General features: G+C 37.3%; 1 protein-coding gene across 3 annotated transcripts; it reads right to left on the bottom strand.

The window, feature by feature from the left end:
• Positions 1-6,090: 6,090 nt before the first annotated feature.
• EDNRB (endothelin receptor type B) lies at positions 6,091-24,135 on the bottom strand. Of its 3 annotated transcripts, none has more exons than XM_068676758.1 (8): positions 23,682-24,135; positions 22,481-22,975; positions 13,792-13,904; positions 13,418-13,622; positions 12,936-13,085; positions 11,833-11,966; positions 11,135-11,243; positions 6,091-9,631 (listed from the first exon to the last, which is right to left on the bottom strand). In XM_068676758.1, the coding sequence occupies exons 2-8, from the start codon at positions 22,931-22,933 to the stop codon at positions 9,500-9,502; spliced, it is 1,296 nt and encodes a 431-aa protein (XP_068532859.1). In that variant the 5' UTR covers positions 22,934-22,975; positions 23,682-24,135; the 3' UTR covers positions 6,091-9,499. The 3 variants fall into 3 exon arrangements, with proteins under 3 accessions (XP_068532859.1, XP_068532850.1, XP_068532847.1); XM_068676749.1 differs by lacking the exon at positions 23,682-24,135 and adding an exon at positions 23,420-23,536; XM_068676746.1 differs by lacking the exon at positions 23,682-24,135 and adding an exon at positions 23,160-23,413.
• Positions 24,136-72,089: the final 47,954 nt, after the last annotated feature.

The raw sequence follows: 72,089 nt of genomic DNA on the forward strand, positions 1-72,089 counted from the left end.
GCTGCAGCCCGTGAAGAGCCCCCTCAGAAGCAGGCCCCTGGCCGGAGCTGCAGCCCAAGGAGGAGCAGGGGATCTGGGGGGAGTTGCTGCCCATGGAGGACCCATGCTGAAGCAGTTTTCTCCTGGGTGATGGACCCTGTGGTACGGAGCCATGTGGGAACAGGTCTTGAAGAGCTGCTGCCTGTGGGCAGCCCCCATGGGAGGGACCCGATGTGGAGCAGGGGCAGAGAGTGACCGTGAAGGAGCAGTGGAGAAAAAGACTCATGAGCTAACAACAGCCCCCATTCCTTGTTCCCCTGTGATGCTCAGGGGGATGGGGAGAAGGTGTTTTTAGACCTTTTTTTTTTTTTTTTTTTAGTTTCTCACTCTTCTAACTTGCTAGCAATAGGCAATAAATTACATATTTCTCCCTGTGCTGCTTCTGTTTCACCCATGACAATAATCTTCCTGTCCTTATCTCAGCCCTCAAGCCCTTTTCATTGTATTTCTCACCCCTTTCCTTTTGAGGAGGGGTAGTGAGAGAGCGGTTGTGGTGGAGCTTAGCTGACCACCTGAGTAAAACCAACACAGGATCTCCCAGTATCCTTTTAGTCAAAGAAAAGTGGCTTGACTGGGATTGAAGTAGGCACAGGTAAAGTAATTTCCACTTTTTACTAATGCAGTAACCTATCTGCCTGATCAAATACCCATTCTCCAATAGTGGAAACTTTTATAGGTTCAGAAAGTGATAGTATACATGATAGAATAGATTACATTTAAATCATAGAATTGCTGAAGTTGGCAGAAACTTTTGGATAACATCAGGTCAATGATGTAATGAAATACCAAATAATGAAATACCTTAAAATCCATCTTGCCAGTTCTACACTGATTCTATCAAACAAATGCGGTCAAATCAAGTTCATTTCCAAGCAATTTTTACTTCACATGTATTACTGTTTGGAAAATACTTTCTTTCTTTGGGAATTCTGAAGTTTCTGAATATAAGCAAACAAGAAGCCAATAAAATTCCATAACTTCAGAATTGCTCAAGGCATTATCTTTGTGTTTGTTATTGGTTTTTAATAGATCCGTTAAATTGGGGGTGATGATCTTGTTATACTTGTCTAATGGTTCAAAACTTGCCTTAGTAAGAAGTCACATGTCATTTAGGATCTACCTGCATGGTTGGAAGCAAACTTAACTAGCTACCTCTACCCAAGATTTAAACTGAATGTAAGTTAGCCTGTTCTGCTCTAGTTGAAGTGATACAATTATCTTAGACTCAGCCTGGTGCACACTGAGCTTTGCAGCTCCTGGCTTTCTATATTTAACCTTGTAGACATACCTAATGCCTATTTAAAGTACTTTAGTACTATTTAATGGATTCTAGATCATAATAAATCTTTCTAACTACACAAATAAGATACACAAAAATTTAAAAACCTTTTAAAGCATATGTTTATAAAACTCCTTAACAGAGTGAGTAAAAAAAGAAGTGATTTAGATCCACTTAACATTGAGTTGACATAAATTGCAAGGAACCTTGAGTGTTAAGATACTGATTTTATGTTTAAATTCTGCTTTTCATTCCAAACCACCCCCGAGTACTTTACAAATGGAGAGAATTTGGAACTCTCCCACTTTCTAGCACTGAAATAGTCACCTTCTGCGTGAGACATAGCAGATGTCTCCACACAGAGTGTGAAACTGCAGAACTGAGCTGTATGCTCGTCTCCACCACATTGCAGTTGATAGGAAAAAAGAGGAACAGAAGAAGCAGATTGTAATTATTTAAATTGGAATTTGGGCAAGAGCCAAATTGGCAATCCTGCTCTTTTGTAAGAGTGCCACGAATCAAGATTGTACTCTGGGTTCAACAACTCATTTGAAAGACTGAAGTAATCATGTTCAGATCTCAAACAGTTGGAAAACTGGTTATTTGTAACAAAACTGTAAGCCCAAGTAGGCAAATATAGCTATCTTGGCAAATCATATACATTAGAAATTTCTGGCATTTCTACTCCCAAGTATAGCTGTCTCTAGTCTTTTCTGCTTCTTTCACTGTGATAATTTGTAAATGTAATTACAGTTAAAAAAATAAAAAATAAAATACAGGTAAATATAATTATACCTGCACTTATGTAATATATACATATCAATATATGATAAAGAAGCACATTCATAGGTATGTTTTAAACTATATAAATATACATAATGTGTTTGTATCATATACCATTACAGTATCTTTTTTTTTTTTAGTCAACTAAAAAATAATATGTTAAATTCTCTTGCATAAACTACATATATACATAAACAATATCATAGAATCACAGAATGGATGAGGTTGGAAGGGACCTCTGAAGATCATCCAGTCCAACCCCCCTGCAGAGCAGGATCACCTAGAGCACATCGTGCAGGATGGCATCCAGGTGGTTTTGAACATCTCCAAGGAAGGAGACACCCCAACCTCTCTGGGCAACCTGTTCCAGTGCTCTGTCACACTCACAGTAAAGAAGTGCCCCCTCATATTGAGACAGAACTTCCTGTGTTTCAGTTTGTGCCTGTTGCCTCTTGTTCTGTCACTGGGCACAACTGAAAAGGGACTGGCTCCATCCTGTTGACACCCTCCCTTCAGATATTCATACATATTGATGAGGTCTCCCCTTAGTCTTCTCTTTTCCAGGTTAAACAAGCCCAGTTCTTTAAGCTTGTCCTCATACGACAGGTGCTCCAGTTGTCTAATCATCTTAGTAGGCCTCCTCTGAACTCGCTCCAGTAGCTCCATGTCCCTCTTGTACTGGGGAGCCCAAACTAAACATAATACTCCAGGTGTGGCTTCAGCAGGGCCTCAACTATTTATGACATCTTGTGTTTCTTATGAGTACTTTTGTTGAAACACCTCAGTTTAAGCATAACTACATGCTTACTTTGCACGTACAGACTGGGTGATGAGACGCTGGAGAGCAGCCTGGAAGAGAGGGATCTGGGGGTTGTGGTAGACAGCAAGTTGAATATGAGCCAGCAGTGTGCCCTGGCAGCCAGGAGGGCCAACCGTGTCCTGGGGTGCATCAAGCACGGCATCGCTAGTAGGCCGAGGGAGGTGATTGTCCCGCTCTACTCTGCGCTGGTGCGGCCTCACCTCGAGTACTGTGTGCAGTTCTGGGCACCACAGTATAAAAAGGACATGAAACTGTTGGAGAGTGTCCAGAGGAGGGCTACGAAGATGGTGAAAGGCCTGGAGGGGAAGACGTACGAGGAACGGCTGAGGGCACTGGGCCTGTTCAGCCTGGAGAAGAGGAGGCTGAGGGGAGACCTCATCACAGTCTACAACTTCCTCGTAAGGGGGTGTCGAGAGGCAGGAGACCTTTTCTCCATTAACACCAGAGACAGGACCCGCGGGAACGGGGTTAAGCTGAGGCAGGGGAAATTTAGGCTTGACATCAGGAGGGGGTTCTTCACAGAGAGGGTGGTTGCACACTGGAACAGGCTCCCCAGGGAAGTGGTCACTGCACCGAGCCTGTCTGAATTTAAGAAGAGATTGGACTGTGCACTTAGTCACATGGTCTGAACTTTTGGGTAGACCTGTGCGGTGTCAAGAGTTGGACTTGATGATCCTTAAGGGTCCCTTCCAACTCAGGATATTCTATGATTCTATGATTCTATGACATGTACAAAGATCCCATGCTTCCAGGATACCAAATACTAAGCAAGTGGCAAATATTAACAACTTCTCCAGGAACACACCACTTTTTTTTTTTTTTTTTTTTTTTTTTATGTGCATGAAATTCAAGCAAACAAATTTTACAAGAGTATTGGAGTAGTTAGTCCTACAGGAAGTATCTTCATGACCTATGGAGGTTGAAACAGAATACTGAATTGTTGGTTCATTTCAGTCCATTCGCATCTCATATAAAAATAAAAAATTCCAAAATTTTTGCTCAAAATAACATTTTTCTCTATAAGAAAAGGTAAAATGGTTATAAAAAAAATACAAAATTATGAAATACAATTAAATTGTCAACTACTAAAGTAACTAAATTATAAAATGGTTTCATAAAAATTTCTCTTTGTAATCACATTATCATAGAATCACAGAATGGTTTGGGTTGGAAGGGACCTAAAAGCTCCTCTAGTTCCCACCCCCCTGCCATGGGCAGGGACACCTCCCACTAGACCAGGTTGCCCAAAACCCCGTACAGCCTGGCCTTGAACACCTCCAGGGATAGGACATCCACAGCTTCTCTGGTCAACCTGTGCCAGTGCCTCACCACCCTCATAGTACAGATTTTTTTTCTAACATTTAATCTAAATCTTCTCTCTTTTTGTTTAAAATGGTTCCCCCTTGTTCTATCACTATGCCTGTGTAAAAAGTCACTCTGTATCTTTTTTTCTCAAGTTCCCTTTAAGTACTGAAGGGCTGCAATGAGGTGTTTCCAGAGCCTTTTCTTCAGGCTAAACAACCCCAGCTCTCTCAGCATGTCTTCATAGGAGAAGTGCTCCAGCCCTTTGATCATCCTTGTGGCCCTCCTCTGCACTTGTTCTAACATATCCATGTCCTTCTTGTGCTGGGGCTCCGGATCTGAATGCAGCACTCCAAATGGGGCCTCACAAGGGCAGAGCATAGGGGTACAATCACCTCCCTCAACCTGCTGGACACTCCTCTGTTGATGCAGCCAATGATGCAGTTCCTTCTGGGCTGCAAGGATGCACTGTTGGCTCATGTTGAACTTTTCATCCACCAGAACCACCAAGTCCTTCACTGCAGGGCTGTTTTCAATGAGTTCTTCTCCCAGTCTGTATTCATGACTGGGACTGACTCAACCCAGATGCAGCACCTTGCATTTGGCCTTGTTGAACCTCATTAAAGTTCACACGTACCCACTTTTCTCAAGCTTGTCCAAGTCCCTTTGGATGACACCCTCTCCTACAGGAAGGTGTAGTTAAACATGAACCATGGGCCAGAACCAGCCACAAGTAGCCAGCTGCACCATGCTGCTCCACCACCGCCACAGTGCCAACTAAACTCTTCTCAGTGGTTAGTATGAACCAGTATTTGAAGGATGTAAACTACATGTATATCCATGTTGCTATGTAAATTCTAGTATGTTTGGAAATCTGACTGATCATTATCTTCACAGTTAATCCCCTAAATGAACCAACCAAGACTGCAGTAGATAAAACTGTGGATAAGACAGTTAAACAAGCAAATTGTGGCAATAGAGTAAGTTAGCTGTGCTGCAAACACCATGCATTTTCTAAGTATATAAATCTTTGGGATATCAAAAGAAATATGTTTTAAAAAAATGGTTCTTTGTAATAAACATTTGGTTGGTAAAGACTTTGGACCATAGCCTTACTGAGGACCAAAAATGAAGGGAAAAGAAATGGAAGCGGTGATGAGAGCTATTAAATAGAACATTTACTTACAAGGGATCTCATCTCTACAGCTGCTTCTGTTCCAGGCACAGGATACTTGAAGCTATGTGATAAAGGTATTGGGACCAGGAAAAAAGACAAATCTTTACAGATGCAGCAAAACAACAACTAAACATAAGGAAACCAAACTATTTGGATCCAAACACTAATAACAGGAAATATACATGTATTTTGGGATGCAGCAATACTGCAAACATAAAAAGTTATATCCTTGACCAGCTACAGAAAATTTAGATTGATATTGCTTTCCACAGCTTTAGGAAAGGTAAATTGAAATGCGTAGGATATTACAGTCATCATACAAAGGGGTGATGGTTCTCATGAGGCTTATTCCAGTATAGAATGCATGCAAGTCTAAAGTTTCATGCCTATTTTTTTCTGTTATGTCCCTAACACAGGAGGATTTCTGACTATATATGGGTGTGGAGAGAAGAGATTGCAACTGGCATTTTGAGCAAAAACAAGCAGAGCAAAGATAGGCATGACTGATTGTTCCAACAAACAGACAATTTTGCAATGCGTATGCAAGTCTGAACTCTTTCCAGTTTTCAACAAGCTATATAAAGCTATCCTGACCAAAGACTTTAACTTTTAATTCTGAAATGCTTACTTCATTTTTACCTGTCAGTTAAATCACTAAATGAGATCTCAGAGAAGAAAAAAAGTCAGACATTTTATTTTTTAATGAATGAAAATTTTGAATATTTTATTGGTAATTTAGTTTGCTTACATTGTCTGAACCAAAGAGGTTTCTAGTTTGAGTGACCACAGAAAATGAAATATAAAATTATTTTACACAGCTATACAGAACAATAAAAAACATCCTTTTAACATTATTCTAGTACAAACAACATTCTCTTGCTAAGCCAACTGTGTTATAACCGATTAAGAGCTGGTCAGGACAGTGAAATACCAAAGCTCACAGTAGATGCTCTATAGCTATTGACTTTTCCATTTGATTCTCTGAGGTATGCTGCCAGTGTATCAATTCAGATCACCAAGACTGAAATCCCCTCTCTTAACTCTGAGAGAGCTGTATGCAGGCAGAATTCAGAGTGCCAGAAGAAGTAAAATCAAGCTACCCTTTGAAGGCCAAAATACAGTTGTGTTGTAGTTTCTTCCAAGTTTGTTTTCATAATGTATCAGCTCTTCAGGCCATTGGGACCGATGACTGCCACACAAGATTGAACTCCTGCAAAGATGCAAGTGCCTCTCTGCAGTTCTGTTACCCGTGACCTTCTATGTGAGGCTGAAATGAGCCTTATGCAGGCTGTTTTACACCAACAGCTGATTTTACCCTTTCTCTTCCTAACTTTCCAACTCCCTCATGCAAAAAAGAAGAGAGTAGTTAGCTTTTTTATTTTTATTTATATTTATATTTATTTCTTTTTATTTATTTTATTAAAGGCAGCAAATTTCAGCTCAGTATTTTAAAAAGCTCTTGTGTTCTAATTCTGCTCCAATTGAATGTTAAATTGAAATGAATGTTAAACATTCCTTGATTTCAGTGGACATAGGAATAGAGTTGTACTGAGGACTTTATGAAATGTCAGTTTTCATTATTGAAGGTTTAATTTTATTTAGAACACAAATGCATTTGAGCTCTCCTGTGTATTCTTTTCAGTGTATGGAAGTAGAATTTTTGAAAAAATTATTAAAGAAAATTATACCTTCAGTAAAAATACTGCTTTGAAAAATACTGCCAAAAAAAGACAAAAAGTGTGCTAATCTGTATATATTACTCCAAAAATTGGGCAGCATATATGGTCTTTATTTGCAAAACTTAAATGTCTGACTTAGCAGGACTCATCCTAACAAAGAGTTAGTCCAGGAAAAATGAAAAATGTTACACACTTGCCAATACAACACCTATATTTTAAATAAAAATTAACAATAATATACACGTACAATATTGTAATGATATAAAACTTGATGAAAATAACACTGACCAGCATCAAACGTAGGTTTTAACTGATTATCCATTCTTAACAGATGAAATGCATTTCACAGAAATAGCTGTAGATGTGGTGAAGTGAAGTGATATTCATGGTTTCCCATGAGAAAGTTATCACAAAAGTTAAAATAAAAATATTTTATAAATATAAACGTATAAATGTATTAAAAGTTTTGTTCTTCAAAGGTTCAGCATTATAGCAGTTGGGTGTATGTGCTGCAGAGAAAGATAGTAATAGCAACCTAATGGCAGAAAACATACACACTTGCATGTACACACACAAACACACACTTACACATGCCCAAATGCATGTGCATACATCCTCAGTTTGTTTTTACAGGCATAGACTTACTAGCTGTTGATGGGGCAACACCAGGGATGGAGTTCACCTCTCCTATTTTCAGTTGTCTGCAAGGTGTAAGCTACCTCAAGTCAGCTGAGATGAACCCCAACCAAGGCAATATCAGCTGAACATTTTAGAAAAACTGTTTTCATCTTGAGTATATTTAAGGCACTTCATGGAAGATAAAAAAATTTTTAAAAATGAAGTTAATTAACGCTGGAAAAAAGATAAAAATTACATGCGAAATTTGGAAATTAAAAAAAAGAATCCTGAGTTTTGATAAATACTTTTATTACAATAAAATACCACGCCTATTGAAAACATGTCTTTTCCTAAAAAAAAAAAAACAAAAAACAAAAAAACAAAAGAACTCATGCCTTAGTGCACAAAATATGTTAATAAGTCTTTGGGGACATCTGCAACAAATTCGTAGGAAATGAAAAGCCAAAGAATGACCTGTCATGTATATACAAAATGTGCATTGCTCCTGGCAATACACATAGTGTTTACTACAGGCATTTTTATCTTTCTGCTTTCTTATAGGGTCCTGCCCATATTTTAATACTTTATAATTAATCAAGCTTCACTAAACTATTTACAGAAGCAGAAATTTATCACACATCTTCTTAAGCCCATAAATATGGCACTACAGAAGTAGAATATTTTAAAACAGAATCAAGACAAGTGTGCTATATAGTACTGTTCTTTAGAAGTACAGTTTGTGAATTACTTTTCTGTATCAAAATTTAAATCTGTATGAAAACAAATGTTCAAATTCTCCCAATGTTTTGCTTAGTTACATTTTTTTTCAACCTGCTGTTTCTGAAGGATTTTGCCTCAGGACAGTATACAGATTGCAGAAAAACAGTTGTAAATTGTCACAAATGTATCCTGAGAAAGCTGTCAGGGCTCCTGAATGCCCATTGTTTACAGGGGATAGAATCATTTTGTTTTCAATTAAAAATAACTAGTTTCCAATACTAGCCATTGCTTCTATGGTTTTATTACTCTACATTTTTTCTTTTTTTTTTTTTTCTCTCCTCTCCTCTGCTGCCATTAAACACAAATAACATGGAAACAGTGAAATGGACCATACCCAAGTGCTGCCAAATGCACTGAACAAGTGAAGTGGCTACAGAATGGTATTTATAGAGGTCTTGGAAGTTCCTTCCAACAACAGTAGGTAAAAACAATCAGAGTGAAATGCACTTTCAACTTGACTGCATCCTTTAATATTTCATTATCTACCTCTATAAAACCCTGAAAAAATTCTACTTTTTTACATTTAAAGTCGCTTTACAACATATCTCAGGTTTTATTTTAAAAACAAAACAAAACAATAGTGATGGTGCTTAATTTGCTTTATAAAAGATAATATATTGAGTTATATAATAATACTGGCTTTGATCCAATTAAAGTTACATTATACTGCTTAGTAATTACCGTGACTCCAGTTCCTACAACTGTTACAGTGAATACAAATGACGGTTTAATATACAGGAAATGGGGATCATTTGGAAGTGCTGATTCAGAAGTATTCAAGTGCTAACAATGACTTTTTATGCTTTTCCTCATGTTCTATAGATTAGAGTTTTGTAAATGTCCATGACTTTGAGAGTTGCACAGATTTCACTTTTTTTTTTTTTTTAATGATATTCTTTTGGTTTTGTGCAAACACAAAACTAGAGTTTTCTAAATGTTACCATTTCATTAAAAGTAATTGCCACTTTTACTTAAAAAGGCACCAGCATTAATGTAAGAGAATATACCTTTTATGCCTGTTTTTATGAAGAGCTGTACTTGTTACTGGAGCGGAAGTTATCATATCCGTGGTCATTAGCTTTGAACTTTAAACAGGACTGCCTTTCCTCCAGGGACAACAGATCTTTGGACTGGCACCAGCAACACAAACATGACTGTAAAAATAAAAAGAATAAACATTTTGCATCATTTTGTTTTTCACATGTTGCAAAATGCACCCGAACACTGCCCTTCTTCAGTGGTACAGTAGGAAATGGAAAGCATGCAAGCTGCTATTTTGGCATTGCAGCATAAGCAAAGAAACAAGGCTATGCTCTGCATTGCTCAAGTGGCAACTACCCAGTGGGATATCCCATTAGCAACATGAGTGCTGGACGGCAGGGAGAGAAATGTTTAAATACATCTCAAAATGAAATGAGACTTCTTTTTGTCCTTTTTTTTGTTAATCTTTCTTGTAAAAAATTATACACAGTAATCTATACTTCTGGAGTGAGATGCTGTTTAGTTCATTTTTAGAGGAAAAAAAAAAAAGAGAACTCAGTAGAATAGTGAAAAGCCACACATAGTTTACTAGACGCACTTCAGTCCTTTTGCTGATGCTATGGACTGGCTTTGGGTGCTCAAAATCATGTCAGGTTTCTACCGCGGACTTCTCTCCCCATGCCCACTTGTTTCCACACTTGAGGCTTGATCTGCTGTGTGTTTAGACCCAGTGATTCTTTCAGTTTCCAGCAATGTAGACAGGGAAGATGAGACCAACATTAAAGCTTCGGTAATGTGCTGTTATAATTATGAGGGAGATATCACAGTGCTACTAGATGTAGAGCTGACTGATATCCAATTGAAAGATGCAGCCAGTAAACAAGTTACACAACTAGGCACTAAGCCTAGCAATGGTCAACTGTTAACATTCTTAACAAAAGAAAAGTCTACGAATTTGTGTGTGGTAATGTAAGAACCCCAATAGAATGTCTGAAGACAATTAGGGGCCTCAAAAAAGCTCCAAGTACACTGGTGCTGTTTGGTGCTGCTGAGCACCAACTAGACATTTTCCAAGCAGACATGATAGATCGAGGTGGCTGGAAGGCTGTAGTACTGCTGGGAGATGGACTGTAATCCAGAGGCTCAAATCTTATATGGAGAATGAGTGTCATGGGGCTATTCACCTAAACCAAGTTAAAACTCTGAGCAGGTGTGTCGCTTGGTGTTGGAAAGGCACAAGGGAATACTTGTACCCTCTTTGTTACTTAAGTGCCTACTGACTCAACTGCTCAGTCAGGATGTGAGGAATATGTGGTCAGTGCCCTCCCTGTCGGGTTGCAGAGGATATGGCTACGTGAATCTCTGCAGAGCAGACTGAGCCTGCTTTGTCAGGGCTCTCAAAGTGGCCACATGCCAGGTCCAGTCAGGAAGTGATGTAGCCTGATGAGCATAATACCAGCAAGCTTTATTTTATGCTTCTCTCTTTTGCTTTCTCTTTTAGTCCCTATAACGCTTTAATACCTTTCTACATAGCTTCATCAGGAAAGGGAGGGAATACCTATCATAACTTTAAAGTAAAATTTAATGAACATTTAAAACAGTCTCTGTGTTATGGAATGCATTTTACTGCTGACATAGTCTTTTAACCAGAGGTGCAGCTCTCAACAGTCTCTTACCTTAAAGCAGTTTTGGAATCTCTTGCTCACCAAATACAGAGCAATTGGATTGATGCAGGAATTCAGTGAAGCCATGTTAATGCCGATGTAATCCATCACAAGAAAAAAGCTGTGTGGAAATTAAAGTTAGTGAGATTCTTCACTTTTTCTCTGAAAAGGCTTAGTGGAGGTTTACAGTTATGAAAACTAGATTCAGCTTTACTCAACGAAGATGATCTATTAAATATAGCAGTAAATGGACCTCTATCAATAGAATTAACTTATGGAAGTAACAACTGTGCAAAATAATAAGGTTTGAATCAGTAGACCATTCTTATTAAAGTAGTTTCAGGAGATCTAATCATCATAACTTGTGAGAGCAAAGATTTGTGAGGTTTTCTTCACAGTTTTAATCCTAGCTGTTCAGCTGAAAGGGAAAATGGGGACAGAATCTCCCCCCTATATCCACATAACACCAGAAGATAGAACATCAGTCCCAAAAGGGATGAGGAAGAAGACCGGGCAAACAGGACAGAAGCCCTCTGTTCGTGCGCTTCCTCATAATTTCCCAAGTCTGCTACCAGAGTGAAACCAGAATGTACTGGATGAGAAAGCAGAGACAACTTCAGGCATACAGAACAAGTTAGTTCATTAGGAAATCCAAGTATGCTTATGGAGCATGCCAGCAGCACATAGGTATTTTCTGTTTATAGTCTCACCTTAAAAGTTCACATCTATTTGGGTCCTTTTGATCATAAATAGTGAGTTTCAATATTCTGCTTAAATGAAGAGGGAGCCAACACAAAGCAAAAACAAGTACCAGGCAGAACACAGTTTTGGCCACCTCACGTCTCTGAAAATGAAAATTGGAAAGAACATCATTACAGTTTCTGTCTCTCTCTTGATTGTTGTTGCCTTCTAATATCCAAATGTTTAATAAACAAAATAAAAACCCTATCATAATAGGAGTTAAGAGAACATCAGAGTAACTTATTTTCTTTGAATATGTACTTAATCTTTTCTATTGTTTTAGATGTATTCCACCGATTCTCTGTATCTCTAATTTATAGAAGTATGAGTAATAATATGAAAAATGGCAAACACAAAAACAGTCATTTAAATTAAAATGTGGAAGATAGTCATCTGCCTAATCACTTTCAAATGACAACTTGTTTACAACTGCATTTTCTTGTGCTTTGATCTCAGGCCTTACTTTAAAGGTCCCAAGAGATTTAAATTACAGCTTTATCAAGGCAAGATGATTACACTTATTTACACTACCATTGCAAATTAGCATGCAAACTAAAAGGCTATTAGGAAAGGAAGAAACACATATATATGTACTAATGTAGTTTAATTCTGCCTTAGTAGAATTAAATTAATGACATTTGATGTTTCCCTCTGGTGCACTCCTAACTTGGAATGTATTTTGGAATGTGTTTTGTTCTGATACACTGCTAACCTCACTACAGTTTGGCATGAAATTAATTCAAAACAGTTAACAACTTTACAGCACCGTTTTCTATATTACAGTATGATCTTAGTTTTAATTACAAAATATCCATCTCTCATTATTATAAAGAAGAAACAAAACCTATAAAGTCTGAAGGATTAACACCAAATGAGAAAAAGTGTCTCGTGATTGTCAGTAAATGTCTTAAATTTCTGATGGCTTTGATATATATGCAAGGTCATTGGCACCACTGCTAGTGAAGTACTTCTTAGCAGTGATTTTGAATTTTTCGTAAAATAACAAGAGGATGTGGCAGTAGAGTCAGTAAAGGTATTACTGTCAGCAAAGTTGTCAGGGATAAATTTTTACCTGTTTTAAGTGATCATTTAAAGCAATCTGCATCCCACTTTTCTTTCGTAACATTTCACAGGTCATGAGAGTGTAGAAAAGTGCTGTGATAGCCAGTGGCAAACAGAAGTAAAAGCTGAACAACCACCAGTCTTTAGCTTGCTTGTAAAACTAGGAGGAAAAAGCAGAACAAAACACAACAGCAAAAAAGTATTGTTAGGTGTTGAATGTTGACCATTTTGAAAAGTGTACTATAACTAATTGGTTAGTCTGTCTCCAAAAAGCATCCATACGTTACAGATGAAATGCCCCACGCCCACAAAAGGACAGTTTTCTGAATGTTCTTCTTTTAACCAACGCATTTCAGAAATTTGCCAGAATTTCATTTGAACATTGTGTTCAAGTAAGTTTTATATACGCTTGTGAACACTGCAATCCACAGATCATTGGAAAGATTGATGGAACTGTTCTAGAGAGCTATGGTACAAATTTCAGTGTCTTACCATCATAAAGGATGTTTTTTGTGTGGGGTGAAGTAGGCAGATTCTGAGATCCTTTCCTCTGTATTCCATCGTAATCATATCAAATGCAATTGCTTCCGGAACAGCTAATACCACTGATATAACCCAGATCAGTACAATTTCAACGGCAGTCCACTTTGGCACTCCAATTCCTTTAATTCGACTCCAAGAAGCTACTGCTCGGTACCTGAAACAACAGCATGCATTTGCAGATTAGATATATATATATAAAGCCATCTTGTTTAATTGGCTTAAATTCAACTTATTAGCGTCACATCAGCTGAATGGAGAAGAGAATTTGAGCCAATGCTCTTATTTAAAAGAAATTATAGAGTCTGATGAAAAAACAGTCTCACCTGTCTATACTGAGGGCACACAAACTCAACACTGTGATGCCCACTGATGCCTTTTGAATGAAGGGCACTAATTTACACATTTCAACACCAAAGGGCCAGTCCTCTGCAAGTAGCTGTGAAAAGAGTACAGAGATTAGAATGGAACTTTTTATTTTTTTAATAATTCACAAAGCTGCAAAATAGTCTTGTTTTTCTTTTCCAGCTTATAAAACTTAAGTCAATTAGACCCATTTTACAAAGTAGTCTCTAAGGTACATGTCCTAAAAATAGGACAGTAGCAACACAGGCAGTCCCTGTCTAAGCAAGAACAAGCATAAAAGCTTAGTCCTCACTTTTCACGCCCTACAATTCCACTCATTTTGCTTCCAGCTTCACCAACTCAGTGTTTATGGTGAAAAATGACTGAGAAGTGGGGATTTCCCTCTCTCTTGGGAAGAGTGTTCATGGCTTCTTAAACGTTGCAAGTAACTCTCCATTTACTAGAAAAAGAGAAAGTAACTTGAGGTTCATCAGAACAGAGGCAAAGCCTACAACTGCACAGCTGGGGTGGTGTGTAATTGAAGCTTGGTGTCTAGGCTCCCTCAGCTGAGAAAGTAAGCAACACTGGAGGGCAATGCATCTCATAGTTTTTAGCTGACCATCCAATGACGAAAGGAGGGGCCTTCCTGTGGGACCTCTTCCTTCCACTTGACACTCAAGGATCCTAACCAATTAATTTGAAGTAAATATCTCATTTACTTCAGATTAAGATAGATCAGATACATCTTGCATTGAAAATCTTTACTGACCAACTGACCAGTTTTCCAATAATCTATATTACAATACACCAAAAGAGCTAGCTGCATATACCTGTATCTGCTATGGAAGAAAGAAATCAGCACAATAATTCTCAGGCTGGATTAATTCTAGGTTGGATTTAGGTTTGCAGTTTGGGTCTTACACTTTCATGGAAAACTTCCATCACATCCCTAGTGGTACACTATAGCTAATTTAGAGAACAAGATTTACTGGACACAGAAAGCACTTCCTCGTGGCTGACACTATGAACTGTTTGCCCGTAGCTGCATTTTAGAAATATTTAATCTTTGTACTGCTGCAAGCTGCTCTAATGGCTCAAATACATCACAGCAGCAGCCAAATCTTTCAATTCCTCATAAAAACAAGGCCCTCCAGAATAGAGATTATGCCAAGAAATAGTCGCAATTGTTGTATACAAAAGTAAACCTTCTGAGTTTCTGTAATTAGTTACATTATCTAAGCCCATCTCTATGGATCTGTTTTTCATAACTTTCTTCAATTGGGGCCTCTTGGATCTATTGTGGATAGAGGAGTTCAAAACATAAAAGGAGAAGAAAGAACAATGACAATTGCCAAAAAGAAGAAAAAGAAAAAAAAGATTACAAAATCTTTCCCTCATCTCAGATCTCCTCAATCATCTTTTTAAAGAGGAATGTAAGAAAAGAGGTCACCATATATTTAGATTCTGCTGAGGTCCAAAATGGTTGAAGATAGCCACAGAATTGCCTGCTCATGTTGGTTTGGTTCAGCAAAGCCCTCAAGAACATGTCTATATGCATCTAGGAATAAGCAGTTACACGGGCCAAGACAGAGTTTTTCAAAAATGTTAATATAATTTTATTTTTTTTTTTTAACACAAAGGAAGTTAAGTACAACATTTCATGAGCATATGCTTTTAGAAATCCCTATGAAGTGCCCACCAGTATTTTCAAGTATCAGAATACCTTCAAAATTCTGCTTTAGTCCTATGCTGAAATGGGATCTTTGAAAGAGCAGCAGTAGGAAAATTGTAACATAAACCTGCTTTGATCTATTTCTACATTGATCTACTTAAGTAAGATGAAGAGCGTAATGCTTCTGCAGAAATGAAGCAGAAAAATAAATTCTAAGGATTTATGTTTCTTGAGAGCTGCATGGAAAGCAATAAAACAGAGGAAGCAGGGAGGAGGCTGTAAGGACTGTACAGTATGTTTTGCTTATGCGATGTGGGAAAATAACTCAGACTGTAATTAAAGTATTTTCAGTAAAGCCTCTCCTTAAGACTTCTTTTTAATTGCTGTAAGGAGGTGATAGTAACAAACTGCTGTTAAGATTTCAATGTGAAAAATCACAGGTTTTCTAAATATACACTCTACAGAATCAAACAACACCTGGAATAATTTATAAATAACAATCAGGCAGTGAACATCCAGCTTACCACACACCAAGTTGCTATAGAAATCAAGATCTTAGTAGCAAGTACATTGTATACTTGTTTATAATATATATTGTACATTTGTATATATTAAGCCAGAACTGATATATATATATATACACATTTTTAAATTGATGTATTTTGCTCTTCACCAAACTAAAATCCCAGAACATTGATCAAGTTTTTGTTAACACATACTATTGAAAAATTTTAGCTACAACTAGCCAGTGTCTGTACAAAACACTCCCTTGTCTCTCTGCACTAAAATCATAACAATTTAGCCACACATGAGACTTCCCAGAACTAACGCTTATCTCTCAGGTGCAGACGGTCACACCTGTGCTCCAAGCTGCCTGGATTTAAGCCAGCTCTAGTTTGGAAGCCATATGGCTGGATTATAATTGGGCTGCACATGAGTGGATGTGCTCTACTGAGAGAAAGGGTGCATTAATTTGGGTTTAGCATCACATCAAAATATTACTTGCATTCATCCAGCTTTTAAATCAGGAGCAGAATGGACACACAGCTGTCTGTTGGATTGGAAAAACATGTCCTTTATCTCTTGCAGCTGATGTATTATGAAATTTGAGAATTTTAATGCATGAGTCACAAATTTCTCTACCATGGTATTGCAAGTGGCTAATGATATGCTTTGCAGCAAAAGCTTGAAAACATAGATAGTAAAATAAAAGCAGAATGTTTTAACTACTGAACTATGCTTCTGTTCATTTGTACTCTGTATTGCCATCTCCTCAAAACAGTGCCTTACGGTACCATGAAAATCCTTTATAAAGTATTCAATAAAAATTCATTGCAAAGTGTTTGTGGACAAGAACAACTGATTATTCTTACTGAAGTACAGATGTGGCCTAATAAAATTTCATATGGGTAGAATTATTTTCTTATGATTCATAACAGGGTATGAATCTGTACAAAGAGACTGCAGTCTTAGAAATGACAAGTGACTTTGAGTCATGAGATACTGCCAAATGGCAGGAAAGAGGAAAAATAATGTTGCGTTTTCAGAAGTAAAATGCCAAAAGAAGTCTACCACTGGCTGTATTCCGACTGACCTTTTCCAGTATTGTATTGTCATTTGTTTTACATGAGTGAAGTTTCAGCTGCTAAGGCACAGAAATGTGTTGAAAATTAAATTGAGTAAAAAGAAAGAAAACATTGCAGAATGATGTGAATTAATACTGAAATGAACTAATTATATTGTGATAGCACTGTTTCTACACCTGACGCACTCCTAGCAAACTCCTTCTCAGACTAGGCACAGACCAGAGCCTGAGATGATGTGAAAGCATCACAGCAATGAAAGTAGCCCCAAGAGATACTGTGACTCAGAAACACACCTGTGAATTACAATTCCTGCCCTGCTTCCTCTTGGTTGTGTAGGAAGACAGGTTTGTTAGCAATCTGCTGCTGGAATATGCTAGCACGTGAGGACAATATGCTGCTCCTGATGGCTCAGCTGCTGTGGCCACCAGCCAGAGAGGGCTGATGCCACGGCTCCAACCCACTATTGTTGACTTTCCGCAGTCAGACATGAAGAAGAAGCATGTCGTGCACTTATTTATGTCTGTGTCCTAGTTCCAAGCAATGAATGCCCATGGAAATGCAAAGCAGGAACTCTTACTTCCTGCTAGCTCTGCATTCACAGTGAGTCTAGTTCACAATGATAGGACTTGATTTTCATATTTTTCAACTGCAGAGTTACATGAGAAATCAGACATACAATTGTACACCTAATTCATAAGCAACATGTCTTTCAATGTATTTATGAAATGGCTGGCAGATAAAGAATTTTTCAGTATTTCACAGGAGTAAACTTTCTTAAAAATGAGTTTGCTCAGGAAATTAAGGTTACGGTCAGGGCTGAGTCAGACATTGCAATACTTAGTAATGTTTAACAATAATTAGGACTTATTCATATGTCGGGGTGGGATTCGCTCTTTAGATAAAAAAAAATATTTCCTTCATTAGCTAAGCTAAGAATATTTTACTGATCTATCCAATAAGCAGTGTACATCTTAACATGAGGCACATAATTTTCTTTTTCATGTGTCTTTATGAGTAACTTTTGCTTGCAAACTTTTTTTTTTTTTTTAATACTGAATTAAGATGAAGCAATATCATACATTCATCTTGAAAATGACAGAAACCTTATCCTGTCTTCTCAAAGTCAAAAGTTTCTGCAATCTCACAAACCCAGTAAAAGGACTGAATCAAAAGTAACAATAAAGAAAGCTGAGCTGTGCTGCTGTCAGATAGGGAAGCATAAACACGGGGTGAAGCTAAATAATTAAGAGAAGATGAAATCTTGTTTTGAAATTTGTCACATGCATCTTTGAGTGAATGTATAAGTAACAAATGCATATGTAATGAAAAATTAATTTACAAATCTATGTTTATGTTGTCTAATGTATTCTGGCTTGTAGATCTGTCATGAAAACTGTTTGCATACACTACACTTTCAATGTACATGCATTTCTACTACTCCATATATGGGACATCAGCATAGACTTTTCCCATCTAACTACAGAACAAATTTAGCCACTATTGTCTGTAGAGTCTAGGCAGGTTCCTCCACTGGACAATTCAGGTATTTGTCAAGAGCATTCGCTGACCATGATCTTAGGCCAACTAAACATCCTACTTTATATGGTCATAGATTTATTTACTCAAAGTTTATTAACTTTGAGTAAGAAATTCTAAGATGAACTTTGACAGACCTCAAGTAAATGGTTCAGATGTTGAACAAAAGGAAATAGTTCACATTTCCCATGTTAAAAAATGGTTATATTCTTTAACACCAGAAGGACAGGTGGCAAGGTGTTGTAATAGAACAGAAACAATGTTCTCTGAAGACAAGCAGCTTTACTTTTGGGGGAAAGTTAGGAAAAAATTGGCCTTATCGTGATGGAGGCAACCTTGACTTATGCCCTGTAGGTACTTGCATTGTAGGAGTTATATCATCACAAAGACATTTCCATGGAAATCCTGCCTTTTTTTTCAGAACACAGCTGGATTAACAAGGGGGCTGATTTAAGTCTTCATGTGGTATGCAGTCCCTAATCTGTTTCTTTCTTATCTTACCAATGCTTGACAATGCTATATAATGTTCTTTAACTATTTTTATGTAATCCCTAAAACATATCATAGAAAAAAAAAATCATTGCCTACAAAGCTGACTTTGGCCTTTGATCACTCGCTTGGATAAAGACCAGTTTTTGTCCCTTCTCTGACATTTATTTTCTCTACTCTACCACTATACTCTGAGATAAAGGAACCTGTCACAGTATTTTCAGGTAGACATTCCTCATTCATTTGTGTCATAGCAAATTGACAGCTGAAGTTCAGAAAGCCACACAAAAGTGTGCAGAGGATATGTTCTTTACCCCACTGAATATCTATTGGAACATGACAATAAATTTAATTTAATATATGAGTATGAGTATTACAAAACAAGAGAAAGAGAGATATTTTTATGTCAGAAGAGAGAGCAGGGTATTATATTATTTGATTACAGCTTTTAAAATTATATGTTCCTTTATTATTACGGATATATACATGAGAAGCAGAGGTAATAGAAACCACAGAAATCATAGAATACCCTGAGATGGAAGGGACCCACAAGGACCATCAAGTCCAACTCCTGGCTGTGCACAGGACTACCCAAATATTGTGGAACTACATTAAGTTTGGGGTTTTCAGTCTTGATGTTGTTTTGGTATCTGACACATGAGAGCTATCACCTTTAACGATTTGAGAAACTAAGTATAAGCCTTCTGGAACTGCAGAGAAATCAGAAGGACAGATGGCCCCTGCTTCCCATCTTCCATAGATTAAGAGAAGGACATAAAAGGCTTGCTGACCACTGGAATACAGCATTTCCTACTGTAGCCTTCTGCTCCTTACATTCACACCTTAAAGAACTGCAGCCTCAGATTAACAAAGACACAGTGAAGGAGCTGATCTAGGCATAAGAGCATCTTCACACTTTTGCTACAACTGTCAGGAATTTGGCGAAGCATCTTGTTGCACGCTGAAGAATGATTGTCTTAGGCTTTTCTCTACTTCACATTCTGCAATTCTGGGGGTACAGCCAAAGCCAGGACCCTGAAAGCTGAAAAGGTCTCCCATGTTCAGCTTGCCAGGACACAACTTTCCTTTTTCCCTAATTTTGTACCCTGTTTGCTGATTGTGTGAAGAATTCCAATTCTTCACATTTTCTACAGAATGTATTCACTAAATTTACCAGCTTCAATTGACTAATAGGCATGTTACACATTGGACTGCATTTATCTCACAGTATACGTAATATCTGTGTTTTTTTTTTTTTCCTTTTTTTTTCCTTTTTTTTTTTTTTTCCTTCAAATACCCTCAAATGAGTGATCTAAGTGTTCATTTGTGTATTTTTTCAGCTACTTACTCACTTAACTTAAATACTCACAAGGGACGTCTTTTGCAGTTATCACATTTAATAGCTAATAAAAATATGCTCCTAGTGCGAATTCTGAGTTCTGTCTTCTGGATCTGTCTGGAAAGTGTTCACAGGCACTTTCATACTTTCTACTACATGAGTTGTTGAGTAAGCTGACGGCATTCTTTTAACAGAAGAAATTCTTTCACACTCTTTTTCATGTAGCTGTCTAACTGAGGATCTGGTAGCAATTCTGAACATCTGTTTCATTCATTTTGAAATTGTTTCAAATTGCAAGTTACAACTGTTATACTTGATTTACAAACGAAGGCCTCCCTAGCCTTTGTTTTTGCCACACTGCTGGGTGATTATAGCCAGCATGTGTTTGCTTTGCAGTATTGCCCCTCATTGCTTTCTGGGTGGATGCATAATTGATAAAAAAAAGTTACCACCTTAAATTGCATTCAATTCTTAATTTTGATTAAACAAACAATATTTAAAGGCTGATTTTAATTACATTTATTCAAAAGTCCTGTTTTAAACCAGCAAGTATTTCTCTCACTATTCCAACCAATGAATTAATTCTATTACGGGCCCTTCATTAAGATGCAGTGCAGCATTCAGCACCTGAGAGCTATTGCGCTGCTCCCAAAATTCTCCTCCTAACACAATAAACATCTTAGACTTGCAGCTGGTATAATATTTAGCAGCTTGCAGTCTGACCTTTTATTCCTCCCACTCCAACCTTCTCATGGTGATATACTTGATGACATTCAATCAAGATAAGGGCTGTGGCATATAACTGCATTTTATCATTAATTTAATTTTAAAACGGTGTCACTGAGATTGCAAAGTCTTGTAGTGAGCAACTGCTATCCATGTACTCTTTTTTTTTTTTTTGAGAAGAAAAAAAATATATTTGAGAAATACTTTTTCAAAACAGTTTAAGTATTTTGTTTCATAAATTCCAATCTCACACACCTCTCACAAAAACTATGACAAACATATAGCATGGAAAATACCGACACTACAAAATGAATAACTCTCGTGTAATCCAAATTACCCAGCTCAGGAGTTTAACACTGTCATGATGAGTTCTAAACTCCCTGCTTTGTAATGCTTCAGTACTTAACAGGATAGATATACAGTATTCTCCCACTTCAGCAGCTTCTGTGAATAATCACTATAGATACAAGAGACTAAACTCAAAACCTGAACTTTCAATGTTACTTTTTTTCCCCAAAGAAAAAAGTAACATAGCCCAGAGCTTAAAACCACACATATAAGATGCAATAGGTGAAGGCTCTCGTGCTCACTTTACTCAATAATTGACAGGCATTCAGCAACCTGGCCTGCAAATTTTTATGGCAGAAGGTATTTTTTTTTTCAGCATCCCTCCCAGGAATGCTCATCCTAACTAGAGGCTGGATTCACATGCACAAGGAATTCATAAGGACACACGGACTGCTTAAGCTGGATAGAGATGAGACCGAGATAATACTCCTGTAGCAAGTCTTACCACGTTAAGGAGTAGGGGTGCAAGAGCAGCAGGTGTGGCTCCCTCCCTCAGCTGCTCGTGCTGCAATACCGGGGAAAGGGTTCACAGCTCAGGAGAGCATCACACCTCACAACCACTTCAAATGTTAAAGAGACGTCTGAAAGCCCCTGTGCCACCAGCGACCGTGTGGGCCCATATGAAGTACACGACTGACCCTGCCCCAGCAGAACCCCTAGCACTGAGCAGCACCCACAGACACAGAAGAAGTCGGCCTTCAGTGCCTCCCCTCCATTCCTCGGGAAAGGGAGAGAGGCAATGTACCCACTGAGCATTGACCTGCTCCGTGAAGGTCCTTCATCCCTGGGTTGAAGCACCTGTTCCCAGGCAGCTTTTGGAGCCTGACCACCCCTAAGTGCAGACCTCAGTCCCATTTCCAGCTGGCAGGGCAGGGATTGAGGGGGAGGGAGGTCATCCGACCTGCTCGCCCCGCTCTGAGGTTTTTGCAGGCACCCCCGAGCCCGCTGCCGGGCCATTCCCGTCCCCAGCTCACCTTGTAGACGTTGATGGGGATGTCGATGATGATGTGCAGCAGGTCGCCCAGGGCCAGGCTGGCGATGAGGATGTTGGGGCCATTCCTCATGCACTTGTTCTTGTAGATGATCCGCAGAAGCGTGGAGTTGCCGATGATGCCCAGGACGAAGACCAGGCAGGACACCACCGTGTTGATGTACTTGAAAGTCTCCTTGATCTCCGTCTGCCCCGTGCACATGGGGGGCGAGGCCGAGCGGGGCCGCCCGCCGCCCACCCCCCCAAAACCCTTGGGCAGCACGGCCGCCCGGGAAGCGTTGGGCGGCATGGGGGGCCCGGCCGTCAGAGGGGCGGCCTCGGCGACCCCCGGAGGGCCCTGCAGGCCGGGACCCGGGGGTCTCAAGGCTCCGTTGCCCTCGGCGGCGGCGGCGGGGCGGCAGCCGAGCAGCAGCAGCAGCAGGAGGGCGGCGGGCATGGCGCGGCGCGGCCGGACCCCCGTCGGGCTGTCAGCTCCGACCTGCGCGGAGGAGAGAGGGTACGGGGGGTGAGCTCCGGAGAGGGGAAGACAAGAGCGGGGTGGTCGCCTCCGTGTGTGCCTTCCCCGGGGGGGTGCCGCCGCCCAGCACCGGAGCGGAGGCTGGGGCGGGGAAGCCCCGTCGGGGGCGGGGGGGGCCCCGCTGCGTTCCCCCTCCGCTCCTCACCCCCGAGCCTCGCCTCGCCTCGCCTCTCCTCGCTGAGCCTCCCGAGCCTCGCCGAGCTTCCCTCCCTCCCCGCCCGCCGCCTGCGGGGCTGTGGCTGCCGAGCGAGGGAAACGCGCTCCGCCGGTTGCTCCCCGCCCCGGCCGGCTGCCGCCGCGATGGGAGCCCCGGGCCGCGGCCGGAGGGAAGGAAGGAGGGAATGAAGGAGGGTCGGGATCCTGCGGAGGGACCCCAGCGGCTGTCAGCGGCGCGGCCAAACCCACCTCCTAAAGCCGAGCCGGCCCCCCCCTTTTCTAAAACATTGGCCTGCAGCTGGCCCATCCGTCACGGACAGACCCCACCCGCGCCCTCCGCCCACCCACGCCTCCCCTCCGCCTCCTACCCCGCACCCCCTTCCCACCCCTTTTCCCCCCCTCCCCTCCCCGCAGCTCCCGGGGCTCGGGGCCGCTGCCGCCGGGGGGGCTCCGAGGGCTGCCGGGGCTGGGGACGCCCCTCACGCCTCCCCCCGGTCGAGGGGTTCCCTACCTCGGTACCCCGCCGCCGCCGTCCCTTCTCGGAGCCCGTCCTCCTCGTCCTGGGGCAGGTCGAGCGTGTCAGCCTCAGCGAGAAGACGTTTTGGGGGGTTTCAAGCAATTGGCGAATCGACGCGGTTGTTAAAGGAGATTTTGTCACTGCCAGGGGACGCCTGCGGGGACGAAGAGGTGTTTGCCCTGCTGTCCTCCCCGAGACCCTTCCCCGTGTCTGCGTTTTATTCCTGCCTGCAAACAAGCCCCCAGCACATCCAGGGCTGTAGGAGCTGCTTGCAGAAAGCTGAGACTTCGGAGAGACCGGTGCCGCTATGTAAATCACTTTACAAGCTGGGGTACTTCGTATACTGCCCTTAGATAAGCGGTAGTGTTTTGGCCATCACGGGCTAGTAGTAATCCAGCCTGGTTATCTCGTTGTTGCTTTGGGCAGCCTGAGCAATGCATCTGATCTCAGCCAGCTCGTTCCAGTTATTGGGCCCTTCAGTGAAGCGTAAGGGAAGGAGCAGAGAGATTTGTGCAGGCTCTTGTGGAGAGTGAGAACTGCCTCAGGAGGCTGGAAACAACTGCACATCTAACTAAAATAGATTTAAAGATGTTTCCCAGCATATCTGTGAACAAGCTCCCCGATCTTTTCATGCTGGAAGCTAAATCATATGCAGAACATGAATGCGTAAACACTTCATTACAGAGTGACCCACTCACCTATATTATTGACATGCCCAGGGGGAGAAACACCAAAACCCAATTGTTTCTTTTAAACTTCTCACTGAATTGTTGGTCTGATCTCTCTTGTCTTCCCTTCATCTCCTGATAACACTTCGAGCCACTGTGGCAAACAGCCTTTTCCCTTCCTCATTTAACTCATTTTTCACATATCCATCTTTGTTGAATATAAAGCATCTTTCCCATTTAATCACCCTTGATTCATTTCCTCATTTAGCTGGCACATTTCTTTTTCCTCCCTGTGAAATGAAGGTACCAGACTCACTTCTCAACTGCATAAGTGTAGCTGGAGGTTGATTGTACTCCAGCTAAAAAAGTGATCTTTTCAGACTTTTTCAGATTATGTATTGCAATAGGATACATTGTGCAACACTGTCTGATTCTGCTCTGGATGACACACGTGTGAAATTGAATTAACCCTACAGAATCCCGAGACTTGTGGACTTAAAAAGTCTTTTCAATTTTCAGTTCTACATTGTCTGCATTTCCTGTTCTGCAGTCTGTGTTTGCAGCACCGATTTTTATTAGAAACTCTTGCCAATTAAAATAGAATTAACTTTTATCTGGTCATGCCTGTTAACAAGACTGTACAACATGCAAGGTTATAGGTCTTGAAACATTCTGTGCTGACCCTGACCATCACGAAATAGATTGCGACTACAATGAAATATGTTTGCCAACACTTTTGTTAGCTCAGTTCCATTAGATATGTTTGCTACTGTTTGATAGTACTTATTTCAGCATCAGAATTATTAGTAATAGCAATTTAGCTTCAGAAAATGTTAGTAATGCCACTAGTTCATACAGAACTCTGGACAACTGCTGATACTTGAAGCAGAATTACTTTGTGGTATTGCACAAAAAAGAATCTAACCTCTTTCTGACTGCCAGCAGTTTGCCTAGACCAGCTTTTTTTTTTTCCTGATTACTGTTAGATATGGCGAACAATTGATAACGAAAATTGACCATTCATCAGAACTGAAGGGATAGTCAAGGAAAGAAAATTGTCTAAGTTTGCTACTTTTTTTTTTTTCTCTACTCTGTCTTTTCATAGTTTGGAATATTTGAGAAATTAAAAAGTATACGCTAGGATCCAAGTCTCCTTTAATTAGTGAAAAAGTAATGCTGCTTGTATATCTTTTTTTGTTGTTGTTTGTTGTTATTGTTGCCTTTTTTTTTCTTTTTCTTTTTTTTTTTTTTTTTTTGTCCCAGAAAACAGAAATACTCCTGGTCCTTTGGAAAGTTCATTTTTGTACAAAATGGGGAATGTTGCATCATTATCAAAAAGATCCTCCAGACAGTCTGACACTTGTTTTACTACGTTTTGTACTTCCCCTGCATTTTATCCCACTGGCTATTAACACTTCAGTGAAGTATATCCAGTGACTCTCTTAATTATAAGACAGATGCAACATGGTTGATAATGCTCTTTTTTTTTTTTTTTTTTTTTTTTTTTTTTTTTAATATCATACACAAAGTATATAGACTGGGTAACTTTTAGTCACCACCAGAATGATTTTCAACAACAGAAAGATTTAAAAAAAATATTCCATTATGTGTAAAATAAATCATGAGAAGCAGTACAGATTATTGCACCAAAAAATCCTCCTATTAAGATGATGAAACACATCTTAGGAATCTATATTTTAATGCATGCTGTATTCATTCAATCAATGGGAATTTTTTCATTAGCTTGCAGATACTTTTGCAGCTTTCATTATTTTTCTGTTTATGTTGTTCAGTAACTAAGTAGCTTTGGAAATCTGCCCCATCAAGCCTTCTTTTCTTTTTATTGAGTCTGGTGGAAATTTGCCTACTAACTGGGGCAAGTTCAGGATGAATAGAAAGAATAGGCATCTCTGTGTGAGCCAGTCATTAGATTCATGAGGTGAATTAAAGTCATAAAATTGTTTTCAGTGTTTTAAAAGTTACCATAGAAACATTACCGATGGCAGCAAGTTTTAAACAGAATAAATACAATGTACTTTGAGAAATTTAGAAATTAAGATACAGAGCTTTGTAACTACACATGGTTATATGTTGGACAGATGATACAAAGAATGATATTATCTGTCTCGTTTTTCTCCCTTAGTCTAAATTCATGCTAAGATTCAAAATTCTTTTTTGTGTGATGTATGGCTATGCTTTACGTCTCCTTCTACAAAGCTGAGCACCTCCTATAAATTACAGTGTCGCCTGTCAACTGCAATGTATTGATGTTACACATAATTCTTGAAACAGTTGAACATCATTTATTTTATCACTAAAGGTTATAATAAAACAATGTCAGAAGATATCACAAGTGAAACATGAAATCTGAGTGCAGATACCTATTTTAATATAAGAGCTTACATCTTAAATGATTCCATAATTTACCTTAAAGGAGTAAGATGCAAAACAATGAAAGACAATCAAATTTGTACTTAAATAAAAATAATTGTCTGTCTCTTAAAGTCCTTATTTATATAAGTTCAAGGATTTTTAGATGAAATAAAGTTCAAGCCTTTAAGGCAGACTGGTCACTAACTGAAAAATATTTCCCCCTCTAAGTCAAAGATTAAAAATAATATAGGACTTAGTAAAACTTATTCATCTCATCCTTCCTATTCAGCATCAGCAAAGAAAATCACAAGGTAAATGAAAGTTAAAATTAAAATTAACATAGTAGTACCTCATGTAATTAACTTAAGGTATGATAAAATACACAGAATCAATGTCTTTTAAGGGAAAAACTACAAAAAGGGGTTGTGAATGTAGCTGCAGGTTTGAATGGGCTCGAATAAGGAATATATATATATATATATATTATTTTACTGAAATGATTAAAGACAAATTTTCCATAGTATTTCAATAGATTAAAGGTGACCAAGTTTACTTGTGAATTCCATTTTTAGTAGTGGAGGGTTGGACCAGAATCTCCCAGGAAGCCTAGATAAGACAGCTGTAATACATATTATATGTAATACATATATATATATATATATATATATATATATTATATATATATATATATATATATATTTTTTTTTTTTTTTCTGGGAAATGTGATAACTGACCATATATTGTTCATGTTGATGCACAGAGATCACTCCAGGCAAACCTTTCCAGTCTGGATTAAATTCATTTCCAGACAAAATGTCTGACTTTGAAAAGAGGTGCAGTGATTCACTCATCCATGCTTTTCTGCAAATGTGACCATACAACACAAACACAGCATTCTTCAGAATAGAATGAATCCTCCAGTACATACTGACTTTAAAATGTATTGATACAATCATAGAACAGAAAACACATTCAGTTAAAAATCACTAGAAAAAAGAAATCCATACTGTGAAATAAAAGAGGGCCAGGCAGACATCTTCAAGTGCTGGACACCTGGCTGTTGACAGAGTCCCTTTTTCTTTCATGCATCTCTTGTTCAGGATTGTTCCAACTAGCTCCTTAACAAATTTGTTACTGTGGGGCCAGCCCTTAGCAGTGCTGATGAAAGTCAATTCTTGCCACCTAACACCATTGGCTTCTTCTGCACAGTAACATGGCTAGCAGCCGAAGAAATCCCTGGGAACCTCTGCTCAGGCTGGAGAGAGGGTCACTCCTAATTCCAAGGTGAGAGTTGTTCCCTCAAAGGGATTCTTGCTGAACCCCATTAACAGAATGCAGTATATATTTACCCAAGTAAATAAGCAAGAGTTACTATTTAAATTCCATATACCCCTACAGGTGGAAGTACTATTTATGAGGATGAAAGCTCAAATTCTCATAGAGACCTAGAAAAGGCTTTCTACAGATCTACATCATTTCTAAATGATCTAATTTCTACAGATCTACATGATCTGCTTTCTACAGATCTACATCATACATCATTTCTTTTTCTCTTATGTGTATAAGATATGAAGAAATCTTACATGTGAAAATAAGTCCTCACTGTTCAGACTTTTGGAGAAGCTCCTCACATTTTAAATAAGCATTGGACTGTGGATGAAAAGCAGTGTTTGGTCATCTCAGGTTTTGGATATTGGTAGTGTATTTCCATGGAAATAACTAAGTAGCTATCATCAGTTCTCAGTGCAGAGAAGGGTAGAACAGTCTCTTCTGTCAGAATGGACCAGCGGTCCGTGTTGGGGCCCATCCTCTTTGATATCTTTATTGATGATTTGGATAAGGGACTTGAATGAACCCTCTGTACGTTTGCAGATGACACCAAGATGGGGGGAAGTGTCTATCTGCTAGAGGGTAGGAAGGCCCTGCATAGGGACATGTACAGGATGGGTCAATGGGCAGAGACTACTGGGGTGAGGTTCAACATGGCTAAGTGCCAAGTACTGTACTTTTATCACAACAATCCCATACAATGCTACAGGCTTGGGGCAGAGTGGGTCAAACATTGTGCAGAGGAAAAGGGATCTGGGGGTGTATCAAAGCTTGCCTTGAGCATGAACTGGCAGTGTGCCCAGAAGACCAATGACATCCTGGCTTGTATCGGGAATAGTGTAGCCAGCAGGAGCAAGGAGGTGATTGTGTCCCTGTACTCTGCTCTGGTGAGGTCGCGCCTTGAGTACTGTGTTCAGTTTTAGGCCCCTCACCACAAGAAGGACATTGAGACCATGGAGTGTGTCCAGAGAAGGTCTACAAAGCTTGTGAAGGGCCTGGAACACAAGTCCTACAAGGAGCGGCTGAGGGCACTGGGGTTGTTTATTCTGGAGAAGAGGAGGCTCAGGGGAGACCTTATTGCTCTTTACAACTACCTGAGAGAAAGTTGTGAGGAGCTGAGTGTTGGCCTCTTCTTGCACATAACTAATGATAGGACTGAAGGAATGGTCTCAGGATGTGCCGGGCGAGGTTTAGGTTGGAATTTAAGAGACATTTCTTCTCAGAAAGAGTAGTCAGGTATTGGAATGGGTTGCCCAGGGAGGCTGTGGAGGAAAGGTTGGACATAGTGCTTAGGAACATGGTTTTGTGGGTGATGGTAGTGGTAGAGGGATGGTTGGACCAGATGATCTTGGAAGTCTTTTCCAACCTTAATGATTCTATAATCCTATGGATGATGAAGACTAAAGTTGTCTGATACCTTTTAGGAAGCTTCCAATACTATCAGTCCTACTGATCACACTTTTTGTAGGAGTTGTTTGTGAAACACAGATCATCATTTTCTTATGAAATAAAACCACATTTTTTTATTTATTTCAAATCAGTGCAGCTGTTTGCTGAGGTTGCAACTTTAACTACATTTTTCAAGGTATTGCTAAAGGTTTTGTACTCTACAAAGACATTTAGTAGTTACTATAGATGTATGTTTTCTCAGGGGATCATCAAACCCAGTTTTTACAGTATTGAAAACAGGCATAAATTTATGTGCTTTTGTTATCTTTTACATTTTGCAGCAAAATCTAGTCTTCAACAATTAACAAATATGTTCATATAAATATGGTCATTTTTTGTTTGTTTATATTGTTTTGTTTTATTTTTAAATTGAAAGTGGCCTCTGGAAGGAGCCTCAACCCCTGACTTTGTTATTGTGTAGTGGGTTTACGTGGCAAGGTATTGGTAGCAGGGGGCCATAGGGGTGGTTTCTGTGAGAAGGATCTAGAAGCTGCCCCATATTTGGTAAGGGCCCCACCACTGACCAGAGCCGAGCCAATAAACGATGCTGTTTTACGCCTCTGTGAGAGCATATTTAAGACAGGGAAAAAACCACTGCGCCACACAGCAGCTGGGAGAGTGAGAGGAGTGAGGAACAGCCTTGCAGGCACCAAAGTCAATGATGAAGGAGGGGGAGAGGTGCTCCAGGCACTGGAGAAGAAGTCCACTGTGGCCTGTGGTGAGGACCATGGTGAAGCAGGACGTCGCCCTGCAGCCCATGGAGTACCACGGTGGAGCAGGGTTCCACGCTGCAGCCCGTGGAGGAGACCACGGTGGAGCAGGTGGCCCTGCACCGACAGATGTTGCCGCCTGTGGAAGACCCATGCCGGAGCAGATTCCGGGCCAGACCTGTAGCCCGTGGAGAGGAGACCACGCAGGAGCAGGTGACCTGGCAGGAGCTGCTGCCCGTGGGGGAGCCAGGTTGGAGCAGTTTGCACCTGAGGGATGGACCCCGTGGTATGGACCCATATCTGGAGCAGCTCCGGAAGAGCTGCTGCCTGTGGGAAGCCCACGCCGGATCAGTTCATCAAGGACTGTATTCCGTGGGTGGGACCCCACAGCACAGGAGACGAGAGTGACCAAGAAGGAGCGGCAGAGAAGAAGCTCTGTAGACTGACCATAACCCCCATTCCCCTGTTCCCCTGCACCAATCGGGGGGAGGAGGTTGAAGTGGGTGGATGGGGGGGAAGGTGCTTTTGGTTTCTTTCCTTTGTTTCTCACTTCTCTAGCTTGTTACTAATAAGCAATAAATCTTACTATCTCCCTATGCCGAGTCTGTTTTGCCCATTACAATAATTACTGCGTGATCTGCTTGTCCTTATCTCAAACTTTCAGCCCTTTTCATCTTATTTTTTCCCCATTCCTCTTTGAGGAGCGGAGTGAAAGAGCAGCTGTGGTGGAGGTCGGCTGCCCACTCGAGCGGAACCATGACACAGGCACATTACCAAGATGATTTTAGCTTCAAAATCTTTTATTCCATTCCAGTCATGTTTTACATTACTTTGGCACACAATGCAGACTTAATGGCCTAAGTGCATTCTTTCGCTCAGGTGCAATGTCACTAATAATCCCTTAATAGAACCTCTATAGGTATTGACTCACAACTTCTAAGTCCTGTGTAAAGAGACAAACCACTCTGTTGTTACACAAAGGATGCTTCTTTAGTTTGCTGTCTTTTTTCCCCCATGTGCATTGGAGTTTTTTGTTTGTTTTGTTTCTTTCTTTTTCTTCCCCCCCTAGAATCCATTTTGTTTTCTAAATGCTTTAATTTTGTGTGACATCTTCTGAAGACTTCAGTCCTTCAGATGAACCAGCTTGGTACCCATGAGTACCATCATCACCAATCTTCACAGAATCACAGAATGGTTGAGGTTAGAGGGAGTCTCTGGTGGTCATCTGGTCCAATGCTCATGCTTAAGAAAGGACATCTTGAGCAAGTTGAACAGGACCATGTCCAGATGGATTTTAAATATCACCATGGAGGTGGGAGACTCTTTTTGGTAATCTGTGTCAACGATCAGGCACCGTCACAGTAAGGAAGTATTTCCTAATATTCAGAGGGAAACTCTTTTGTTCTAGTTCATGTTCATTGCCTCTTGTCCTGTCACTGGTTACCACTGAAAAGAGCTTGGCACCACCATACACTCCTTTCAGGTGTGTATACACCTTGATCTCCCCTGAGCCTTCTCTTTTCCAGCTGGAGTCCCATCTCTCTCAGCCTCTCCTCACATGAAAGATGCTCCAACCCCTTAATCATCTTTGCGGCCCTTCACTGAAGTCTCTCCAGTAGCTCCATATATCTCTTGCACCAGGGAGCCCAGAACTCTTGTATCTGGCTTGCACAGACCTGTGCTCCATGGCACCCACTCCACTTGTAGCCATTGAAAGAACATTGTCTTGCTTGTTTCTGAGTCTACAGACTTACAGTAAACTCCTGGTAGCCTGCTAATATATTTGTTGTCAGATCAAGCCACTGCTCTCTGAAGTGGACCTCTTTTCTCCTAACAGCAATCTATTTTTTATCTCCAGGAAATAGAGTATTCTTGTTTCAAGAGGAACTCTCCAAAGCTACTTCCTGCTCAAAAATACATTTTGATTTCTCCAGGGAAAAGTTCCCCCTAACTTGTTTTTAGCTCTCTCCCCATCCTTGACCTTCACATATAATTTTTTAGTGACCTTCCCTTCCTGAGCCTTCCTTCTCTCTCTGCTTTGCTAGAGAAGGGATCCTATACCTCTTTCTCTTGAAATTCCAGGCCAGCATGATCATATTGTCCCCAACATCAATCAGAAATGACTTCTTACAACTCCTCCCACAATTTATTTATTTTATTTTATTTTATTTTATTTTATTTTATTTTATTTTATTTTATTTTATTTTATTTTATTTTATTTTATTTTATTTTATTTTATTTTATTTTATTTTATTATTTTATTTTATTTTATTTTATTTTATTTTATTTTATTTTATTTTATTTTATTTTATTTTACTTTATTGTATTGTATTGTATTGTATTGTATTGTATTGTATTTTTTTGAGCTGGAGACTTTCTACAGATGGTATTTATTTTTCCAAGTAAGCTTCCCTAATATGGCATTCTTTCAGTTCAAGCTTCATTTTTCCCTTGTTTTCATGAGGTACAAATGTAGTCTTCTACATTTGTAGAGGTTCTGCTCTGTCTCTTTTCCTTTAACTGTTCTCTGAACCTGTTTTTTTTTTTTTTTTTTTTCCTTTTCCCAGTTTTCCCTGATCTTTCTGGCTTTTTCATCCAGGCATTGAAATCTTGCTTCTGGCATATCTCTTCCTGTGATATCTCAAGTACTTTCTGTAGCCTTGACCTCATCTGCTGAATTTTTTCCATAGAAGAATTTGAACTTTCCTGGAAGCCACAGCCACAGAATACTTTCTTCTCAGTACAACCATCTTGTTTCTTCTCCTGTCCTTCTGCTTCAGAATTTCTGAATATAGATCTTTTATAATGTGCAGAGAGACCTCCACATTCACAGGTGTATAGACTAACTAATAGCATCCAGATATCTGGCCTGAATAAAACTGGTATTCAAATCTTGCTGCTGTCCTCTCTCTTGTCCTTTGTAGATGAAATTTGTTGATTTTTCTTCTATGGTGTCAATTTTCACCTCTGGAAACTTGATTTTGCTCATTTTCTGTTTGTGGAGGCTTGAAACTACTTTGAGTACTTCACAAAGCCAGTGTCTTCTTACAAATGTATTTATAGTCTTTTCAACTATAATGGAGTAAGGGCAGTCATTCTGCAATAAGCAGACTAATAAAGTACTTTTAGTTCTCTAATGAAATTTCAGCCTTAAGTTCCAGAAAGACGCTATGTAAAGGTGAGAAAGTCTTAGAAAGGTAGTTCCAAACTTAGCTTCAGTCCAAATGAGTCCATCTTGAAATACTCTCTGTACTCAGGTAATAAATTCTCCAGGTAAATAACCAGCATCTTGAAAAATTACAAGTAGATATTGTGGTTTTCATGATTCTTCTGCCTCACATCATTCTCACCATTCCCAGTTTTGATCATTACTTATTTCTTGTTCTCAGCAATTTCAGTCTCCAGGTGGCCTACAAACCCAACTCTAGCACATCTTTTTCCTTCTGTTTTCATTAATCTGCACAGCAAAGCAAATGGTTCATGACTTTGTGCGTGTGCCATGTGTTCCTCTTCTCTGGTCTGTCTGACATCTATATGTGATTTTCTTTTAGAATAAGTCCATGTAAAATGCGCATAGTAACTGAGCAGAAGATGACAGCATTGTATTTCCTTATATTACCTGGATTGTACGCTCAGTTTGGTTAAGCAAATAAATGCAGCTCTGAGAAGTTTTTGGAAGTAGTTTTAGCACACTGAAAACTGGGTATATGGCCACTTCTACAATTTTTATTTTCTAGTCAGAACAGAAATTGTGCAATAGCTATCTTTCACTTGTTTCCTCATCACTTATGTTTCTCATTAGAATCAGAGACAGAAAATTAAATGATAATGAAGAAAAGCAAGTGCAAATATTGCAGCTTCCAAAAAGGTCATTCTAATTTGGGAGAAGTGTCAGAGAGGGTTCTGTTATATCTGAGCCATTTCCCTTATTTCTGTTCATTGTCAGCAGAAAGAACTTGCTCCTATTATGTTAAAAATAAAGTGCCAAAGTTGTATTTTTAGGTCAAATATAAGAGAATGATAACCCATTCCCCCATGTCCTCACTACAGATGTGTAGCCTCCTTACTTTAATGACGTGCATGAAGATCACTACTTCCTCTATTTTAGACACAGAATGCCCTTGCAAACAAGACACTTTATTTTAGTGAGAATTTCCTGGATAAATACAAGTTACATCCCTCAGACATGATTCCTGTGTATTAAGATTGATGCAGTCCTTCCTTTGAAACACTTAGCTGAAATGCACATTTATTTCATAGTTGTGTTATGCCAGAAGTCCAGATGCAAAGGGCAAAAAGCCATGAGAATTAGGGCAAAGAAGATAAGATACCATAATATTTAATAATGCAATTGTAATTTTCTCTGCTGTGTGATAGTTTTTCTAGTAACATTTGATTTGCTAAAAGTTACTTGTTAGTACGAATGTAACAAGATTAATTCCTACCAAATTTATACCCTTTTTAGGGATTGATAAATGCAGAGATGCAGATTTATTGCTGTTTGTTGATAGTATAACAGAGTTAGGACTAGTTAATAATGCTATACTACAGACCAGCCATGAGTCTGCCCTCCTGTCTCTGTGCTTGCCCTCAGTGCTAAAAAAAAAGAGACAGTCCACTCCCTTTCTCATCACTCTTTTTTCAGTTGCTATTTTTAGCAACATTTTTACCTCTTGTACCATTTTAAACCCCATCAAGCTCAACAGGCCAAACATGAAGCTGATGAATATATTTCTTGGGCCTGAAACAAAAAGGAAGGGAACAGTTAGAGAAAGGGTTTCCTTCCCTAACTTTTTCATGTTAACTGCAATTGTGTGGATATGTGGCATATCAGCAGCTGAATGATGAATCTGTTTTTAAGAATGTGAGTCAAACATAATCTCTGAAGGCTTCACATCCCACTTATTACCTCCCCTTGGCAGGTGATTTGCTTCAAGAGCATGTCAGTCTGTTATGTACCATGAACAATTACGGATCTAAACACTTGTGCAAGAGCAAGGTTTGGCAAACAAGAAAGAGTAATTCCATGTATTTCTTATTAACTGATGGATGTTGAATCTCTTTTAAGAACCCCCACACAGCAGTGTTGTTATGTCTTTGCCAGCTAGTGCTGTCCTAGATAATGTCTGGGTGTGTTGCAGGGGTAATACATGGTACAAACTGTCCCAGTGAGATATCTGGACACAGCCAGCTCGGTTTGGGTGTGTATGCATGTGGGGATGAGGGGGAAGGGAAAGGATTTAAATGACTGCAACCAGTTTGTGTCATGCTGCTGACCTTTAGGTTCCTGGATAATTCTATTTACTGATACAGACATGGCCTGCAAGTCCCACAGAAGCCTTGAAGACAGGATGATGGTAGAACTTGGCCTTGTCTTCTTAGGGAAGAATGACATGCAGTTAGTAATCTCAAATGTTAGCAGGCAGAACTTTCACAGTTAGATCAGGGTTCACTTGTAACACGTATAGTGGAGAAGATGAGAAACGATGGAAAAGGGTCATGTGGCAAAAACAGAAGGGTTTCAGGCTCAGATGAGAGGGGACTGACAGCTGTGGAATATGAAGGAAAAGCCTATCCCTTTTTAGATCTAGGTGCAGAGCTATCTAAATAGGATAATGGGTCACTGTGGGTTGGCCATAGGATGTCTGTGTAGTGGAGTGATGTGTTGTGTCTCAAAGTGATGTGTCTGATGCAAATAAGGCCTACAGCAATGACTAGGCAATGGTGGACAGGTTCTGGCTAAATGGAGTTCTGTTTTACCTGATTTCCTTGTTTCCCCATAAATAGTGTGCTAGAGGCTGTACTCTGCATGAGAGTCATTTCTCAGCTAGACATCGGCATGATAGATGCTAAACCTGGAGTATCTTCTATAAGTTTTTTTTACATGACTGGAACCAGCTGTCTCAGAAGATGATTAGCTGCCTCTGGAGATTAGGACACGAGATTGATCAAAGGATTTGCCTTCTAGATAATCTACTAATCTCTGTTAACTGCCAGGCTTCTAGATGTTTTAAACTAGATGAAATGAACACCAGTGTCTGAGCTTTAGTGGGAAGAATGTTTAGGATAGGATACACAAGTTAAAAAATGAATGAGCTTTTTCCTGTTTCTGTTAGTTGCATTACTTGAGATTCCTCATCTTTCTCTGTTTTGTCACATACATTTTATGATCACTCAAAACCAGATGATATATCACCTCTTTGTCATTTGTTTATCTTTTTAATTTCTGTTCCTTAATAAACTTAGTAGCCACGTGTAACTTCAATTATCACCAATAAATTTGGATCAGTTTTTCTAGACAGTTGCTTGTTGTTGGTTCTTTACAGTTTCCATTTCTAAAATCACAATCGGAGTGTAACACATACTTTGATTCAAATGGGTTAATACACATGATCAAGAGGAAACATTTCCTTTATCTCTATTTTTGTCATAAGGAACTAGCCAAAACCTCAGACCAAAACAAACTTTTATTTGGCACTGATTCACATAATTTGGACCCAATCCTACTGTTCTGGAAATCAATAACAGCTCTCCCATTGGGCTTCTGGAAGGATAAGATGGGGTCATTAATAACAAATATCTTTGGTGAATTCCCTCCCCTCCCCTCCCTTCCCAGGTTCGGTCTCTGCAAAACTGGCCTGAAACCTGGACTTGGTTCCAAGTGAAATATGTTGTTGGCTTGGAGTTAGTGTCTAGTGTCCACTGACGTTTTGTCAATATAATAAATTGACATTACAATTCGTTTGGATTTCATGCAATGGGCAATGAATTTGGAAGTACAACCTAGAACAACAGGACATGAAAATCAAGGACTGAGAAGCACAGCATATACTGAAAAAGGCTTTTCTTGTAGTGATGGATGAACACATCAAGTTCCAAAGGTTTGGTTTGGATAATCATTCAGCCTTTTCTGGGTTCACAATAGATGCTGCAAATTTCAGCAGTTTAAATTATATTACAAGATTTCCAAAATGTCTTGATCTTGGCTGTATTGAAAATATGGGGCCACAACATGGCTTCACAATGCTTAGAACTAGATAATGCATTTAGGCTTAGGTTTGGATTGTTTCACAAACCAGCTTTTTTTCTGTTGTATTCAGAAACTTTATTTCCCATTCAAAAGTGGAATTCTATGCTGTTAAACCATTGGGTCTGGTGGTCTAGTTATGTTGCTCCCAGACAATATCTGTTCATGCTTCCAGAATTAGCAGGGAAAGAGCTATTCCCAATGATCATTTAGGGTACTACTATTCTGTCTTGAATACTGGAAATGTAACTGTAAGGATATTGGCTGTCCCAAGTCTTTCCGCCTCAATGCCATGGAATAGCTTGGACATATTTTTTCACTATCAGAGAAGTAGCCATAGTCCAGGGGCTAGAAGTGAAAAGACTCTTCCTTGACTTATCTTAACTACACAGATTGAGCAATATTGTGACAAGAAAGTGATGCTGCTGTATTCCCATATAACTGATACTGTCATTTGGCAATTCCTTTTAAAATGGTCAGCTATAGATTATTCAAACAAACTGGAAATAGCAAAGAATTGTAATATCCAACCCCAAAATAAATGACTGCTGCTACTGTGCTGCCTTATTTCTCCAAAGCATTTGAGAGATTCTTGAAGTAAAATATGAAGTAAAATACATATGACGTATGAGAATATGAAGTAAAATACGAAGTAAAATACACACAAGCACAAATGAGTTACGGAGAAACACCCCAATGCAGCCTAAAACCACTGCTCTTGTGTTCCTCTGTTCCTGCGTGACTGCGTTCCTGTGTTTTGTTTATGTTTCCAATAATTTCTTTTGAATGAGACCCTTGAGGGACAGCCAGATCATGTTTGAGATGGCATTTGAATTCCTGGACCAACAGGTTTCCACACCAATCAAATAAGGGCCTATAAGTGTATAATGAAATTTAACAGGTAATGACATTAATGCAGACTTTTCTAAACAAAAAATCTATATTTTTAGAGGGAAAGAAATTTGCTAGCTTGATGGAGGAAGTTTAGCAGCAGCTCTGCTTTAATGTAGGGTAGATTTTTAGCAAATGCTGAGACGTAAGTACCCACTGGCTTTAGCTTGAGTACAGGATAAGAATTTTGCTTAAGGTTTTCATATCATCACTTCATTTTAACTGTGTAATGACAGGAGGAAGACAAAGATACCAGGAAGGAAATGATGGAATTGGTGTTTTTGCAAAGCTTGACACATCATCACTTTGGACTAGCTGAAAACTTAAAAATAAAATTACTATTGTCAGGGTACAGTATAGTTATTTTCTAATGAAAAATGCTGTGGGAGATCTTCCATTTTCCTGCTATTATTTCTGCCATCATACTATGTTTTGTTTACTCTGGTTTGTTGCATGTGTCTCTCTCTCTCTGTCCCAATTAAAAAAAAAAATCTTTTAACTGTACATGAGTGCTTGTGTATGACCCTAGATATGATAACCTTAGGCATATGTTGTAAGTTTTCATCTCAAGCAACTGATTCTCAAAGTACAATGACAGGAATTCAAGTTAGTAAGTAACAGGGCCTTTATTTCCCCAGAGATACAAGTGTGGAAGTCAAGGGAAATACAATGACGTTGTTAATGTTGTATTTATAACTGTTAGTAGTCCCACCCTCAGCTTCATTGTCTGAAGTGCTACTGTTATTTTCATAAAAAGCACAGCAGGCAATTTCTATTTTATACAAACGATTTATTTCTACATGTGAAGAAAAAACATTTTTATTGGCTGTTTGAGTTCTACTAAAAGAATCTTGTCATGATGTTTTATGCTTTAAAAACTTTTGATTAAATAAGCTAGTTAATAATTGCACATCTTTTTGAAGGTGTAAGATTCCAAAGATTAATTTTTATCTCACAAAGGATAATCTAACTTTAACCATTACTTCTGTGCTGATAAGTATTCTTGTTAAAAGTGGAAAAACTGATGCAAAGGTGTTAGCTACTTCAACAAGCCGCTGTGTGAGTTTGCTGTTAATAAGACAGATCAGCTCCTGATTCCTAACATAACTCTAGGCATTTGAAACATACCCCTTTTATTATTTTATTATTTTTTTTTGTGGATCCTATTCCCTTTTAATATTTTTATAATTGTCTTGTTCTTCCCTCCTGATTTCTTTCTTCTACAATTTCTTTTGCTGTGTTTAACTGTGATATAAAGTCATACAGTCACTATAGAATCTTTTGCAAATGTATTATAATGTCCTACTTTAGCATAAGTGATTGCTAATTTTAATTATTATTCCTGATACTTTTACAAAATTACTTCATTTGTAAAGAAATAATATTATAAGAAGCACAGACCCGTCATTGAACAAAATTAATTAAAACCCTTTCCAGAATCAAACCAATCAAACCTACTTAACTTTATTTTAAAATGCTTAAAGGGAATTATTTGCTGTTGGTTTATTTATGCCTCTGTCAGTATTTTCTACAAAATTGAAATTTCCATATATTTTTGGTCCAGCCAAAGCTAGGAATCATTTGAGAGAACTCATACCATGAGGTTGTCATGAAACACAACTTGACCAAGTTCAAAAGACCTTTAAATAATCATTTGGACATCTGTTGGTTTATCCAAGCTTACCAAACTTCAGTCATGATTTTCTGTATGGAAACACTTCATTAAGTACCTACGTAGTTCCCAAGTCTGATGTGAATGCAACCTGACAGAAACATAACAAATCTTTGTTATGTGGTTTTAAATATCCAACCTAAGTAAAATTAAATGCATTCACAGTAAATTACACGATTTAACTGCTGATTAACTAAACTATTCAGGAATGTAACAGAACAGTTACACTTTTTAGGTGTTTTACAGATGAAGCAACATATTTCCGTTATGAAACTGCTCAAAAGAATGGAAATCTGGTTACATCTCAAAAGACTCCTGTATCCAGTTAGATAAACTCATGTCAGGATTATAACATACAGCTGACCCATGAACTGATGTGTGAATGAAGTCTTGAAAGATTTCTTTGAATACTATCAGAAGAAAAGTACTTAATAATTTTTAGGAAGCTGAAAAAAATGTCTAAACTATTTTAGATTACGCAGATAGGGACTTCAGACATTGCCGCAGATAACCAAGATCCAATACAGGAAGAAGCCTTCTGAAAGTCAGTCAAAAAAACTCCTTATTAAAAGAACTTTAGAGTTGTGGACCAAAAAGGGGAATTATGCCTTACTGGGTGAGTTCTTTTGACTTTCCACCCAAAGCACTTACAACTCCTGAAAGGAGAATTTGGCTTTACCAGAGAATGAAATTATTAAAGAGAACAGGGAATTTGAAACAGCTGCTGCATCTGACATCAACAGGTAGATCTCACCACTGCAGAGACACTGAGAGGTCACATTTCAGATAACTTTATGAAGAAACTCTTAATGGCTTTGGTAAGGTTTCCAGTTGGTTTAACAGGCATCAGATTGCAAGGGTATCATAAAAAATTGTAAATTATTGTAAATGTATATTAAAGGTGGAAGGTGTTTCATGTTTAGTGTAAGTTTTGTTCTGGATATCATGTAGGAGTTCCAGTGGCCTGTGTTCTGCTCTCTCTTCCCACAGTCTTAATAGTGAGAAGTAGTAAAGGCAAATGACTGAAGTTTAGGAGTCTCACATGGCAAAATGCATAGTGAATAAGATAAGCTTAAAATTTACTTAAGATGTAGCTTGAGGTATCTTTTCATCCTAAATATTTGGAAGTTACTCAAATTCCCTGTTCTATCCATTTTTCTTACCTATCCTTACCCAGTTCCTTATAATCCTTCCTTTGAAAGTCTTACCTCACAAGGCTTCGTTTGTTGGCATTGGAGGTCACAGAACCACAGAATGTCTGAGTTTGGAAGGGACCTCTGGAGACCATCTGGTCCAATACCTCTGCTCAAGCAGAGCCACCTAGACAGGTTGCCCAGGACCATGCACAGATGGTGTTTAAATATCTCCAGGGTAGGTGACTCCACAACCTCTCTGTGCAACCTCTGACAGTGGTCAGTCATCCTCACGGTAAAGAAGTGTTTTGTGATGTTCAGATGGAACAGGCAGAGATGCTGGATTTCATACTTGCAGTGTTTGAAGACAGTTAAAATGAAACCTAAGTAACATGACACAATCTCATCATAGAGTATCAAATCAAATTGAATCAATTAAAATTGACTAGTATAGTTGAGTTGGAAGGGACCTACAAAGGTCATAAAATCCAAGTCTGACCAAACTAGAGCTAACCAAACATTAAAGCATACTATTGAGGGCATTATCCAGATGCCTCCTGAACACTGACGGGCATGGGACCTCAACCACTGCTATAGAAAGCCTGTTCTATGGTAAAAAAAAATCCTAATATCTTATCTGAACCTCCACTGGTTCAGCTTTGTGCTATTTGTACTCAGCCTATCCTTGTTTGTATATAGTTGTGCAATTTTCCTGTGCTCTGAGAATAAGTCTTCAATAAAAAGCTTCTGCCCTACAGAGATGGTAGAAAATGAAAGGCTATTTTAGGCAATTCAGCCGTATGAATTTACTGTTTGAATGAGAATTAATATTAGTCTCAATATATACAGATATGTAGACTGAATGAAATACATGTAAATATACTGATCCTGGTAAAATATATCTATGCTATCATTGCAGAGATCAGACCTTTATAAGTACTTTTTGGTGCATAGAGTCTGTTCAGCAGTAACAAATTTGCTGTCTGATGACGCCATACGGTGACAAGTGCTAAGTTTAGATCTGTTACATATTTTCTGTGTCTGCTGAAATCACACTGCTTCCTACCTCATACACTTATGGAAAACTTTTCTACCACCACCAATAATGCTAACATCCCATTATTTTTTTCCATGTTAAAAATGTGTTAAAAGTGATCCACAGATGCCTAGAGGAATATAGAGGACTTGATTATCCTCTGTATTACTGATGATCATTTAAGTGCACGAGAAAAAAATGAGAAAAAATGGCCTAAAGATTTCTGACAGTTCATTTATTACACAAGACACTGTGTCACCATATTTATTTCTATTTGTACCTCTGAACCTTTAAGCATATTTGATTCAGTTGTGCTTTCTTTTTGTATTGTCTTTTTTTTTTTTTGAACTGAAGAAAGCAGCAACAGTATTACAAGACCCAAATAATTAGGCATTAATAAATTTAGAGACAGGAAAGGGATGTTAAAACAAGTTCTTAATAAAATCCTAGTAATGCTATGTACTCCATTTTTATCTTTCAGAAATAAGATGAATTCTTCATGAGACATCTGTTTGATACTCTTTTTCTTTCACCATGACAATTTGTTCATTTTCTTACCTTTGACAATTTGTTCTTCCCTCTCTTCAATATACAGGAGAGAGACTGCTGCTTGATCTTCCAATAGCAAATCCTGAATGCTTGCTTGTCCCAAATGCATAATATATGCAAAAACTTTAGAGGTTTCATATAACTTTTTTATTTTTATTTATTTATTTTTTTCTGATCAAAGGACTACACGGGTGGAGTTTATCTTCCAACATGCTGGTTGCTCTTTGCCTCATCTAGTAAAACAGTTAAACACATGCTTCAGTGTATTCCCATTTGACCTTCCCTTGACTGAGGACTCCGTGAAGGGCTAAGTCCTTAGTTACTCTAGACTGCTGAACTTCTTTCAATGCAGATAAACATCTGATGCTGTTTTAGCTAAAGAACAATGAGACAAGCAAAAGAATAAATGAACAATTCAGAATCTCATCCAAAGTGGCCCTCATCGGTATAAAATATTGAGTTATTTTGGTTTTAATTATGTAACACTTACTGTTTTGAATAAACAAGCCCACAAATTTAGCAGTAATCTAAAACCAGACCACAGAAATGGTTGTAGCAATTTTTGGGGCAGTGTAATTTTTTTTTTCAGGAGACAATATAGAAATAAATCATTCTAAATTTGAGTTAATTTGATTTCTCTCTCTTAATATCATTCTCTCAAAGAGGCTAAGGGGTAAATGCTCATTTTCCTGCCCACGCCAGTCTGACTTCCAAGGGACCACTAAGAAAAGACTAGATTTCTACAAGGAATTAATTGTCTGAGAGCCTAACAAACGAGACTATGTCATGACTGGAGAACAAAACAACGTTTTTATCCAACTTTCTTTCAAGGCCTTAAAGAAAATTTGATAGGATTTTGCCAGGATAATCTTGAGACATGAGAATTTTATTGTTTAGTATGTCATGCACATTGCTTTTGTTATTGCATCAAAGGGGCGAAGTTTACTTGCTATTGACCCCTTATAAAACAGTACAAAACAGACAAATATGGGATTTGTTGAAGCTCACTTTGAATTACTGTTTTGTCTGCTGTCTTTCCTAAGATGGTATATCTAATGGGTGTGTCATAATCTGACTTAAAAGAGACTGAAGTCCTGCTCATAGGTAGAAGCAGTTAAGCTTTTCTCAGGAAAGTGATTTTTATTAGAAAACACTTATTGAAACTGAAATCCTTTGCAGAAATGTGCTGTGTTAGATTAAGGTTTCATAAGAAAAGATCTCACAAACCTAAGATAGAAACACTTTTGGCATGGGGTTTGGCATGGAACACAAGTAATTCTATTTTGTCCAAGATATTTAAACAAGGTCAGTTCATCTACAGTTATCTTGCTCCTTTGAAATTACCGCTTTGGAAAGTACTCCTGACTTTGGGAGGCCAGGTCAGATGGGAGCTGTTTTTTGTTTGTTTGTTTGTTTGTTTTGTTTTGTTTTGTTTTGTTTTGTGTTGTGTTGTGTTGTGTTTTGTTTTGTTTTGTTTTTTCTCCAGTGCTGTATGACCATTTGCATCCTTATTATGTAGATATCTGACATAAATAGAAACAAAGCAAGAAAACAGAAGAGAAAAGCTGATGTGGTTACAATAAGAGCTATATCATGTCTCAGGAATTAAGTAGGTAGTGCATAATTTAAACTGCAATTGTATGCATACAAATTAGACTACACTCAGCTATCACATAACTTGAATTACTTCAATAACATAGAAAATTCCCTCTGTGACTTCCCTGTTTCTAACTACACCCAGGATTGCTCTGTTTCTTGCAGGGCTGAACATCTGACCTAACAGAGTTGGAATCTGGAAAGTGAATATTCCTATGCTTTTCTTTCCTGATAGACTTGATACAACCAAAGTACTGCGTACTTTCCTTAGTGGAGAGCCAATGGCTATATGGTGATGCATACAACAATTAAGTGGGTTCTGGCACAAGCTACAAGGACTTTTGCTGTGTTTAGCTTTCAGTAACTGGGCTTTTTCAGTATCTAGGCTTTCAGTAAACCAGGAACAGCAATGAGAAATTTGGCCTCTTCTCCTGACTTTGTTCTGACCATTTAGCTCATAGAAACCATCATGATCATAAAAGATAGTTTCTCTTTCAGGCTTAAAGATTTAGCTGCACTCAGTGGAAGTATTTATACATATAGTGTAAATAGAGGAGGCCAGATAACAGAAGGAAAGACTTCTGTTCTGAGAAGCAGAGTTCTGATGCACAGAGAGTTAATGGCACAAAAATCACCTTGATTTATTCTCTGTTTTGTTGACTGTCTTAGAGCTCATTTTAATGAGGACCAAAGTACAAAAACTGACATGCTAATTCCAAAATGTATTTTCCCTGCCTAGAGGTGAATTGGAACTCCCTATCCAAAACAGAGAGCAACTAGCTGCCAAAATAGTATATGTTTTATAATAACACTTTGATAAGTAATATCATATTTCTATTTTTAATAAGTCTTTGAAATCTTATGAAATCTAATAATGGATATTAGATATGTTAGAAAATGTTTTAGCCTGTCAGCTTAAGAAAAATATTCTTTTAAAATGTTAACTAATTGCAGGGATAACTATTTCAAAATAGTCACAGAAAAGAAACATTTTGTACCTGTCAGAAGTGACTGTTTTGTTTTGTTTTGGTTTTGTTTTGTTTTGTTTCATTTCAAATTGTCTTATGGATTGCCAGGTCTTGCATCAAGATGTGCTATGGCTATTATTGCTATTATTATTCTTCCAGAGAAAACAACACTGGAAATATATGTCTTTTCTTTTTGGGTGTGTTGTAACTTTACAGTTTTGTGAGCTTAAAAGTGTTCTCACCGAAAGTATAAAGCAAAAGGTTTGTTTATTTATTTATTTATTTATTCTATATGAAGGGAGATGGGATGTGGAAAGAAAGAAGTAATGAGAAATAAAAGAGGGAGACAGTGTGAGAAAGGTGAAAGTCTCAAGGCAGTGATGGAATGTCACATGGAGTCTCATGTGAGATGTGAAAGTCTAAAGAGAAATATTTGGAAGCTCTGAAGTACAATGGAAAGTTTAGGCATGAACAATTTTTAAAGACACTGTACCATAGATATATACTTCAAAAACATACTGAATTAAATAACTTAAATAAGGAATGGTCCTACCCAAATTCTGCTCTGAGCTGCATATACTGAGGAAGAAATTGTGCAGATCTTGAGAATGGTTCAGTGGAGGGCCACCAGAGTGCTTAGGGAGACTAGTGCACTTGCCCTTTGAAAAGACTGAGGAATGGTTCAGCCTGGAGAGGAGATGGGCCTAACAGCCCACTAGTATGTACAGGGAGGATATCAGGAGACAATCAGGCTCTTTAAGGACATTCATGGCAGGAGAACAAGAGACATCACTCATAAAAGACTTTTAGATGTAGAGCTTAGTGATATGGTTTAGTGGAGGACGTGTTAGTCTTAGGTCAGAGGTTGGACTAGGTGATCTTGGCAGTCTCTTCCAACCTAGATGATTCTGTGATTCTGTGATAAATTGAAACAGAGGATCTTCCATGTGGTACAAAGTATAAAAAATGTCCTGAGTTAGCAGTGGAGCAGGCTGCACTGTGCTGCCTCTGTCCTTGGAAGTTTCCAAGCCCCACTGCACAGAGCCCTGAGGAACCTGATCTGACCTCAGAGCTACCCTGCTTTGAAGAGCAGCTTGGTGTACAGACCTCCTGAGGTCCCTTCCCACATGAATCATCCCGTCATCCTATGGTGACTTCCAACATACCCACATCATGTTTCCAGGTGAAATATGATAAGGTACATAGTTCAAAAAAGTTTTCTGAGAAGTTGACTACCTATTGATCTAAACAGAAACTGAGATACTGGGTCATATATGATTTCTAGGACTTCTTCTCCCCCTTTTTTCAGCTAGTGTTTTATTTTCAGAATTGCAGACAGACACTTCCAATGGCTGATTTTTAAACTTCACAAATAATACATCCTTCTACAATAAGACTTCAGAAATGCACAGACAAAAGAAGTTACTGTGCCACTTAACCAGACAAACATTTCTGGCTATTTTATTATCCAATATAGATACAACCTCTGGACCTCATTGCATGGTAGTATGCTCAGGGGAAGCATATGGGGATTTGACCCACATAATAAACATATGGACAGAGGGTAGTCTGAATGTGAAATACATTCCCATAGCACTTTTAAGATGATTGTGTCAAATCATCATCATCATCAGATAGCCACAGCTGTAGCATTAAGGTTTTCTTATATGCTGAAATACTTGACAAAACTTAATTAACATTGTAAAATCAGGAAAAATACAGGCTTTAAGGTAAAAATGACCATATTCTTTGTCTTTGTGAAGTCATGCCATTAATTTATACTGACCTCTACATCGCGAATTTACTATCTCACTTTTAGACTGCTCTAGGAAGCTACATGCCTCTAAGTTATAATGCTGTGGAATACCTATGAAATACATTGCCCATGGAAAAAGAGTAGAAGAATAAATAGTAAAGAAATCTGTAATTCTCAACATTTTTTTTTTTGACAAGCAGGGCCCCTTTATGGCTTCATTAGTCTCCATGAAACCTTTGGTTGCCTAACTACCTTTAATTGCTGGCTGTATTTGAAACCCTTCTGAGATGGAGAGTTAAGTGACAAACGTAGAAACTGTCTCCCAGTATAAATATTCTCTCTCCTTGCCTAGGTTACTTGAGCTGTTGATGTCTATAAGTTGGCCTTGATAATTTTCTTTTCTATGTATGTAGCTAATTTGATCCACTAATTTATTTAAAACAAGTAAAGTTGTTATTAATGGTTTTGAGAAAAACAGACTTAAACTGATGCTGTTTCCTGGCACATTAAATAATATTTAATACCAAAATAATACTGAAGTTCCATAATGTTCAAAGTCATATTTTTAAAAGTCATTCCTTGGTCACAGGAGCATTCAGATATCTCAAAATCTTATAAACCATTGGTGTACTCTCATGGTTGTATTTGGGACACAGTGAGACATGATAAAGAATATTTTTAATAGGAGCAGTATTCTTGTCAAATGTAATGGATGAGCAATTGCCATTTCATTTATAGAATCACAGAATCACAGAATTTCTAGGTTGGAAGAGACCTCAAGATCATTGAGTCCAACCTCTGACCTAACACTAACAGTCAAAACAGGCAGGGTATGGAACCAGGCATAGTCACTCAGGAATGTGATGTTAAGACTTTTATGTACTTCCATGTCTTTCCAAAGACATTTTCTAGGTTTGCCAGCCACTGTCTTTGTATCTTCTATGCATGCCTTTGGTGCAGATCTGGTTTTTAGCTTTGGATTAATAGTACAGTTTTATCTTGCTGACCATCACTCATACCTCTGGTTTTCCTCTTGATAAAACAACAGTAAAATGTAGATGTAGCACGGTTCAAAATAGAAGGAAGGTAAGAAGAGGAAGAAATATTTCCTCCACTGCAATTATGGTTTGATTAATGCCTCAGAAAATTTTAATAAAACAAAAAATAGTTTCTGAATACTGCTGCACTTCTTTCAGAAATAGCATACTTACTTGTACATCCTGCTCTAGTAAACTCAATTTAACTAGTCAATTGAGTTGGGCTCACACTGTTTTGCCTGAAGAGTGCCATGCAGAGAGAATTGAGAATTGAGCCATCTGCATGTTAGAAAGCCACTGAATATGGCGTAACTCTCTTCTCTGGAATGTTATTACTTGGCATGGCTTAAAAATACCACTTGAAAAAGAAAAAAAGAAGTGTGATTTAGGGCCAGATTCACTGACACATTCCAGTTGCTTTGTGCTTGTCTGGTGATAGAAAACAGCAGTAAACTAACAAGCTAAAGTGGATTTATGATTGCTTTGCATATCTCACATGGCATGGGGCTATTAGAGCATACCAGATGGAGTGCTCTCTTCTTTAATGATGGGCTGGAGATAAAGAAAGAGGGTGTTTGTTCTTGCTTGTAATAGAATTCCTGGTAATATGAAATAAAATAGTAAATTCCAGTATAGTTGTATATTTATGATATTCTGGTATTGCTTAAATTAAGTTCCCCTGCTTATTATAGACTGATATTAAGAGAGCAGAATGTCCTCTGGAGACTAAAATAACAATCAGGTGAAATAGCAACCCACAGATACGAGAAATATTTGAAAGCTTTTTTAAGAAAAGGTCCTGTGTGTATCACATGGCAAACTGCAGTCAGTATGAGATTCACATCCTTCCTGCTCACATAACTTGAACAGATCCAACCTAAATGAAAGTCCATTGCTATCAAGAAGGAATGCCACCAATGTCATGCGGAGCAGATACATTTGAGCACGTCTGTCTGACATGTGACATAAAAGGTTTCAGTGAGCCACAGCAGTCTGAATTGCGCAGTGGAGGGCCTTTGTCATCTCAGTTGAGGAATGCCTTAGACGTTCAATTGGCCTTGACATGTCTGACATGATGATAAGTGTGCACAAATATTTCACCAAGCACTGATTATTTAGAAAATGAAGCACTTGTATGTTTTGTCAGGCAGAGTTTCTCATGGCTAGGTTCAGTGTGCACACATCAACAAATGCTGTCAAAGTTCCCCCATTGAGGTTTTTCTTCACTGCATATGAAATGTTTTCCTTGTGACAATATCACTAAATGAGATTCATAGATTCATGTATTAAGAGTTTCATACTCTGAACTATTGCTTTTGTCTGACACTTGTAGGAAACAACCAGGTACTAGGACTCTGTGCACATACATATACAGAGCTATTCTGGCAGCTTTATGAAATGAATCTTTCAGCTGAGAGTATATTAGACTGTTTCTCAAAGTAGAAGAAACTAAGGACAAAATCATTCTGTGAAGGACCAAACTGAAGTCGCAGTGTATGGGTACAGTTATTACTTATGTACCCTCCACCCCCACCTATACCCCAGAAATATGTAAGCATGAGTGATACCACTGTGTAAGAATTGAAATCAAAGCAAGAAGAAGGTGGTATGACTTACATGCTCAACTGCATTCACTTGGGTCACTCAACTCCCTCTGTGCCTGCATGCTACCAGACATAAGGGCATATTTTTCACACTGGTACTAGTCAGATTATTATTGGCTGGATGGCATGCCCAGCTCTTCCCCCTGAACTTGTTTGAGTAAGGAATATTTACATGAGCAGATGTCTCCAGATGAAGCCCAGAGTAGTTTGTTGTATTTGTTTGGTGGCTGTCTCCACTAGTAACTAAAATCTAACCAGCTTTAAACCCCAAGACACCAGTTTGAACATAGTTGTCCTTAATAAGGCCTCAGTTTTACTGGCTTCCTGCAAGAAAGTCTGATTCAATGTTTAAAAAGCTAATTGTCAGATTACTTCATGAAAACTGATCAAACTTAAAGTTTAGTCGACAAACATTATTTAATCAACAGTTCTTGTGGCAAAAATAAAAACCTCCTATCTCCTATGAAAATACAAATAGAAATATCTCCAGGCCAATTCATTGTGAAATAGCTGAATGGTATGATGTATATAAACATCTACAACATTTTTTGGCCTGTTTTCCAAGACCTTCTCTGTCTTGTCAGAATGTTCAGGGTGATATATCATCAGTCTAAATGAGGATGGATTGCTCTTGCAGATCATAAAATTTAATTATGGCAGAACTTTAATCTGAGATAAACTTAAATGCCTCTGATGGGAAAATAAGTGACCACCAAAGCAGTGTGGACACCCAAGCCAGCACTGATGTAGTTTCAGATACTTTGTTGAAAGCCAGATGTAATGAAATAAATTCTTAATTCTCTTTGTGTCAGATAAGATTGTTGTGAGAAATATTTTCAGACTCAGTTATTCAACAGATATTCTACACATTTTCCAGATACAATGTCTATTGTGGGCTTTCTTCATCTTCCTCCCTTCTTTCTTTTGTAAACGCATGCAACTTAATAAAGTTTCCATCATTCCTGCATCAGTCTTGCCTGTACTGTTCATTGAATTACAACCATATCAACTTCAACACTTTCCTCACTATAGCTAGTGAGCTAGTGGGTACAAAATAGCTACTTAAGTTTATATTGTTGGTCAATAGTATAGTTTTGCCTGTAAGCATAGCATGTGTTGGCGTTTAATGAGAAACATGTTCCATTACTTGGAGATTTTGTCATTTGTATTTATTATAAATATTAGCAAGCTACAAACAAAGTAGTGTTGCAGCTATGGTACAGCTATGGCTAATTTAAATCTGCTTCTAATTCATAGAAGTCATGTATTTCTTTCTTTCCATTAAGCATGTGATATTTCATTTGTAATAGAAAAATAAAGTATAAATTGCAGCCTGGATCATTGAAGGAAGAGTGTTAGAAGATAAATTATTTAGACTTAAGTGGGTTGTGAAAGTGAAATTTTTGGGGATTGTGAAAGTGAAATCTTTGCTTGTGAAAAACTTGGTGGAGCCAATATGACATTCAAAGGAAGTGTAAATATAATGTGTAATTCTGACCCAGAGCACTTTAAGATGAAAATCTATAGTGAGACTCAAAATATGCAAGATAAGGAGTCTAACATATTTATTTATCCTGCCTGAAATGAATAACCTAGATTATTTAATTGGGACTGTTCCCGTGTAGAAGGATAACTAACAATAAAAGCTTCAAGGAGCAAGCCCAGATCTAGTTTCAAGGCAGCAGAACATGATGTATATTTTGGCTGAGAAGCCAATCACCTTTTAGCTGGAGCAAAATAACTTTAACATGATGTTCTAGGTATTGAATGTTTAAAAATTGTAAATCATAACCTGTGAGACTGACTAGAAATCATGAGTAAAACACAAAAAAAAATTTTGTTGTAATTCTGCATTTTATATACCTGCTTTATTCTAAGTTTTAAGTATAATCAAAACTCCATGGTGTTCTAACTCTCCTTTTTGCTAGAGGAAGGATAAGAACATCCCTGAGAATCTCATTACAATGAATTCTGTAATGCCAAGTGTACATAAACTAGCTCTGAATGATCAAGATTAGGTTCTGGAAGCATGATATTAGCATAATCTATAGCATTCTGTCCAGCCCAATACACCTTGTTTCTCCTCCCTCCCAGTAATATATTTCATATTGAAATACAATTACTGATTTGTAGTAAACATATATTGGAAAGATAGTGTCTCACATTATACCTCTATGGCCTGAGTAACATGGGGGACAGGAGTAGAGGACACAACTTGGAAAAGGGAGTTTAGGTTGCAAGACCGTGTCTCTCCTTGCCTCTCAGTATGAAGCACAGCCATGAAACTGTCCCTCAGTCCGTGCATATGTTCCAGACCAGAGATATAAAGCAGTTTACCCAAGTTCTCATTGTGTAAACCACATCATTCTGTGAATCTTTGTTTCCCTGAACCTCCTAGTGCTTAAGCCTGAGGCAAAGCAACTCACACCACACATAGTGTAGTGCTGCACTTAATTGCACAGTTGAGGCCATGTAGGAAGAGAACACAAGAAACCTTTATATTTCTACAGAACTGATACAGTACAGACAGAGTCTGCACAATAATGCTTCATTTACTGCCTTTCTCCTGTTATTTACCTCTTCATGACCTAGCAGCACCAGAGGTCACTTAACTGCATGGTAACTCTGAGTTCTGAAGCAACTGTAAGAGACTGCCAATTATTCATTGTTTTCTCACAGTTTTTCATGGTCCTGGAATATGAATCTTGGTAGTGTTCTAAGAAAGGGAGAGATTGTCTAGGGGAATTGCCTTTCCCCTCACTTGTATTCACACAGACGAGCTCTCTTCACATCTGTAAGTACATAAAATTCCTGTAGCAACCACTGTGGAAGTATTCAGTGTATTTCTCATTGTCTTGTAACGCAATTTAGCTGTGAGAAATGGCAAGGAAGAACCAGCAAGCTGTAGCTGGGTAGCTTTAGATGAACGAACTGAAGGGGGGGGCTTTCCTTGTACAGTCTTTACAGTATATAGCATTGTATTTTATTTTATCTAACAGCCAAAAAGAATTATTCCAGCAAGCTTCTCATTTTATGCAAAAAAAGATAAGAAAATAAGAGAATCATTCCCAATTCCTGTTGGGGTGTGCTGCAGTAAGATTTACAGGAAAGTTACAGAGCTCATAAGTAAAAGACTTTCAGGGCAGACCGCCATCATGCAAAATGCTTGCAGAGTTTCTCTTTATCTCAAAATTACCTTAAAAATGATGGCCATGATACCCATGGGATGTACTGGTTCAGAACACTTATACTGCATATTTTTCTCTGGAAAATACATCTCATAAAATTTTTTATTTTTATTTTTATTTTTATTTTTATTTTTATTTTTATTTTTATTTTTATTTTTATTTTTATTTTATTTATTTATTTATTTATTCATTTAATTTTTCCCTGGAAAAACTTCTATAAGAAGGCAATAGAAACTTTGAGTACCTCCTCCTCTCTTGTGTGGGTTTTCTGAAGGAGTAGATGATTAAGTTAGGCTGACTAAATTTTATCTTCAAATTTCAGGTTCTTTCATACTAGCATGTATTCAGACTGAAAATTATCTAAAGATGACAGACATTGTGCATTATCAGCCATCTGTATTTGTTTTGGCTGTTCCTCAAAGGACATCTGATGAATCAGAGTAATTTTGCTGATAGGCCCTTCACCTGATTTTTAACCTTATGCTGGGGGTAAAAACCACAGAACACCAGGGAAAGTAAACTATCTACACATTTTTTGTTGTTGTTATTATGCATTTTATTTTACATTTGTAACTCCCATTTTGATGCCTGCTTCAGAACACATTGTCATTCTTTGCAGTTTGTATTTTCCAAGAAAAGCTACCTTAGTCTTAAACATGACATAGGTCAAGTTTCGATTGCCAAGAAAGCAATTTCCCAAGTCACCCCTGGATCTTGGCCCTAAAATGGCATATGTATTAGTTTTCTGTTTCTGTTTAATATAAGCTAACTAAATCCCTCCATGTAAGACCTAGGTGAAGTTTGGAAGACACTTGACTGCAGAGGTTATTCCCTGTATGGAAGTGTCATGGCTGACTGCTTCCATGCCACATTTTCATGTATTCCTCAGGAATCCTTCAGTTTAGGTATACTCAAACCTAAAAGTCTTTCATGCAATCACACTCCAGGGTGTGTAACACAGACTCCCAGCTCCCTGCTACAAAATGATCGAGCAATTTGGGTGCTTCAAACAAAATAATGGCAAAAGATAGCAATTGCCAGGATCTTCTGAATGTGGACTGTAAAATACAGTGATTTATTTTTATTTCCTGATTTTCATAGCTACTGATTTCACACTGAGAGCCGCTGACTACATACTATGGTCCTATGCCACCAAAGTGATTAGACCCTAAGTAGCCCTGCTCATTATATTAGTGTATGTCATCTACCCTGCTTCACTGGAGCTTTTAACAGAGCTCCACTGACTTAAACTTACATAGGACTTGAAATCACCTTGGGAGAATTTTCTACAGGGTACTTCTATTTGGACTGTCATCTAAGTTCTGTGTGTCAAATCTTGATGACCTCACATGGAAAGCAATTCTTGTGGGAATTTATGTTGCTTAGACTAGTGCCCTGCTCATTTTAAATACACTGAGCTTGATTCATCTCTCAGTGATATAAATATATCATTAATGTAAATACACTGCTTTCACTAGTCCTTTTTTGAATACATTCTGGCACAAGTGAGTGCAAAATCTGACCTTCTGGTGATTAATTATGTGGTATTTAATTTTTAAATCTTTAGCTTGTAGAAGTAAAGAAGAATAAAAAAAAAAAAAGACATAGTGTCAACTGTGTTTCTGCTGAAAAATGATTCCATGTTCAAAACTTTGTTAAAGATATGAACATTAATCAAGTCATTTATTTTTATTTGGCGGGAAGACAGAAGTAAGACAGATCAGATTTCCAAGGTTTAGGCCATGTTACATGTGTATACAATACATAAAAATTGTGTAGACTACTTATTTGTAATAGACCAAACATTTATTTACCTCTCAGTTCTGTAAGCATTTGTCTGGTTTTCAAGGTAGAAATGTAAGATCAAATCTGTGCTCTTGCATTATATTAATGTCCCTGCCTCAGAGCCTTAAACTTACCTGTTCAGTTTCCAGTTCTTAAATTTAAGTTGCATAGGTTAATGAGCATATTAGATAGAACAAATGAAAGTTTAATAAAATGTTGTGAAAGAAATCCAAAGATTTTTACAACATCTGCACCTTGCATAGAAAGTATTGAATGCAACAAAGGTTCAAGGCTTTTTCTGTGCATGTTGGACAGTATTTAGAGCTATTTTTAGCACTGCCTATGATTATGAAGTAGAGGTGGCTTCAAATGAAGGTCATTGTACAGAGATATTGAAATATATGGCTTATGTATTACAGTTTAGATGCAAGATGGCCTTACAAAAAAACTAGGGATGTCCTCTAGCATTAATGTTGGCTGGTGTAATGTTTGAGATCCAGGTTATGTAGTATTATAATGGTGCTTCTCCTGTCCAGTTTTCCATCAACAATTCAAAAGCACTAAGAACAGATATGTTAGTTAATTTATTGGTTTAATTAATCTCTAGATGCAATCACACAAATATATGTGTCTATAGTATAAATACCAACATGCAATGCAAGATCCCACTGTAGTCAATGAAATCCATACAGGCAATATTGAGCTATTCAGCTCATCTAACATAAAGATACATGCTATTACTTGCTGATAGGTGACTAGGTCTTTTAGGATCAGTGAGGTATCCAGCTGGACCTTAAGAACAGGACGTCTCCTATATGTGCTCCCATACTTTGTCTTGTGAAGGTTTCTCAAGTACCCCAAGGAATCTCAAATGGAAAACCTATCTTCAACAGAATTAATCTCTCCCAGGATGCCTACAATAGGATGAATCCAGCAGCTCTACATTTGGCATGATAAGGTTGCTTAAACATCTATGTTCAGTGACATTTCATACTCTCTACAGTCTTCCATGTAGTATGCAGCCACTTTTGTGGAAAATCACAGGTCTCCCATTGGTCTTGAGTCACATTCATCAGATCTGTACAGATATTTTAGCATCCTTGGAATATTTAACGGCACTTAATACTTATTACCAGGGATGTGAACTATGACTGTGCATTTTCCAAGGCCTTGACTCAGTTCGTTTGGGTTATTCTTCTTGGTCTTCTGCTGCTAATTAGAGGAATCCAGCTGTTATGTACATCCTGACTCATATTTGTCAGCCCTGTGTGGGGTCTTAGATAACCTTAGATGTTACAGAAAACACCACACATCTATGTTTAGGCAATTGAATAGAATACCATGTCTATAATGTGATTGAAGTCAATGCATAGTACACAGATACACTGTGATGAACACCTGAATTAAAGTGTTTTAATCAGAAAAAAGTCCCACTCAGACACATGTTCATATACACTGGTACAATACTGAGAACTGAACAAAGAGCAGTAAATCTTATTCCACTTATTCCAACCTACAATACTGATTATGTCTTCTGTGTATATATTTATTGAGATATAGTCAGGGTGTTTTTGAAAATGAATTATTGTATTATATGTAATTGTGTCAGTGGCTAGAAGTAACAGCATTGCTAAGAACATCCTAGCTTCTTTCTGATACTAGCTGGTTGGACAGAACAAGAGATTAACTATTAGAATCCTTTAATGTCTTATTACCGTGCTTCTCAGTGAGTCATCTTATCATGCATTATTTACTGCATTTCACCTTATGTTTTTTTTAGTTCTCCTGTTCTCTTTTGACTTGACCATTGGCAAGAAACACTGTCCCTAATAAGACAAGTAGTGTAATAAGATTCATTGCTCACTCTGAGATGTTTTATAAAAGAAAAAGTAATGAGTCCAAATATTTACATATTGTGGTTTGTATGACGCTAACTCATTGAACTTCTGGTTGCACCTGAAGAACAAGTTTTATTTAATGTGATAGGATTACAAGTTTTAAGCCAAACTCTCTTCCTCAGTACAGAACAAATCCTAATGAAATCTGTGGGAGTTCTGTACGTGCATCCAAGAATAAAATCTAGTATCAAAATTTGGTAACTAGCCCTTATTTTAAATACAAATCTGCAAATTTTGTTCCTTCATAGCAGTGGTGATAGCTTTGGCTCCTCATTTTACTTTTGTTTTGCATCCTCCTTATGCAGCTTCTTTCATTTGCATCTCTGTAGAAAATATACTGGAAAATAGTCAATTATTGCTAAAGAAAGTGAATTTATTTGTTTTTGATTAAGCAGGAAGAGTTTGAAAAACAGATCATATCAATTAGGAAACATGTAGGCAAAAAGAAAATTGGTCTATGAATGTAAACGATTTCACTGGGCACTAGACATAAATAAAACTTATCTCATTGCTGATGGATTAAAATCTCATGCTTTCTCTTACCCTTGTGTGGCATTATTTTTATTTCATGGTGGTCTCAAGATTAACGCCCTGAATTATCAAATAATTTTCAGTATGTATGTAATTTAAGCAAATAAACAGAGATCAAAAAGGAAATATTCTTTGGTACACTGTTGAACTTTATCTTAAAAACTTTAAATTTTTTAGTATATAAAAATATCCAGGTATATATATTTTTGTGTGCTCCATTATATCTGTGTTATTTTAAGTTTGTAAACCAGTTAGAACATACAGATTTTATAATTTGAGCTTATATATACACACACAAAAATCCATTTATACTTCTCCCACGCACATATACATATTTCACAGAACTCAATTTCACAGAATTTTCTAGGTTGGAAGAGACCTCAAGATCATCGAGTCCAACCTCTGACCTAAAGCTAACAGTCCCCACTAAACCATATCCCTAAGCTCTACATCTAAACGTCTTTTGAAGACTTCCAGGGATGGTGACTCCACCACCTCCCTGGGCAGCCCGTTCCAATGCCTCACAACCCTTTCAGTAAAGAAATTCTTCCTAACATCTAACCTAAAACTCCCCTGGCGTAACTTTAGCCCATTCCCCCTCGTCCTGTCACCAGGCACGTGGGAGAACAGGCCAACCCCCACCTCGCTACAGCCTCCTTTAATGTACTTATACAGAGCAATAAGGTCACCCCTGAGCCTCCTCTTCTCTAGGCTGAACAAGCCCAGCTCCTTCAGCCGCTCCTCGTAGGACTTGCTCTCCAGGAAGTATACACACATGTAAAAATTATATCTACACAGAATAATATGTATACATATAATATATGCATTATGTACTGAAATTTTATTATGGATGAAGTATAACTGACCTTGGCTGCTTTGAGCTGTACTGAAATTAAACATCTAAACCAAGGTCAACACCTAGGTTTCTTCTATAATCAGTGGAAAAGTTAGGTGTTTTCAGGGGATTTGTCCAAGATTACCTACATAAATTGCCTTTTGGATGTTCTTTACTGATGAAAGAGGCAGCTTGCTTTATATCTAACATCCATGTTAAATGGTTACTTGGTTAAAGTAAGCTAGGAAGTTCAAATTTACTTAATCAAAAAAAAAAAAAAAAGGTAGTTCTGCTAACTTAGCTAACTTAGAAACTGGTAAACATTGGATTTCTATGCAATATTTCATATTATGAAGATCATTCTGGTCTTATACAAATTACTGCGGTTGTTTTGTGCTCAGCCTGGCCATGTTTATTTCTTTGTAGGAAAATTGATTATTGGACATTATGGTGGGAACAGTAGAGGTTGCCACAGCTTGTCCCCATTAGCTTAATCGCTGTTGCAGCTGAGTTAGGATTAACTCCTGTGTGATTTTTTTAGAATTCTCTAGTATGGACACAGGCCAGATGCACAGCAATGTTGCTGTTAAAAAATAAGAAAAAGCCTTATCTTGATTGTATGGTCTTTAAGAGACTGACACTAGCATGACTAATTTGTCCTTTTCATATAAATATTTCTTAGAAATTAGAGCAGGCATAAGTGTCTGCAGACTTTTCTGTGCTTATGAAATAATATAAGCAAATTAATGTAAAGAAGTCAGATAATTTCCTTACCTTCCCAGACTAAAAACAGAGACACAACAAGCCCTTCTTTGTTATGAAATCTGCTTGTTGAAGTGTGTTTAAGAATGCCATTGGCATTCTGCACAGAGACTGTTAAAGGAATAAACTATTAAAATAATAGTTTTACTTGACATCAAAAATAAGCAATGTAAGAGCTGCAACATGGTACTTTTCCCTTGTGACTCACTGACTTTCCTTAAAGCACAATGAACTTATATTTAATTATGATGAATAATTGCTTCAAATAAGGAATAATATGTATTATAAGGATGCTATATTAAAACATTAAAACATTTGTCTGAGCAAACTATCCGACATATTATTCTTTATGAAGTAAGAACAAAATTAATTAAAAAGAGAGTATTCTAGTCTGTTTTGATTTTACACTCAGATTAGTAGAGTAACAAATGAGAGTTAATTTATTTGTTCCTATTTCTGCCAGCACTACTGCTTAGTTATTTCAGATTATCTGTATTCTATTCCACACTTCAAAGTATGAGGAGAATCTCTTACACTTATGAGTGCATGAACTTAAAGGGCTGATAAATGCTTTTGAGATTTCTATCTATCTTTGCATTTTCCTTCATAAATAAATATTGAGTCTCCAGCTAATGGCTTCACTGTCTGTCTGTTGAAGAAGAATCTTTCTGGTGTACATTGTTCCTGCTTAAAAAAAAAAAAAAGTGTGGAATTTTTTGGTTTTGACTAACATGTGAGCTTTCAAATAGTTTCTGATTTTGATTTGTGATGTGTAAGGTTCACTTATAAAGTTTTTGCAAACCAGTATGCCTATATTTTTCAAATTCCAATGGAACATTTTATTGATGCATCAGAGGAGAGGTTAGAGATATCTTGAAGTCCTTCTAATATCCTCTGCTACGTTTCTAAATGTAAAATAAAAATTATCAGTATTGTAAGGGTATGAGTATAATGAGACCAAAATGATGATGTTATGAAAACAGAATATGGCACAGTTGGTCAGAGTAAACATTTCCTACCCATTCCTCATCTTTTATCCTTTTGCTTCTGTAATTTAGGCCCTGTTCCAAGGAAATCATTGATGGTGAATCTGGATGAAGCAATGGTTAATGTTATATATATGTTATTCATCTAAACAAGCACATACACAATCTTCAGCCACGTTTGCGTATGTGTATTAGTGTACACATACACAGACATATATGTATAGACATCACACAAAATGCAAATATAGCTACAGGTGTGTAGCTTATACTCATCAATAGTTGACTGCAAGGAAATTAACATGAAGAAAGTAATTCTCTCAAATCTTCTCCTGGGATGGATTCACTCCTCAGAAATCTCAACCCCACCCCAAGAAGCAATGGTGAACCAGCTCCATGCAAACATTCTTCAGCAAGGAAAGTTCTTGGTCATTGTCATCCAGAAAAATGTGATTTTTGATTCTTTGAAGAAACAGCTTATCTTCTGCTTTGAAGATTACCACCTAAACTATCCTTTTTACATAGGAAACAGAGAATATTGAGTAGCTTCAGAATGACAGCAGAATTAACAAGCAATAGATGAAGCTTTACACTTGTTATGCTGTTATAAAGTTTATAATATTATTATATCAGTTAGTTATTACATATTGCATTATAATGCTATGATAATATATTATCTTTATGAATAATATATCTTATGATAATATATTCTCTATATGAAGTACAGCATTTTGTACAAAGCATTTCAGAGATGGTGTCTAGTAGAGAAAGTCCTGAGGGCTATTGGGAGAATGGAGTTTGGACACTCAATGAAGCGCTCGTGAATTGAAGAGGAAGAGAAGAAGCCTTTACCAAATGTCGAATCTTTGTTTAGCCCAGGATACCTTTGAGTTCCTAAGCTCAGTTTAAGATCTCACTGTGAAAAAATGTACTTGTCAAAATACGTTACCTCCAATATTCTTAGATTTAGCAACCTGTGTGTGGAACTAGTCAGTATTTAGCTGCAGTTCATCAGAAAACCAGTAGAAATATGATTAGAAAACCTATGAGTCATTTAGTAGGAAAGAAAAAGGAGAGAGTAAATATGAAATTTAAATATAATATGTATCTTAGCAGAAGAAAGAAATGCTCTTTAGTATAAGTCTGAAGTTGAGTCCTCTAAAAACATACAGGTTTTTTAATGACAAGTTATAAAATATGTCTACTATAATTTGAAATCATGCTTTGAAAATGACAGCTATCTTTATGGAATATATGAGAAATCAGTAGCTGGGAAATGGTGGAAAAAACTTACTGTGAAATCCATGTCTAGCTTATGAGGAAGGTATTGGCAAACAAACATTTTAAGAGATATGCTGCTACATCACTTTGAAATATGTGAGAAATTTAAAACAACACATACTTGGAGTTCAAAGAAAAGCAGATGGAAGTTTCCATGCTGCTGACCATTTGGGGTATGTCTAGACCACATGATGATCACACAGGGATTTCTGCTTTGGTACTACATGTGTTGGTAGGTCTCCCTGACAGCACAGTTCAAAAGAAGGCTGGTAGCTCAGGTTCTGGAAGCAGTTTAGTCACAACCACATAGCATTGCTCCCAGGCTAGCCAAAGCTGTGAACTCTGTGGTGAATTATCTCATGCAGATCATCTGGCTGGTGCAGCCAGTGGGTTTTCTGTCCTGACTATTCTTGTTTGGGGTTCACACAATACAAAACTCTCCTTCCAGAATTTTTATTATTGTTACTCTTGCAAGCAATGCTAAGAGACCTTGGTGCTCCAGACTGTGGGCTTTTATGCCAAGTACTGTATGAAATATGTAGAACTCCACAGGCCATAAAATAATGTGTGTGAATTCTTTAAAAGAACTTAGGATCTTATTTCTTTTATTTTTAATTTTTACCCTTGTTTAGCATGACTAGAATGATTTACTTCATTACAGCTCTCATTCCCTTTGACATGAGAAAACTAATCAAGCCCTGTCCAGAAATATGATTGATGATATTATTTTTTTCTTTTATATGATGCTTTTAGTACGTTTTACTTTATCATTCAATTCTGTTGTTCGATTTGTGTTTCAACACAGTACATTTGTGATGTTACCTGATAAGACCTCAGATTATTTAGTGGCTAAAGGAATTGATAAAAATACGAGCTATACCTGTACAGATAAATGCTTTAAATTCCCTGCACTTGCTGCTACAAAGACAACACTAATAAAAATGTCTTAATTATAAAACTTTTTTTTTGTTTGTTTGTTTGTTTGTCCTTGCATTGCCACCACTTGACTGAAGGTGCAGTGGTCAGAGGTGCAAGTAAAGGCCATAGACCAAATGAACAGTCTGTCAAGAGGCTATGGAAAAGGAAATGCCAAGATAGCATCAGCACAGAAAAAAAAAAGTGACAGGAGAATTGATATGTTTTTCTGAATTAACTAAGGGGTTTAGTAGTGAGTTGGAAGATGTCAAAACACAGGAAGAATAATCTCTATAAACAAGTGTGGAGTCAATTATTAGGACCATGACAGAAGTCTGTGAGATGAAAGGACAGATCCTGATGAGACACCAGGATTTAAAAATTTACTGTAAATTTAAATATTTAAGAATCTATTAAATTTAAATTTAATACATTTCCCTTTTAAATGATCCAGGAATTACAGAGAATGCTTACATAACCAGATTTAGCTAGCTAGCAGGATATTATAGGATAGCAAACTTGACAGATGTATAGTGTTCTGAGCATTTTTCATGTATTTTTGATGTGGATAAAGTTATCCAGCATTTTAAAAGTTTATTTCAAAAAAGATATAATAATGTATATTCAAAGGCCAGATGTTTCACAGGGAAAAAAAAATCTGCATGTATGGAGGCTGCTTGAGTGCAAAACAACCCTAGATTGTATCTAGTAGGCCTAAATTTAGCTGGAGTACACAAGTGCCTAATACCCATAGCAGTTAGAGTCAGCAACTTTCAAAGACTACTTAACTCTCTACATGCCAGCTTTCATTAGGTGCATCCTTGCTAAACTGGATTATCTCTGGGATGCTTAAGGGAAGTCACTGGTGACTGCTTAAAAAAATTAAATGTAACACTTTCGAAAAAATTGATCCAAGATTAGATATATAGGTACCTGAACTCTAAAAATATTTTAAAATTCTAGGTTTCTAAATTCTAAAATTGTGTTTTGTTGGTTTTGTTGTTTTGTTTTGTTTTGGGGAAGAATATATAATAGTCTGAACAGTAATAAACGAATCAGACAATGTTTGACCTGAAATAATCTGAGCAGGGTCCAGCATCTCTGAAATGCTGGAGAATATCCTGATTAACAAGGCATAGTGTATATGAGGTGACCCTCTCATTGAAATTGAATTATGTCACTTCAGTAAAAATGCCTCATGGTTTGGTAGCTCAGTACTAAGAGGAAAAAATGTCTTTATGCACAGTGTTTTCTTCCTTGGTGTTTTGAGCACTAACTTAGATCATGGGGTTTATACAGCCTTTATACAGCCTCCTGTCCCCTGGGGAACAGTTCCAGCTGTAGACATCAGACTACCAAAGAGTGGAAATTACCTTCCCGTTCTTCTCTGATGGGCTGCTATTCTCTGGGGAGAATGGTAATTAGAGTTACTTACATGTCTCATTGAATAACACTGTATTTTTAACAGAATTAGAGATTGAAATGATGTGGGGCAATATCATTATCTAGAAGTATCCAAGTTCTCTACTAAATGTAGAGAAAGAAATGCCTCTGTTGTACAGACAGCATTATTTTCTACTGATCTTCTTTCCCTCACAATCTCCAAGGACTATTTTAGGAATTTGGGCAGTTGTTTTAGGTGACCTGGATCATGCAAGCTCTTGAAAGTGAATTACCTAAAATAAGTAGAATCGGTTCTGTATGCAATTTAATCTGCAACTAACTGAAGAGTAGGCAGATGTTAAACCGCTTACAAGAATTGTTCTGGGCTCCAGGACTGAAATTCTGTTATCATTCTTTATAGCCACTATCTTCATAATGTTTCATTAAAATCTTCTTCAGGAGACTAAATCCAAAAATGTTTTTATTATCTTGGTTATAAAAAGGTTTAAGTCTTAGTGTTTGGCTTCTGATTATAGTCTCCACAGTCTCAGATTCAACAGAATCTGCTTACAAGCTTGTCTTGATTTAATTCTTAAGGCTACTTTATTTTATTTTTTTGGCTAAAAGGTAAAGATACATGAATTAACAAGCCCTTATTCCACATTGTCTAAATAGCCAGTGTAGGCAAGGGGATATGAACATTTACTATATGTTGTCTTTGTCCATTTCAAAGGTTGGGATAGTTTGAACTTCTTCTAAAAAATGTGTTACTACCAAAACATTACTGTCTTGTCACACACACACACACACACACACACAAACAAGGCAAAAAAAAAACAGAAAGAGAGAAAGAAAAAAAAAAAGCTTTGTAGGGATACTATCAGTTTTTGAGTTGATTCTTTACTTATCTGTCTTATTCACCTTAAATGAATATTAGGGATATTAGAATACCCTCTAGCTCCTCTCAAAACAATCCACTCTTGGAGGATCAATTACCTATGTGATTGAAGCCTAGAAACTGTTGTTTGTTTTTTGTTTTGTTTTGTTTTGTTTTTCCCTGCTAATTTTACTCATCTATATATAGATTTTTTTAATCGTTATTATGATTTTATTATAATTATTTATAATTACTATAATTTATTTATAATTTTATTTTTATTGTTATTATAATTTTAATCTTACTGTTTTTATGTTGTCATATAGAGTTTCATAAATAATCGCTTTCCAAATCTCCCCTTTGAAAGTACATTTCACTTGGAAATATTTCTTGTGGATTGGATTAAAAGTTAAGCAATGTGCAGTTAATTCTGTGTTTGTTTGTTTTTGTTTGTTTGTTTTTTTTTTTTTTTTTTTTTTTTTTTTTTGTTTTTTTGTTTTCAAGATTAAACCACGTGGATAGTGATGCTTTATAGTCAGTAGCATTTTATAAAGTCATGTAGAATTTTGGGGATTTCATGAATTAATACATTTATAAGACAACAAAACATTGCAATGAAAAATATTTATATATTTAGGCAACTTGTCAGAAAAGGAAGAGGAAAAATATGACCAATGTGGATTCTTCTGTTTTCTGCAAATAGCTTTTTTCTGTTGAAAGAAAATCTTTCAAAATAGAAAAAAAATATACTTCTAATCCTTCCAGATAACCAGGTGGATTTTGGGTGATCATGAGACCCTAAAGCTTGTATCAAATTCAACATAAATTAAGAAAATGTAAGTGTAATGGAAAATCCAATTATATTTCAGAAATTATGTAAATGAGTAAAGTCATTCAGGAGCCTAGCTCCACTGAAATAAATAGCAAATATCTTGACATGAGTATGAGACAGGACGTTATTACTTACAACCTGGTGAAAACCAGATGCCTGTGGCAAAGTATGGACAACCTTCATTTTTCACTCAGCTGGTAAAAAAAGAGCATAATTTGCAAGCAACATACATAGAAAGAAAATAACAATCAGAAGTGTAAAAGATAAGGACACTCTTCCCATCTGTCCAGAATATTTTTCTTATTCCTTTCTCCTCCATTTCTGTATTCTCTGATCTCCTGAATCACATTGAATTTGCCTGACAACTGCTGGTTCACAACCTGTGTTCTTATTTTGTGGTTCTTTAGCTATGTTACATGTGGCTTATGCTATTGACTGTATTATCGCTCAACATAATACGTCTTTCCTCCCCCTCCCCCCCCAAAGAAGTGTTATATTAATACATAGCATGCCTTATCCAAAAACACGTACTTTAGAGCATATGTAGATTTCTATAATCATAGTAGGAGTACAATACTTTTGCTAAAAGTGACTCCTGAACCTTAATTTGAGCAACTTCTATGAAATAAAGGTCAGAATCAAGAGAGAAACTACAATAAGTTATTGTAGACGCAATTTATCAGCTTTCTCTCTCTGAGTTCTGAGTAGTACTGGAAGGCTGCCTTTCCTTTCTGGTTTTCTTTCTCATTTCTTCTTTTTGACAGATCTGCAGGTGTGTAATAACAAATTTAATGAGTATGAAAAGCATGCTAAATTTTTGCTTTATTTGAAGAGATTATATTCTCCCATTTAATACTTTTTCCAGAAAATGTCTAAAGCCAGAGGCTAGGACAATGATTTAAAGAGAATAGATGGGAACAGAGTTAGCACCCAATTATTTTACCAGCCTGAACATTTGCAGTTCTCAGCATGTTAGAACAATGCTAAAACTGTGCATGTTGTTCAATTGGATTAAATATATAATGATTTCATGGAGAGATAAGGTAGAATAATCCTTTCACTGAATCAGGGGATTCAAATAGCTTATCCTGGTGCTGCAATATTTCAGGCTATCCTAATGTTTCTCAGAACAAATGTTTTTCAAAATGTGAGTTAGTTTTGGAGGAAAAAAGAATTTATAATATGCTTAGCATGAACAACATTTCGTCTGATATTTTGAACCCCTGGAACTATGGAAAGCAAACTTATTCTCTAGGAATATTCTGGCAACGCTGAAAAAATATCTAAACTTAAATAATGCAAAATAATGTAAAAGAATATAAATTAGTAAGGGTCTAAACATCAGGCAAATTCAAATGAATAAAATTCACTAGAACCATTATCACAAAAACAATGGTAAAATAATGAAACATGAAATAACCTCTTTTCAGTCACATGACTAATAAGGACTAATAAGGAGTCAAGCAGGAACTTGATCTCTTTAATTTTGACAAGATCCCTTCTTACACTGGCATGCTGTCCAGATAAATATAAGTTCAATATTTATCATTGTTATTTTGTTTTGCTTAGTAGTTCTTATCTTCAAATGTTTTGCAACAGAGAATTGAATTTAAGAGAAAAATAATCTGTAAAAGACAATGTTCTCCATTTTCTTTATAGTATCAAAGCAGAACAAAGATTTTTCAGGGCTGCCCAAATAACAAATATAGCTCTTTAGTAGAGTTAGCTTCACTTTGGCATCTTTTTTTTTTTTTTTTTTTTTTTTTTTTTTTTTTTTTTCCCCCAGAATCTTACCTGTCTGTCCAACTTCAATAGATTTTATCAGCATTTTCATTTGTGTAGTTATAGATCAGCTAAAAACCATCATGCTTTTTCACATATTCTGATACCAGAGCACTGTTTTAAAATGTCATATTTTTACTAGCTGACTAATATATCTTTCCACAGACAGGTTGATAGATCTTAAAAGCAATGCACTGTTTCATTTCAAAGAAAAAATTAACATCCTCTTAGATCCCAATGATGCTTCTAAGACTTAGGCCTCAGCAATGTTTTTGTATGAGGTACTAGAACCCATTTTCTGCATAAAATATTTGTGCATTATTACTGCAGATGTACTTGTCCTGTCCAACTGCTGAAAGACTCAGTCTAACAAAGATTTAAGGAAATTATTATTTGCATACTTGGTGAGGAGATAAACGTACACAGGGCTGTCAAATGTCTATGAAAGAAAGTCCCTTTGAGGTCTAATACTGCAATGTTAAAACAGCAGTCAGGAGCTTCTCATGTTAGCCCCTGAAAGCAAGAGCTTGTTTCAGTTGTATAAATGTAAGCGTCTCGTGTTATTTGCAACATTTTGTTGTGTATATATAGATGGTTACATGACTGACAGATGTGACAGGGGACTTGCCTTAATGAACTGGTAGATGGTTATGCAAACATAATTGCATTGGCAATAGGCTACCAATGACCTCTTGGTTTAAGGAACTGCCTTAAGCACTGATGGTGATATTGAATTGTAGATATACGGTAAGATACCTATTGTACCATACCGTGGTATGATCTACCACATTGTACATCTACACATCTATCATATTGTAGATTCCTAAATGTAAGTGTCCACATTTATATGTCTACATGCTAACTATGAGTTTAAGTTATAGCTATAGTCAACCAAGACATTATATTTAACTGAGATAAACAGGTAGACATTATATTTAACTGAGATAAACAGAGATCTAATCAATATAGTCAGTGTCATCTGGGGAATCATTCAGTTCATTTCAGGATGCTGTTTGCTTCATTCAGTTATTCAGCTGAATAACTTTGGACCTGCCACTGACTGTGCAGATTAGGTTTTCTTTAATATACTTGCCCTCAGCTGCCAGTCAAGAGTGCAAGCCTCCAGTGGGTCTTCCAACTGATCTTTTATCTTCTTGAAGTTGTCTTATATACTATGGGGAACTCCAAATGGTGATAAAGATCAATGGTTTAGAAAAGCGAGCAGACCCCTGAATGTTCATTGAATATAACAGTCTTTTAGCTCACTCGCATATAAGCCGCTACGCCAAGATGCAGTGTGTAATGCAGAGCACAGAGATGCACTTCCAAGCAGGTAGTGCTATTTTACACTACATAAAATTGCAGGTATTAAGACATACAGATATTTATATCACAATCCTACATTTCTAATTCAGTAGCTGGAGCCAGGATTCATCCCAAAGGATAACAGGAAACTTTGTTTATGTGACCTCTACATTAACACGCCAAAACACATGTTTATATTCTGGACAAGAATATTACTCTGTAGAAAGTCAGTTCCTTTTTGTGTCTATGTAACCACAAGTGTAAAATGAGATTAGCAAAACTTCCTTCCCAGAAGTGCCATAAATTTTAATTAAGTGCTTGGAAAGTTATATGATCTTCTTGATTAAAATGAACAAACAAACAAAAACCCAACAGTGTAGAACAACCAAGATTTTTATTATTTTGACAGTGATTATTGTCTTTCATATAAAAGAGCTTTCCTTTTAACATAAGACTGAGGTTTAAAAGGTACCTGATTATAAATTCAGCTTTCAGCACCTACGTTTTGAATTTGTTACATTTTCCAAGAAATATGCACAATTTCTCCAAGAAATCCTAGCAGATTTTAACCATCTCTTATCTCTTCATGCCTCACAAATAATGTTTTATACCCTGTAGAAACATTGGGCCCCAAACTTATGCAGTCTTTGACCTCTCAGATGAGTCCAGTTCTGGATGCCTGGGTATATGGTCCATATATGTTTTGTGTGTACTATAAAGCTATATGAAGAAAAGGATACCTCAACACTTGAGTTTTTGTATTTCATTGTAGTTCCAAACAAAAGTAAATATCTCTGATCACCTGTTAGAGTGTTATTTTGACCATCTATTGATTTATCTGGTAATGACTTAATAATCTCTTAATAAGAACTGACCACCACCCTCATGCCCCAAATCATATACTACATATGTATATTAAAAATTTTGTTCTTTGAAATATAGGATTAGGTTTGTAAATACTTAAAGTAATTCTTCTCTCCCTCTCTCTTTTAAATAATAATAAAAAAAATAATAATATAAACATAAATCGGGGTTTTTACCCAGATCTTATCAAATATGCAGGCTCCTTTGTTCAGTCAAGTGCTGATTCATGGCATCTGATATTCTGTAATTAGTACCTTTGACTTATTATTTTAATTAATATGGCTTAACAAGAATAACCAGTGATCTGTACTTATTTCCTCAAAAGGAAATTGAATGTGAAAATGAAGTAAAAAAATGAGTTGGAAGAATAGGTCCTAGGCATCATAAGTCTAAAAGTACACAATTTTGTGATTAAAACAGGAAGAAACAGCAGAAGTAGTCAGGAATCTTTGCCATTTAAAATGCTAAAAATGTTAATTTATCAACTTTTAAAGATTTTTTTTCAGAAGATTTTTTTAATGAAACTTATGATACTTTAAAAATGAAATTTCAGATTTTGTCCACTGAAACTACTTAGGAAGGAATTATGAGATAAGATAATCTTGTAGTCTGGTGTTTATAATAGTCTACTCAAGATACTTGTCTAAGATGATGCCAGATTTCCAAAAGAATTTTTCCAATAATAAAATGTAGATTTAGATTCTTGTGTTATGTAGCACTTAAAGTCACTTATGTGACTTTTTAAACTTAGTTCAACACGAAGAACAAAGCCATCAGGTGAAATCAAATGCCTGTTTTTTAAGTAAGATATTTAAAAGGCTAGATGCCTAAACTGAAGACAATCCAACAAGTCAGGAAAGCCGATCACATCCTAATCTCTGATTTATATTTGGAAGGCTGTATCTATTTTAGACTTAAAAATACATTTTTCTAAAACTCTCCACCACGGTGCAGAAGGAAAAAAGAAAAAGCTCTTATAATCTCAAACCTTGTTTGATGGGAAAACTTTTAAATTCCTAAAGGAATTTGAACTTGAATAAATTAAATTAAGGGCCATTTAACATTAAAATAATAATAAATTTTAGCTAAAATATAAACTAAGTAAAAAGTTTGAGCAGAGTATATATTTGTTGAATTTGAGTGGCTTCCTTTGAAAATACCAGGTTGGAGGTCTTATCTGTACAGATCTTGTGCAGGGTTACACATATTCCACTTCTAGATTACAGCAAGAGCTGTAGAGAAAGTTGTTGGCTTCACAAAGCTATCTGGAGGTGAATGGTTGTCGGCTTTTGTTTCTTCATAATCAGTCTGATTCAAATCCCTAACGTCTACAAACATGAACCTGGTGAACTTAGGTTGTCATATAATGCTTTTCTTTATTCCGAAATTGAATTTAAAAGGACTTATGACAGAATGATTTGGTCTCTACTTTTAAAATGAAATTCCAGCTTTCGTCCCATGCTTACCTTGGCTTGTGGCTGCAATTTATTGAGCTTTTGTGGTTTTACAGTTTTCCGGCCTTTATAGCTTGCTTTACAGAAGTTTAAGATATCAAGTGTGGTTGGATTTGTCTCTGTTTTTTCAATAGGCAGATGTGTTTTAAGTGGTTGTGCCTAGAGTTTGTATGTGGAAAGTGTTATTAATGCAAACAGAGTTACAATCTTTTCCCTTTTTTTTTTACTACTGTTTAAGAAAACACACTTTGCTGGACAGCTCTTACCAAAATGTCAGAAAATTTAGCTTAAACATTAGCTGTCTGTAATTTCTAGGCAAGTATGACAGAACTGAAGAAAGGAGAATAGGTAAGTTTCATAGAGTAATACTGTGCAAGAGATGATAGGCTTGCCTAGACATTAATGCTTACTAAATTTGAAAAATAAATTACAAAGAAGCAAGGCCATTTCACATCTAAATAAGAATATCCACAAAAAATAGCTTATTTCATCACAGTAACTAATTTGAATTTATCTGTGAGTTTCTCAATGACCGTTTGCTAATAATAATAATAATAATGAAAAGAATGGTAGACAAGTGGATCCAGACAGGGTAGTTTGATGCACACACCTTTGGTACAGACTTGTCCCAAATACATTTCAAGTTTCTGCCGATAAGAAACTGGTTATTAAGTATTGATTTTTTGGGGCCATGCCTGGTAATTAGGGAACCTTCTCAAGTGTTGTATTTTACATAGAAAGCTCACATTGTATTTAGAACAGAGTATCAAAAAAAGGTTTTGTCTCGTGACTCCTTGACATTTCTTGTTCCCTTCTGCCCCGTACCAGTATCCATGTCTCATATGTTTAATTGTGCACTGTTCTCTGAACAGCAATTAATGCCCAATTTGACTTGTTACTGAGCAAGAAGATAAGAGCTCTGGCTGTCAGCATGGTCAAAGATCAACCATTACCCCATACAGAGCTTACTGCTGCTTCCAAATTTATTCTGCTGAAAGCTCCTCTGAGAACCGAACAGACTTTGCAGCTGTTGGCATGCCTGTCCAGATGTAACTCTTTTGGAGAAAGTACAAAATACAATTATATTACAACTACTTCTGGAGTTTTTACTTATGTGTAAGACAGCAAGGAAATCAAAGAAACATCACTGTTGCTAGACCCTTCATGGAAAGGCCCTGTTTTCTTTCAAATACATATAAGTGAAATAGGATAGGAAAGATCATTTACATGCACAGATTCAATTAAACTGTCATACATTTTTATGGCACTAAAAGAGAATGAACAATAAAGTATCGGGGTGCAAAGAATGTGTACAGTATAATGTGCAGTCGATAATTATGAATTGTCTAGTCATTCCTAGTGAAAAGACTTGAATCTGGCATTCTCTGTAAATAAAAGAGCCATAGAATTCATCAGAGATTGAAAATTATATTAAGTCATCAATGGCAAATGTTGAAATTATCTTTCACTGTAGCTTTCCCACAACTTTGTCCTATCACTCTATCACTTAGCCATTAAGCTTCCGCCATTCTTCTCAAGGCACAGTTCCAAATACATTTTAAGATATTCAGTCCAAAAAGCAAATAACTCCTTACTAATAAATTGAATGTTTACTTCTCAATTCCTGCAGTGAATTTCTGAGCAGTGAAAATTACACAGCTGCTAAAAAATAAGGCAAACAACCTTCTCCAATTTTTTTCTTTATCTTTTTTTTTTAATTATTTTTATTTATTTATTTAATTATTTGATTAATTTGCTGTAGAGGACAAGTTCAACTCACCCTTTCTCAGAGGTTGCCTGTTTTTATCTTACATCTGAGGAACCTTTGGTTCCAACTCTGAGTAACGGTCTGTGAGACTTCTATTTATTTGTTTATCCTGAAAACCACCACTCACGGAGGCACTTTGAAACAGTTTTTCTCATAGAAAA

Source organism: Anas acuta, chromosome 1 (assembly GCF_963932015.1).
Source record: "Anas acuta chromosome 1, bAnaAcu1.1, whole genome shotgun sequence".
NCBI classification, from domain to species: Eukaryota; Metazoa; Chordata; class Aves; order Anseriformes; family Anatidae; genus Anas; species Anas acuta.

What these genes read in the sequence shown, in the direction of transcription:
- EDNRB (XM_068676758.1), bottom strand. Translation starts at nt 22,933, where the DNA reads ATGCCCGCCGCCCTCCTGCTGCTGCTGCTGCTCGGCTGCCGCCCCGCC. An exon ending in TCCCCATCAACGTCTACAAG is followed by an intron (nt 13,905 to 22,480) that starts GTGAGCTGGGGA and finishes CTCTTTTCACAG; the next exon opens with CTACTTGCAGAGGACTGGCC. An exon ending in AAAAAACATCCTTTATGATG is followed by an intron (nt 13,086 to 13,417) that starts GTAAGACACTGA and finishes TTTTCCTCCTAG; the next exon opens with TTTTACAAGCAAGCTAAAGA.